Source organism: Cibotium barometz, chromosome 39, assembly GCF_041138505.1.
Source record: "Cibotium barometz isolate CiBa-2024 chromosome 39, ASM4113850v1, whole genome shotgun sequence".
Lineage (NCBI taxonomy): Eukaryota > Viridiplantae > Streptophyta > Polypodiopsida > Cyatheales > Cibotiaceae > Cibotium > Cibotium barometz.
This window is the reverse complement of record NC_141084.1, coordinates 13,061,015-13,133,103: the sequence shown is the minus strand read 5'-3', so window position 1 is coordinate 13,133,103 and position 72,089 is coordinate 13,061,015. Positions and strand designations below refer to the sequence as shown.

Genomic DNA, 72,089 nt, shown 5'->3' with positions numbered 1-72,089 from the left:
GAGCAATAAGGATCAATTTCTGATGGTATATAAAAAGATATACCGTGCAGAGTCAGTGTGATGGACAATGAGGTGGGCACGGTGTTGGCATGTGCTTATGCAGCATTCAAGCCTGGCATTGACGTGGATTGGGATGATTTTGCCCACCATCAGGCTACTATAAAAGGTGTAAGTCATGAGGGCAACGATGCCATAGTGTAAGTCATGAGGGAAATTTTGTTAAAGAAGAGGATGGAGCAACACCAACAAAAAAATGGAAACCAGAGCTAATGCCGATAGAAAGCTATGAGCAGCATCAAAATGTCTTCTAGAGTTGGAAAGGTGTGTCAGGGTGTCGAGGACTAGCAAATTGCTATTAGAGCTGAAGTTAGCTAAGACAACTGATAGAGGCATAAAAGAGGTTTGATTCAATTCAGTTTACAGCTCAGTGGGTCCTTAATAAAATTCAGAGTGCTCCACAGTCATCAAGCATCACTAGTGATGCTATGCAACAGGAGTTAATGAACGACTTAGAGAAGTTTGAGGCAGATCTGAGTATTGCCAAGGATACAGGAAGCCAAAATCAACTGCTCCTAATCGAAAGAAATTTAGCTGCTGCTACAAGCTCTATGGGAAGGTTGATTCAATTGACTAAGGGCATCAAACAACATGGACAGCGCAGGCTGAGCCCCGCACCGATTGAGCATCCTGCTGGTTTTACAGATATATATGTGCAAATAAAAAGGTAAGCTCCTTTTGACATGCTTGAGATGGATTATGGATCTTAAGATGATTTCAATATCACATCACAAAGTTTAACCATTGCTATATTGTGCGAGGTGCATGCTTTGTGGATTGGTCTTTTGTTAGGAGACATTAGATGTGGTGCTCACTCCATGTTACCATGCCTACCATTTGCTATGCGTGCGGCTATGCATTTTTCTGAGAGTCTTCAATGTCTTGCACCATTTTGTGAAGCTGAACATGTGCCCGAAACATGGGTAGATGCATTTGGATTTACTAAAACAAAAGGTGATCAGTTTTATTTGAAGTACAGGTTTGTTGAAAGTCATGATGTCAGTAGAAAGTATCAACGCATTCTAGAGTACTACTTTAGTCTAAATAGATGGCAAGTGTTGATTTAGTAGCCCTAAGTCAATCAAAAGTTGTACTCAAGCATATTATGCTAGTAGTAGTGATTAGTGATATCTAGGATAGTAGTTTACTAAAGTGATGTGTTGCCTTAGAATCATATATGCTGATAGTACTAATCAATAGTAAGTCAGCTCTAAATACTACTATGTTCAAGGAGACTTATTACCCTGATAGTACCAATTGGTATTATGTTAGTACTAACGAGTACTACTATCATGCTATTGTTTATTACTAACATCTTAGTAATATTGTTTAGTACTGATTCGTACTAATTAGTAATATGTGACTACTAATTAGTAGTCACATAGCATTATTTAGTGAAATAAGTCAGTACTATTGTTAGTAGTAGTGCTAAGTAGTATAGTACCAAACAGTACTATGTTAGTACTCTTTGTACTAATACATTGGTAGTACTACTGTTTAGTACTAAAGCACTATTACAGTCCGTTAGTACTATTTAGTGAAATAGGATAGTTGGTAGTATGATGTTCCCAATCATTGTTACTTTTTTAGAAGCATATAATCATAGCAACATGGTAGTGCTAATTGGTACTAAATTTTTACATTTCAGGAGTGTTATTGCCTAATTGACAATATTACTACTATTTGAGCATATAGATTAGTACTAACTTTGTGGCAATTGTTGTGGGCACCTTCATATACTACTATCTTACTGCTACTATATATTGCAATTTAGAATTATATATTGATTAATACTGTCTGAGGAAAGCAGTACTAAGGTAGTACTATCTTAGTACTGTTTAGCTTTAGTACCATCATACTTCTATTATATCTTAGTACTAACACAACTGTTTAATAGTATCTTAGTATGTTACTATTGTTTGGTACTATCATACTAATATGTGCTAAATTTGTGCAAGTGCACCTTTTTCTACCACATGCACAGAGAAGAATGATGGGAAATTTGCATCTATTGATAGTTTAGGGTTTCTATCTCCTAGCAGTTCTAGTGAATACAAGAAAGAATGGGTTGGATTGGCACAGGGATTATCTGAGTAGAACTGAGGTTGAAGAGCAGGGTGGTGTTGGGACAAAAGATGGGGCTAAGGAGATTCAAATAGAGGAGACTTTTGTTTCCAATGTTTTTGACTACATGGATGATGACAATGGGGGCAACAATAATAGAGAGCATGAAGTCAATGACGATGAAGATGATGATAGCAGGTATGATGAGGATCTGGTCTTGGAAAGGGTGATAAAGCAACAGGAAACCCTTAAGAAGAAGGGTTTAGCCTCCCTTGACCAGAAGGAAACACAGAAATGTCCATGCCCGGTTTCAGAAAACAACTCTTACTCCTTGTTCCAATATCTTTCACGATGCACGTGTGGGTATCTTCGGTGACCCAGAGCCCGAGCACCGTATGGTCAACACCCTCTAGGATCCTTCGCAGGTGACCTAGCGCTTCACTCATAGGCCGCTTCCTTGGTCCCTCATCCACCGTACCGGAAGCTCACCATTTAAATCGAACCGAGGCTGGTCAAGACCTCGGTCGACCTTGCTACGCGAGACGTCCTCCATTGACTCTCCGTCAGCAGTTGCAACTTTAACAGTTAGGTCTTCGTAACCTTAATCCACAAGACGGTCAAAATACTTCCCCAGCATTCTTGACATAAAATAGTCATTTACAAACAGTCACAAAATACAGTTTACAAATCAAACTCTCGTCTTTCCACATTATCCCTCCTTAGTCCACATTACTTATTCCACATTCCATTCAATGTGTACTCATTCTTATTTATTTCCTCATATCGACGACACATTAATTCACATACACATTCACATTCACATCCATACATCCACATCTACATGCATACATCCATTTTTACATCCTCATTTATACATCCACATCCCATATCCACATTCATACATACACATCCATATCCACATCCATACATCCACATCCACATTCACATCCATACATCCACATCTACATGCATACCTCCATTTTCACATCCTCATTTATACATCCACATCCCATATCCACATTCATACATACACATCCATATCCACATCCATACATCCACATCCACATCCACATCCACATTCACATTCATACATACACATCCACATCCATTTTCACATCCTCATTCCTACATCCACATCCCATATCCCCATTCATACATACACATCCATATCCACATCCACATGCATACATCCACTACATGGACAATCAGATTCGTGTATGAATTCAATGGCTTGCTCCAGGCACCCGGCCCGGGTTAGCATATCGACCATGCATGCATAATGCTCTGCTGTTGGTGTGAGGCCATGATTTTGGCTCATAGTTTGGAAAAAATGGAGGCCTTCATTTACCAACCCTGCATGGCTGCATGATGCTGATAAAACACCGACAAATGTTATGTGGTCCAGCTCCATCCCATTATATTACATCTGTTTTACAAGCCGAAGAGCTTCCACAGCACTCCCATGAAGTGCAAATCCAGACACCATGGATGACCACGAGATGAGGTCTCGGTCATGCATGTTGCCGAAGATCTAGTGATGAGCAAAATCCATGCTCCCACAGTTGGCATACATGTCGATAAGTGTGTTTTCCAAGAATGTCCATGGCTTGAATCCACGTTTGATCATGCAAGCATAGACTTGTTTGCCTAGTTCAAGGGCAGCAAGATTAGCACATGCTCTCATGGCACTTACATATGCTACGTCGTCTGGCCTCACATTCTTTCTCTGCATTTGCCAAAAGTGTCTTAGTGCTTCTTCTGAGAACCCGTGCTGTGTACATGCCGCAATCATGGAGGTCCGACTTCATTGTTTCACCACTTTTGGGGCATCAGAAGATTCTCGGCATTCAGTGGTTTTGGGAGTTTGCACCCATCCTTGCTTGGTAGCATGACACCTTCACCATTGTTGACGGTTTACCACATCTCATGTGGTTGTTGAAGGTAGGACTTATATTTTTAATTTTTTTTGAAATCATAATTTTTTGTTACCTGGGTGTTCTTATTCATTTCTAATTTTCATACTATATTTCTTGACTTATGGTGCTTTCCAAATCAGGTCAAAGAGCTCAAAAAATGGGGGTTAAGGTCAACATGAAGAAACAGACAAACCCAAAGAAGAGGAGTGATGTCCGGTCCTTGTACAAGAGCAGGGCCAAAAAGGAGAAGAATGCAAACCCAGCTGATCTGGAAGCTATTGAGATCATGGTATTGGAGAGGACAATGAGTGTGCTGAGGCTGGTGCCAAAGGCACATTGGAAGCTACCCCTGCTAATGAGGGTGTTGTAAAAGATACATTAGAAGCTGCCCCTGCCAATGAGGGTGTTGTAGAAGACTCATTGGAGTCTACTCCATCCAATGAGGGTGCTGCAGAAGACACATCTAAAGCTAGCCTTGCCAATGTATCTACTGAGAAAGTTGGTTTGGGTGAGGCACAGAGCAGGGGTGCTATTGGACAGAGAGAGGCTGCTGAAGTTATTTCCAGCTTACGTGGTATTGCACTGTTGTGGTTCTCTGTTCCCTGTTGTAGACCCTCTTATCATGTCACTTTGGTTAGGAGTGCACATTCTTAAATGTCCCCTTGTGTATGTACTTCTAGGTGTGCAGATGGCTTAGGTACTGTCGATAAGGGTGGTGATGATGCTGCAAAAGAAACAATGGGTGCTGCAGAAGACACACTTGGTTTGAGTGTAAATGATGATGAAGTCACTGCACAAGATGAAAGGGTTGCTACTACTGAATAAAGTTGTTGCAAAAGCTAATATACCTACTGAGGGAGAGAGACAGGGTGATGGGAGGGATAGCTCTTCATCTGCTGAAAAAGATAGCTTACATGGTATTGATGATGAAAATGTCCCCATCATGTCACTCTTCCCTAAAGTTTCTAAGAAAAAGGGGTTAACTATTTTAAACCCTATTACGAAGGTTCCCTCTAGCTTTTCGAGTGCTGCTAGTACTAGTCCACCCCCCATTCGTAGGACAAGATCCACAGCTAAATGAATGGGTGTACTTTTCTCATGTCACCTGATGTAACCACTTTTTTGCTATAATACAAGCTCAGCTTTTTCTGGCCTCCATGAATCTGTGTGGTTTCTTGTCATTGAAAATTAATTTGGCTATGAGTGTGTACTTTTACTAAAAAGATGGTGGAAGAGTGCTCCAGAAGGGTAGCATGGTAGATTGTATAAAGCGGGCAACCATGTTGTCTCCTTTAGGCCAGGGATGTTAGAATTTTTGACAGCTTTAAAGACCCAATTTGAAATTGCTACATGGAGTAGTATGACAGAGAAGAATATCAAGCCAATACTAATGTTGATTGAATACGAGTTGGCATGGAAAGGCGAAAAACCACTAAATCAATCCCATTGCCGCACGATGCAGTTGAAGCCATTTGACACATTGGTGTCAGAAGGGGTTGACTTTGATCCCATGTAGACGTGTCTGATTTTGATGATACTCTGTTGAAGGGAAGCTTTGAATCCACAAGGAACTTACATAACTCCTTCCACTTATGAAGGAGATACAGGAGATAAGGAGTTGTTGGACTCTTTGTTGCCCTACTTGATGATGCTTACAGATTATAATGGTACAGTCCCCGAGTTCACCTCAGAGTATCCCTACGAAGGGCACATCTTTGAAACAGTTGCAAAGGAAATAGGTATTGGTCCGATGCAGCTTTTACATGAAGTTTTGTCTGAGCAAGCAGAGTATGTAGACTTAAGGAAACATATTGACCAGATTTTGCAGATCCAGAGCCAACCAACTGGCTGGAATTCACACAGAGGTAATGTCGAAAGGGCACCAAAATAAATTCCCGTAACACGATTGGTATGTTGTGTCTTGTCAATTGATATTATGCATTTTATCAATTAGTATGATGTGTTTTGTCAATTGGTGTGATGTGTTTTGTCAATTGTAATGGTCAGTGAGATCAAAATTAAAGTACTAATCATCACTATTAATAAAACCCTTATCATACTAGGATATGTATTAGTACTATTTAGTACTACTGTAAACATTGGGGTGAGTGTTTGGAAGTTGAGTTCATCTGAAGTGTCATGCTTAGTGAACCAATATCAGCATTTTGAACCTCTGCAACACATTGGGTGACATTAAACAATTGTTGTACTAACATTGCACATGGCTTTTTTTACCCCTATAGACCAAAACGAATTCCCAAATATTAGAAAAGGAACTAAAGAAGTAAATTTTTTAAATTGAAACGTGTTACAAGTAGATGGTTCAAAATTTAAATTGAAAAGCAGATGGTTGTTATCTTGTCTCCAATACAACTAGAGGTGGTGCCACCTACAAGGTAATGTTTCCCAAGATTTGATCATGCACCTCAGGGGGAACACGATACACAGTTTTGTGGCCCTTCACCTTGTGCTTCACTTAACACATTGGGAACTTTATTGCTATTACTGCATTAGCATGCACTATGGTAGTTGGTGCATCCTTTAGAAGGACATAACTGCTCTTACTAGTAGGGACTTTTGCATAATAAACACCATGCAACACCTCATCACCAATGCTGAACACATTGTCCCAACCATCTATCACTTGCTCTAAGAGGACTGTTTTTGGTTGCTTGCACAATGCCACTTGCTCTAAGAGGACTATTTTTGGTTGCTTGCACAATGCCACCTAATAGTCCTCATTGTTTGAATTTGTAGGGGATCTAAGAACTGCTAATAAGTGGTCCCCAATCTCCACCATGTCAGCCAGATTCTCATTATCCTCTGAGTACAATATATCATCTTGCTCGAGGGGTGTTGCATCCTGTCCATTTATGGGTTCCAACTTATGCAATTTCCAAATACCTGTATGAGCTAAATTAATGCACTGCTCCCATGATTCATCCATGCAAAATGAACAAAAACAAGACAAAATTCTTAATAGAGCTTGTGTAGGGTCTTTGCCGGCGGCGGCTGAAACCGAAGATGCAATGTGTCGACCGAGTTCCTTTGATAGTCTGGCAATCCCATGATTTTGTCCGGTCAACATCATCTGCCTTTACCTCAATGAAGAGCCTTTGTTTCACATCATCATCTCCCATTTTCCAATTCAGCCACTCCACGACATCGTGTGCATTCTGAAGCTTTGCACCATTTACATCCAACTGCTCTATAGTGAGTGCACGCTTAATGACTGCATCTACACCATCATGCTCTCCCTTGCCGTGCCCACTACCAAAGAAGTTATGTGTCATCCGCATGCCGGTCAAGGAGCAATACCTAGCAACATAGAAAGAGGACAAGTATGTTAAGAAACTTTACAAACTTTTAGCTATCAAATCTTCCCAAAGATTTGTGTAAGAGAAATTGAATAATAGGGTATCAAGCACTTTACCTTGCAACAAAGTAAAAAGGGCATGCTGCCTTGAACTAAGATGCTGCTCCATCTGACCATACCCAGTGCCGTTTAAACTTTCAGGCCTTGATGAGACTGTAGCCAATGGTGGTGGAGTAAAAAGCAATGTTGCACAAACAATGTGTCATGCTTCTTATCATCATAGATGTAAAAGATGACCTTCTTTTTCGTCTCTCCCATATGCTTCCAATAGCATATGTGTACCATGATTGTACATTGGTCATTATGCCAATGCATTGATTGCACTTTATTCTGCACCTTGAACGTGTAGTTTTTAGCAAAGTCTACAACTGATATAACCACATCATCTAGAAAATTAGTCATGCACTCTTTGAACTGAGAGTGTTGCCAGTAAGATCGGATGTTATGGGTGATAAAAACCTTTAGGTGTTGCAAAAAAAGTGGGATGATGATGGATGGAGGGGTCTCCTTGTATACAAGTTTTATTCTCTTTCTTCTCACACCTTTCTTGACTTCTGCATGACATATTCATACACCTTCCACCTTATTAAAGAATTATTTGGATCATTCAGCTCGCCTAGACAGAAAACTGATATCGGGCATTTTTCACATCTCCCAAGCAAGCAGTTGAGCATGTGCCATTTAGCATCCTCATTCTTTCGACATACTGCTGAGTTCCATAGCTCTGTGACACTAGAATATGTGCTATTGTTTGCAACACACTTTTCTTCACCCATAGGCGTGCAAACTATGCACATGCAATCACAAAAATCCCCATGTAAGGTTACTACATCTTGCCTCATGGAATTCACTGCTTCTTGGAACAAATCCATTCGAATGTGGTATACGCGCAGCAACAAGTGTTCCTTTCCTTTAATCTATTGATGAAGTATGGCTTCAGGTTTTGAAAGCTACGATAGCCGATGAGGATTTATGTATGTTGTTCTCTGAAATTAAAGTACAACTCCGCCTGCACAAGCAATCTCAACACCAATTAATATAGATATGTTTAAACTCATCAATTAGTTATTAGTAAAATTTTAAAAAAATTAGCACTAACAAATTTAATAAAATTTTTGTATTTAAAATACAAAACTCCCATAGGCCTACTAAACAGTAGCATTAGTACTAAACAATACCATTAGGATTATACAATATGTTAGTACTAATGATATTGTTCAGTACTATGGGTACCATAACAGTATGTTAGTACTAATGATATTGTTCAGTACTATGGGTACCATAACAGTATGTTAGTACTAATGGTACTATTCTATCTCTCCTCTCTCCTTCTTCTTCTTATTTTTCTTCTTCTTCTTCTTCTTCTTCTAATACTAACAGTATGTTAGTACTAATGGTACTATTCTATCTCTCCTCTCTCCTCTTCTTATTTTTCTTCTTCTTCTTCTTCTTCTTCTTCTTCTTCTCTCTCTCTCTCTCTCTATCTATCTATCTATCTATCTATTTATCTATCTATCTCTCCTCTCTCCTCTCTCCTCCTCCTCCTCTTCTTCTTCTTCTTCTTCTCTCTCTCTCTCTCTATCTATCTATCTATCTATCTATTTATCTATCTATCTCTCCTCTCTGCTCTCTCCTCTCTCCTCCTCCTCTTCTTCTTCTTCTTCTTCTTCTTCTTCTTCTTCTTCTTCTCTCTCTCTCTCTCTCTCTCTCTCTCTCTCTCTCTCTCTCTCTCTCTCTATCTATCTATCTATCTATTTATCTATCTATCTCTCCTCTCTCCTCCTCCTCCTCTTCTTCTTCTTCTTCTTCTTCTTCTTTTTCTTCTTCTTCTTCTTCTTCTTCTTCTTCTTCTTCTTCTTCTCTCTCTCTCTCTCTCCCTCTTCTTCTTCTTCTTCTTCTTCTTCTTCTCTCTCTCTACTGTGCGTAGTCCTACAACTTATTCATGCCTACAATAATCTCTCTCTCCCCCCCTCTCTCTCTCTCTCTCTCCATGTTTCTCTCTCAACAATGCTTAGACCTGCATCTTATTCATGCCTCTCTCTCTCTCTCTCTCTCTCTCTCTCTCTCTCTCTCTCTCTCTCTCTCTCTCTCTCTCCAATTATTATAGCATAAGCAACCATGGAGGGTAGTGCATCTTCGTCGAGGAGAAGGCCAAGAGGCACAATAGAGTCTATGCTCTTGCACAATGTGAGGGATGAGCATGATGCTTGGCTTGGGATGCATTTTTAGAAGGGAGATTACGTCTATTTCCAACCCAGTATTTCCAACCCAGTGCCACTGGAACCCATCGAGTTCGACGTCGAGATGTTGTTGAGCACCATTGGAAGGGGCATCTACTAGGACTCAAGGCATGATGGGTTGGTGGCCCTTGTACTACATGTGTACTCAGCAACAAACAAATATTTCATTGTGGCCCCAACAGCACACTCCTCTTTTTCCTTGTAACTGTTCGGATTTCTCTCTAGTAGGTTGATTTACATGGGCTCTTGTTTTCAACCTCATTTGATGGGTTTATTTGTTTCCAAATATTTTCCCTTCCAACTTCATTGAGGAGCAGCCTATACAAAGCCTAACAGGGATATTGTATGCCTTTCATGCTCATATAGGATATGGAATACCCTCCAACATTTCCCCTTCTAACCTTGCTTGTCGGAAAGTTTTCTTCTACACACACAACTATGTAGTTCCTACACAGACCAACGGGTTTGGTAAGCTTGAAGAAATCCCCTTCCCTCCTCTCTCTAGCACTGAATGGCCAACGCTTTATGTTTGGACTATGATTGCTATTAAGGCAAAGATGTCTAGTGATATACAAGCCTCTTTCAAGTACACCAAGGCCTCATGATCAATGGGTCTTACTTGGACATGCCATATGCATGTGTTTGCCCACATGTTTCAGGCCTTTAAGTGCACACAAACGCCCACCATGTACATGTGCAAGGTTGTGGGTGTTGAAGAGATTGTCAATTTACTTGGCCAAGGGTGGGACCTTGTGGAGGGGGAGCACACAGGGGAGAATTTCAAGTGCAATGTAGTACAGTCCAGTGTCTCCTTTCGATTCTTGCGAGCACATGCCACTTTGTGCATTTGATTTTGTTATAAGCAATGGATGAGGAAGAAGGGAGCATGGATTCCCTTACAAGCTTCTCTCGATATGCTTACCAAATCTTGTGGTAGAGATTGTCTGAGCAAGCAAGCATTGGAGCCTATTGAATGTTTGGAATCACCTACGCATCTTGGGATACGAGGGAATCAGCAATGCTTGCTTCAAATTGCAAGGCAGGAAGGTAAGGGTTGTTTTCTCTTTAAACAAATTTATTTGCTCATAACTATCGTAGTTCACTTACAATAAGGTGTGTTTGGATAGGTTGGAAGGCGGCTAGAAGCAAGGACCAAGGTGTCCTCGGATAAGGGGCAGGATGACGTCACTTTGGCTCCTCAAGGGACCTAAGCTGGAAGTGTCCATTTTGTAATCTCACTCCTTTTTGGGCTGATGTTTTACAATCTCACTCCATTTTGGAGTTGGTTTGTAATCTCACTCCGTTTTACAGAGTTTTATAAATATATTTATTTCTACGGTACTTTGGTTTAATAAATAGGCATTTTGGTTTCTTGAAATTGTGGTTTTGTCATATGGTTGGTTTATTTTCATACAAACCTTCTATAAATACCCAAGGCCCCTTTTATGTGTCATTTTTTTCTTCACATTCTCCAGAGCACCAAAGCACCTAAACAACCCTCCTCATCATGCTGCCCCTAGAGCAATTCATGGACTTCCTATGTCAGACTGACTTCCCTGAGGCCACGCACCTACATGATGCTATGTTCACTTGTGTGGTTGACTGGACCTCCACCATCCGACTACACTTAGATCTATGTGTTGACATGCTCACCTACATGCAGACCCACCTGAGGCTGCACTCACTGGCATTATGGTATGATGATGGCTTGTGGGTGGCATGTAAACTACTCGAGCACATAGTCCACACCGAAAAACCCTTCAAAAAATGACTTAAAAGATTTGAACATATGGCGGCACTCTCAGATCACTTCATAGAGCTTGAAAACAAACAAGTTTGCAAGCTTGGCAAAGGGGGATTATGGCCTATGCTTCCTCTCATGGTTGGCATGTTTTGTCTTCCACATTTCTGAAGGAACTAAGGAAGGGATAATGGCCTACGCTTCCTCTCATGGTTGGCATGTTTTGTCTTCCACATTTTTGAAGGAACTAAGGAAGGTGAGGTTGAGATCCCCCAGCTACGCCTTTGGAGGTTTGTCACACAGAGTGGTGAGCAAGGAAGGGTAGTGCCGCTATCAGTCCTAGTGAATCAGTGCTCGTCCAAAAGGACTTCCCAGAGGGTGCACTAGGGTTGGTGGTCGAGAACCCTGGCCGCCAGGCCAGTGCTAGAGGCGCGGCACGGCCATTAAAGAGGAAGATGACTCTGCCCCCATTCCAGAAATAGAAATCAAAAGTTTATGTCCAGTGGTGGTTAGGGGGGAGCTCTTTTTTTTTGCACAACATCAAAAAATCTCGTGGGATTCGCATGGATGAGTGCCTTAGCATGCCCAAAGTGAAATGTGAATTCCCTATAGATGATTCAGGTACAAGTTACCTTGAGGATCCTCCTGCCCATTGATAAATTCCATGGAGAACACAGTGGCAATCACGCTAGAGGCAATGAAGAGCACGAAACAAGCTCATGTAACTGAGGAGGAGTTTCAGACTACCCAGAAAATTTTCCAACTTATGGACATGCCATGTCGGGAGATGGGTGGCGGAAGTCCAAAGAGGACAGATTTGGATGAGACGAAGTCCAAGATTGATTTGGAATGCAAAGCTGGTGAAGATGAAGATGAAAATAAGGAAGCTGTGGTGGAGGTCGACCAGCTGGCGGTCCGTAGTTCCACTAGCCCATACCAACCCTGAACCATTATATTCCCCATCTCCATGTGGATGATTTTGTTATAATCCATAAGGACTTCACCCCGTCTGCCACTTTTTTCATTGAAAGCGTTGTCAAAGCAGCTATGTGTGGCCACTTTAGGCCAATCAGCTAGATATGTCATATTAGTTATGAAGTCTCGTGTAATGACTACATTTGGTATGAACTATAGAGGCAAGGTGTTGGCCTTAATAGGAATTTCACAATCCGCGTGCCAAAACTCGTACAAGGACATAGCAGAACTAGTCTTAACAGGAGAGCTACCCATAGCTTAAAAGCGTCGGACAGCCCTTGTATCCTGAATCCCACCGTCTCATATGTAAACTCTTATGTAAACGATCTCTTTCATAATGTTATGTTGCAATCTCTATGAATCGTTGTCTAGCTGTATTGCAATCTCTATGAATCGTCTTATGTGGAGTTTGTATATGATTCGTCTTTTTATGTTCTATTCTTCGTACGTTCGAATTGCACAAAACATCAAAATCCAAAGGGGCCAGAGGGGTGTGAAAATGCCCTGTGCGGGGCTCTCGCAGCTCTCACACATGCCTTTTTCGCACCCTTCTAGTCCACCTAATTTTTCATTTATTTGATATTTATTTACTCAAAACAACCTGCAAATTGATTTAATTGGTTTAATTTGTTAACTTTAGTTTAACTCAAAAAAAATTGGGTGAATCAATTAAATTAGTCATACTGTAAAAATTAACATTTTGTGTCTTAGGTTTAAATATTTCTAAAAATTTAGAGTGTCTCAGGTTAAAATCCAAAGGGGCTAGAGGGGTGTGAAAATGCCCTGTGCGGGTCTCCCGCCCACCACATGCCTTTTTCACAACCTTCTGGCGCCCACTTGTTTTTTCATTTATTTGATTGTTGGTTGATCAAAACACCATACAGATTGATTTAATTGGTTTAAATTGTTAACTTTAGTTTCTCATTAATTCACAGCTTGTGTCTTAAGTTAAAATATTTCTAAACTTTAATAGTCTGCGTCTTAGGTTAAAATACAAAGGGACCACAGGGGTGCAAAAATGCCCTTTGTGCCGGCCTCTCGCACAGGCCTTTTTCACACGCTTCTAGCCCACTTGTTTTTTTTCAATTATTTTATATTTGGTTGATCGAAACACCATACAAATTGATTTAATTGGTTTAAATTAAATTAGTCATACTGTAAAAAGTTAAGTCTGTGTTTAGGTTTAAATATTTAAAAAAACTCCATAAAACATAGTTTTAAAAATTTAATGCCTATAAAGATCCTAATTTGAATAGAATTGTAGAATTAAGATTATGCTAATAAATTTACTCCAAAAATTCTAAAAATAAATAATATTCTTTTAAGTTGGGTCAATTTAGTTAAGGTGTGTATGTCATAATTATAGAGAGATAAAATCCCTCTTAAAGGCCTATATCTTTCAAGAATACTAAAGGCTAAAGAAAGGGGGGATATTCTTAAAGACAAATCCTTGAACTTAGATTTAATTTGATAATTTTTGGAATAAATTAAGAGCTAAACACCAGTGAACCCTAGCAAATTCTAGAGAGAGAATTTGGTTGATTGAAACACCATACAAATTGATTTAATTAGTTTAAATTAAATTAGTCATACTGTAAAAAGTTAAGTATGTGTCTTAGGTTTAAATATTTATAAAAACTCCATAAAACATAGTTTTGGAAATTTAATGCCTATAAAGACCCTAATTTGAATAGAATTGTAGAATTAAGATTATGATAATAAATTTACTCCAAAAATTCTAAAAATCAATAATATTCTTTTAAGTTGGGTCAATTTAGTTAAGGTGTGCATGTACACCTTATGCAGAGAGGACTTTAAGAGGGATGCCATAAATATAGAGAGATAAAATCCCTCTTAAAGGCCTATACCTTTCAAGAATATTGAACGTTAAAGGAAGGAGGGATATTCTTAAAGACAAATCCTTGAACTTAAATTTAATTTGATAATTTTTAGAATAAATTAAGGGCTAAACACCAGTGAACCCTAGCAAATTCTAGAGAGAGAATGAACCCTTATAGTACAAGTAAATTTTTAAACCATTCTCAATGAAGGGATATGTATTTAAACCTAAGATTTTGGGAATATGAATAGAATTGGCATGAGATTTTGAGTTATTTAAGTCTTGCATAAAACATCAAAATCCAAAGGGGCTAGAGGGGTGCGAAAATGCCATGTGCGGGCCTCCCGCACATGCCTTTTTCGCACCCTTCTGGCCCATCAATTAGACAGGTCTTGCTAGTAAAACCTTAATATCATGTGGCTTACGTGACATTTCTTTAAAAAAAAACTCAGACATTGCAGAAAACATCGAAATCCAAAGAGGCCAGAGGGGTGCGAAAATGCCATGTGTGAGTCTCTCGCTGCACCAGGCCTTTTTCGCACCCTTGTGGCCCATCAATTGGGCAGGTCTTGCTAGTAAAACCTCAAACAGCATGTGGCTTATGTGACATTTACTAAGAAAGAAAACTTAAACATTGCAAAAAACATCGAAATCCAAAGGGGCCAGAAGGGGTGTGAAAATGCCCTGTGCGCGAGTCTCCCGCACAGGCCTTTTTTGCACCCTTCTAGCCCACTTGTTTGGTACAATTTTAAAAAAACGAATCAATCGCATTAAACACAATCATGGATTATGAAACAAAGACAAAAAAGTTATCTTGCATTGACAATTGCAAAAATGTTACATTTGTACTTGATAGGCCAATTACATTAAAAATCAAATGGTCTATCTCTGCGGCCCTTTATCTCCACGAATTTGCCACGCCAACTACATGTCTTTCATCATGATGGTCACTCGCTTCGCATGAATTCACAGAGGTTAGTGTCCTCAAAAAGAGGACCATGTAGGCCCCGCCGCCTCCTACAATGCTTCGAGGGCAACAGACTACATTCCATCTTGTAATCCCATAGAATTTCCTTGCATGTCCGTGCAACTGAAGCCCTTCGGATTAGCAACTCCATCGACTTCTGGTAGTGGCGTATCTCCCTGGGCAGAGTCTTCATAGCTACTGCCGGGTGTGCTGGAATCTCCATGCCAACCCATGAGGGCTCCCCCAATGGCCTGTTATCCTCCGACTAAGTCCTCTCCGAATCGGAGTCACTCCTCTGCATGTTGTCAGTACTGTTGTTGGTGTCGTCTCATAATCGACAAGCACCCTCCTTTGCTTTTTACTACTGGAGGCGTTAAATTCCTCCGCGATGTCCTTGGCAGCTGCTTCCCTTCTTCTTATCTCCTCTTTTGTGAGTTTCTTCACAGTCTGCGTAGTGCGCACCATGGCCTCGAATGTATGAAAGGCTTAAAGAGGATGTATGCTCTCGAATGTATGAAATGGTCAAAAGAGGAAAATCTCCTTATATAGAGCTCAAAAATCCGTCATCATTGCAAGAAACTCTAATTTTAGGAGGTGTTTCGCGCACGTGCCACTAGGATGCGAAAATTCCAGTCCGGGCACCTTGCATTTTTGCACCCTTTAGGCCCGCATCTTTTTTGTTGAAAAAACTCAATTCTACAATACTTGACAATCTCCCTCGCTTGATAACCCACAATTTTGACATTAAATGACTATTATTGGAAAAACTAAAAACAAAAATTGTGGCAAAATGACACTTGAGTCCATAAATGGTAAAAAAATAAAATTATCATTTATTGGTATCATATTACAGAGAGGATAGAAGTTTTACAAGCCAAAATTTTCCATCAAAATTCCATCCCTTACAAGATCCTAGCTAGGGAAATAGATCATTCAGAGCAAGCTTAGAGCTACACTGGGCTTAATTGTGCTTGAAACAGCAGGGGACTCGAGTACTTGGACAATGTTATGCACCATAGCTTCTTGGTGTTGTGCAATATTTACGGCATATAGTGCAAGGGCAAGGCTTGGTCTTCTTGCAGCATTGCGAGGTCATTGGGGGCTCTACCACCTATGACGTGGCGGAATGCACTTCGGTTTAAACTGCAAACCTGCAGCACAAGTTTTTCAATCATAAAAAATTTACACCATGAAACAAATGATGCTCTAAGTCTCTTACACATTACTTACCCAAGTAGTATGGCCAATGCGGCCAAGGTTTTGCAAATCTTGGATGTGGGAACACAATCTCCCTCTCTCCAAGCATGCTTCTTGGGATAGGGAGGTGGCCTCCTCTTTAGTTAGAATGGGTAGCTCTAGGTCAAGAAAATATTGTGCAAGCTCCTCGGCGCTCATGATTGCCATGACAAGGAGCGTTCAGAGAAGCAATGGAATGAAAAACGAGAGGGGGGTCCTAGGGAGACAATTTATAAGCATTGGAATTGCCAACCGTGTAACCTAATTACCCTAGACCATATAACCAAAACCCTAGACGTCAATATGGGCCCAAACTTTTCTGACACACTCCTTCATGCTATTCTCCATGCAGCATGGCGTGTGGGTCCTGTCCCTGCTCTCTACCGTGGTGCTTTCTTCCACTTGCTTGGCCGGTTGGAAAGCTAGGCCAATTTGGACCTTTGAGCCCTCTCCCTTGAAATGTTTATGCCAAAGGTGTATCGAAAGAACCAATCAAACATTTCCTTGAGACAGTTTGTGTGAGTTTTACCGCCTCCATGTCGTGTGTTCTTGAAGTACACTCCTCTTGCACGATAATGACTCTTCTCCATTCCTTGGGTAGGTGTTCATAAACCATGTGCCATGAGCGTACAATATGTGCTGTAGTCAGAGAACAAAACCACATTTCTGTAAAATGCATTAATAGAAGATATCTTTAGTGCAAAGCTTAGAAATCTATGGAATACCATATAATGCACCACGATATTCAATTCACCCCATGTGTTAACCACCGCTTTAATGAAGCTTTGCAACTGTGCTTGAAATTGTTTGCGTTGTTCCTCAGTTGCGCTGCTTAGATTCATCAACCACACAACCTTGTTGAAATCTACCCACACCTACTCACGCAAGAATATTTGCATTCAAGCAGTCCGAGGTAGTGCAAGCACAAAGGTCTTTCCACAGCTCCCATCTCTTTGGAGCTATGATTTTCACACCTTCCCTCTGTGCATTTGCTAGAATCTTCTTGCCTATGTTTGCACGCCGCTAGAGAAACCTTCTGGCCTTTGCGCCACTCAATGAAAACTTATGCGCAACAATATGAGAACCTCCTAAGGTCTTTTGGTACACTCGAATCTCCACGTTACCACCATGACAACCAATCTCATTGAGAATGTTCTCTACTTTTGCAATCGCCTCATCTTGTCGAGCTTTCCGAGGCATTGTGAAAGCATAGTCTATGTGACACTTTAAGAGGCAGTCAAAGATATGCATGAAAGCATGCAAAGTACAAAAGTGAACATTCTTGAGAGGAAAAGGAAGAATGGGGTTCCAACTATTATCTGGAAAATCCCTCGTTGGAGGCGCCAGCATAGGTGATGAAAGTACAACACCATCCCATTCACCCTCATGACTGCCCATCTCGTCACATTCCTCTTCACCAATGTCCCTCCCCTTGCATTTCTTCTTGCCTTTTTGTTTCACTCCACACATGCACTAAGGGCATGGATAAGCAATATTTTCACCTTGAGTGTAACCAAGCATACACTTAATTGTCTTCAGGTCCCCACACCCAGATGCCAATCAATGGCAAAACCTCCTAGACCCTCAACATCCAAGTGCTCCCCCTCTATTTGTGCCTTGATCACATTACTAACCCAAGGCAATCTCTCAAAGACCCATGCTAGCACGTTGTTCGTCTCCTTGGGAACCTCAAAGGCTCCCAACCACCATATTTCTTTCTCTGATTGAACATCGAATGAAAAGTTAGCGTTTGTTCTGCTCTCATCACCAGCTTCATGAATAGCTTCATTACTAGCTCCATCAATCTCCCCATCACCAGCTCCATCACTCTCTAGCTCCTCACGACCGTCACCAACTTTAAAGGCTTCTGCTATAGAGCACTTCATGAGTGTAATACTCACTCTCTCTAGCCTCCTTCCCTTCACTATCTAACACTCATCCAACTTCAAAATGAATGAGACTGTTTGACCTATGAAATCCATAAAACAAACACAATGTTACGCTCTTTGTGAAAACGTTCACACGAACAAAAACAATATAATGTTACAAACCCCACTCTCACATCCTGCAGGCAATCCATAGAATAATATCATAGCCTTTTGTAGCATCTGTAGATCCACAAATATGTTGTTGAATTTGTTGTAAGGAAACAAAACCATATCATGTGCGGTCTTCTTTTGCCCCCATGCTGCAGTGGAGAGGGTGTCGTGGATGTGATAGTACTCACTAATCCTGCATTTGATGTCTTCATTGCTCACTCCCTTAGCTAATGGTACCCTCTTAGGCGGCGGAAAAAGGTTGTGCGTGATACCTTTCTTGTGAAGGGTGTCTCCTAGCATCTGATGAAGTGCCTTATAGCGCTTGGTGCTAATGCCTACCTCATCGCACGCATTAACAACCTCAACACTGCTAATAGTTTGGGCTACCTCGGACATGATATCATTGGCCACCACCAAACATATCTTCTTGCCACGGGGATCCTTGATCATTTTAAGCGCATGCTTCCTCATTGTGATTGAGCGCAAGAGCTCATTACAATCCCCAAACTTATCAACACCTGTAACATCTTGGAGGAATACCCTACAAAGCAAAAAGAAAGCATTGGCATTTCCAACTTGGACAGTGCATCGACATTACCCATGGAATGGTTAAGAGCTATACCGCATTGTGTGAACTCTTCGCTTATGAGCACCCCCTCCCACAGCAAGTGTTTCAATGTGGTTGAGTGGCGTCTTATGCTCCCTTGCTCCAACAAGGGTTCTCTTCATGTGGTCGATGATCTACCTTAGCTTTCAATGCATGCTGCACCCTCTCGATTTGCATCCTCGAGCTCTTTAACCTTGGCGTGAGACTGAAGTAGGGCTTGGTGCAAACCACCTAACGTACCTTGAAGAGCATGCAATTGTGAGGACAAGTAGAATACTCTGCCAGCATCACTTGTTGATAATCTCTTGCAATACCCGAGCATCCCATTTTTACCATCTCCCACATACTGAATAAATGAGAGCAAGTCTCTGAAAGTTGGTGGGTATCACGCAGAAGGGTCCGCTGGGGGTATAGATTTCCATCAACCCACAGATCCACATTTGTGTGAACACCTTGTCTCCGTGCAATCTACTCTTGTTCTATGAGATGACCCTGGCCTAAAGATGCATACTCTTCCAACACTCGAACATGCAAATCCAACTTGTGTCGTTTGCGATGGCACATTCGCATTAGTGATTTCGTGCAAGGCCATGATTCTACTTAGGTGACAAGTCACACAACCAGACAAGCTCCAAGTGGAGAAAAGAATTAATAGGTTAAGTAATGTTGGATTAACAACTCTATGTTGATGTTAAGCCATGAAAGCACGGTAGAGAGAGAGTGACAATGGCATGAAAGCATAGTAGAGAGAGAGAGAGAGAGAGAGAGAGAGAGAGAGAGAGAGGAAGAGAGGGAAAGTGAGTATACAGGCCATAAACTCACAATAGAGAGAGAGAGAGAGAGGGAGCGAGGGAGCGAGGGAGTTGATAGTAGAGAGAGGGACTATGTGTATGTAGGCCATTAGTTCACAATAGAGAGAGAGAGAGAGAGAGAGAGAGAGAGAGAGAGAGAGAGAGAGAGAGGAGGTTGATTTGGAGGGAAAGAGATAGGATAGAGACGGTTTTAGGTGGAAATTGAGTTTAAAAAATGAATTTGATATATGTATATGGGTTTGGGTTAAGTTTAAAGCATGAGAATTCAAAGAAGATGAAAAAAAATCACTATTTGTGGCCCCCACCTAGTTGCGAGAATGATGATGTGGAAAGTGATAGGATCATTTGGAGGCATTTAATGAGGGTGATTTGGTGGGAGAAGTGGAGGCAATAATTGAGGGAGAAAAAGATGTCACATTTAAGGGGATAGAGGATGTTTTGGGAGAAAATGGAGGTTGAAAATTAAATTTTTGATATATATATATATATATATATAAGGTTCTGGGATAAGTTTTAAAGCCAAAAAACTTGCAAAATGAAAACAAAATCACTATTTTGCCCCCCCCCCCCCCCCCCCTAGTTACGAGCTTGGTGATGTGGAAAGTGCTTGTTACAAGAGAGAGAGAGAGAGAGAGAGAGAGAGAGAGAGAGAGAGAGAGAGAGAGAGAGAGAGAGAGAGAAAATGGCTACTTTAGACCCTAAAATTATAGGCTAGAAAGAGCAAACTATAGGCTCCAAGTAGGCCTCTTTATTGTCCTTGTCTCCTTAACAATGCTCAAAATTAGCCTTAATCCCTGAAAATTAGGAATCCTTACAAGGCCCAAAAGATGTCTAAAGGCTACCTAATGACACGCACTGAAAACTTGGCGACATTATCTTTATGGGACCAAGTTTGTTGTGCTGAGTCGATTAAGTACATATGTGATAAACCTGAGTTAAGGGAAAGGAAGGCACGGTGGGTTGAGTTGATCCAAGATTTTGATATGGAAAGAGGGGCTATGTGAGACCGATCGTCATTTTAGCGGTATTGGTAGGGAGCTTTAGACCGAGACTCAAGAGTCATGCCATCCATGAGGGTGGCAAGTAGTCTTATGCAGGTCTAGGTAGGGAGCTCTAGCCCGAGACTCGAGAGTCATGCCATCCGTGAGTGTGGTAGGTAGTCTTACTCGAAATCGATTGCTATTTCGGAATGGGAAGGTTTGTGTATCGGATAACGTCGAGATTAGGAAGAGGATCCTGTATGAATGTTCCTACAATGGGTCATCTAGGGGTACAACGAACCTATGATTTAGTAAAACGAATGTTTTATTGGCCTTAGATGAAGGCATATGTTCAAGACTATGTGATAAAGTGTCGTCAATGTCAAGTGAATAAGGCTGCTGAATGACTTAGGGCTGGAGGTATGTTACATCCTCTAGAGATCCCAGGGGGTAAATGGGAGAGTATTTCCATGGACTTCATTGTAGGTTTTCCACAGACTATCAAAGGGCATGATGCTATCTAGGTGGTGGTTGACAGATTGACGAAGATGGCATGATTTTTACCTAGGTGAAGGCGACCGAATTGGCGCAACAATTTGTTGGGCGGCTTTTCAGGTTGCATGGACTACCTTTTGATATAGTCAATGATAGGGACTCGAAATTTTCTAAACATTTATGGGAGCTAATTTCAAAGATTGGAGACTACGTTAAGTATGAGTTACTTTGATCATTCTCAATTTGATGGGCAAACAGAGATGGGAATCTGGTTTTGGAGGATATGCTTTGTGCATACCTCTTGGGAGAACTACATCCCAATGGTCGAGTTTGCCTATAACAAGGCTAGGCATGTGGCTACTAGTTACAGTCCATTTATGCTAATGTACGGATACCAATCTAGATCTCCAGTGTCAGTTGGACTTAAGGGTATTCAGATTGATACAGCTAGAGATTTCTTAACGGGGATTCAGGAAATGCTAGTCAGTGCACAAGAAGCTATCAAAAGTGCATAGGATTGTGCATGATTTTATGCTGATAGTAGCGTTCACACCGAGGGAATGCTAGTTTATTTGAGAGTGCCCAAGAGTTCAAAGACGTTAGATACGGGGAAGCTTGGGAAGTTATCCCCTAGGTACTCTGGACCTTACAGCATCTTGGAAAAGATTGATGAGGTTGCTTATAGACTAGAGTCGTCTCCAAATGTAAAAGTTCATCTAGTCTTTCACACCAGTCAACTGAAAGAGATGTTACGAGCTGAGGATAGCCTTCTAATCACTCAGGAACTTGTTGAGGTTAAGGACTTGTCCTAAGTTTCACATGAACCCGAAAGGATTATAGATTTCAAGGATGGACAACTTAGGAACAAGTTGATCCTTGAATATAAAATTAAGTGGAAAGATAGGGTGAGGACTCCTCGACTTGGGAGGAGTCGGTAGCAGGTAGTTTGAGTAAGTGTTTCCCTAATTTCATTTAAGCATAAATGTTTGAAGAGGGGAAAAATGTTATGTACCTGGACACTAATCTATGGATAAAGGAACTAATCCGATAGGGTTAGGGGGGGGGGGCCACCGGGATTTGGGATTAACAAGCCGATACTTGGATCGGGTTCCTGTATTGATAAAACAAGCTTAATATCCTTTTATAGTGAGTTAGCTATTTATGGTGTAGTTATCAATATAAGTGAGAGCTTGGATTATTATGAGACCTGGTTGTGGAGATGCACCACTAATGATCTGGCTTGGACCAAGAGAGCAGACATGCTCATGCCACGCACACGGTGAGGACGTAGGTTGCCCTACCCTTGGCTCAAGGGAGATCGGTGCATGTCAGTCGCAATTGGGAGGTGCGCTAGCCTTTTACCCTCATGATTTGGTTAAGGACTAACCTTGGTTTCGGTTGTGTTTAGGAAGATTTAGGGAAGGACTTCACATTTGCACACATTTATTTGTGCGCATTGACCTTAGAGTCTATTAGACACAGTTCGTATTGCAACGACCTTAAAGACGCAGGAAGCTCCCAAGCGAGGGACACAATGCCACCTATAGAAGGGCAAGGGTGAATAATTCTAGCAAGAGTGCCATAGTTTTGAGTATTCGAGGAAGAGTTCCATGCCAACAAGCGACTAGTAGTCTGGACATACACAAAGGAGAGGTAATGATATTGGTGAAAATGACCAATTTTCTAGCCATGTGTGTGGCCTTGTGAGAAAAAATCTTCAAGTTTATTAAAGGCGTTTATTAGGGAAGTTGTGATACCACATGTCGACATGCTGATTGATGTGTCCTCACTAGCAATGGAAGTAGGTTTTTAAGAAGGGGACGGTGGTGTACCAAATGGGAAAGGTGGAAGACATTCTTGGCAACTTAGACATGTGGAGGTAGGTGGCTACTAACCACCACCTTTCACCTTCTTCCCTGCCACTTTGTGAGCCCCCTCTTGGAACATTACAACTTCCCATGTGGTGGTCTTAGATGATCACCACATAGGGCACTTTCTTACTCTAAGAATCGAGGGTGAAAGAAGATTGATAGGAGCTATTTTTGGAGGTTCTTTTGCTACATCTGTTGGCACTAATTAGCTTTTTGCTTGTAAAAACAACTTCTTACCCATGAATTGAAAGAAAAGTGGCATCTTTTAGTGCTGCAAAATGGCTTCAAGCTTGTAAAATGATATGGGAAGGCGAGTAGGGAGAAAGAGAATCTTTGGAGGCCGGTTATCCCACCTCCAAGAAGATCCCCAATGACCTCCGAAGATATAATCATCGTAGCACAACGATGTCCATATAGAGACATTCAAAGATCTCCACCTCTAAACACATTCTAGCAGCTCCACAAACGGCCCACCATATGGAGTGCTCTTGTGCACGAGAGAGCTTTCTTGCTTACAACCTTCTTTGGGCTTGAGCAAGGACAAGAGAGTGTAGCCTACTACAAAGACTATTATATCTGTCAACGTAGAAATGTAGTGGAGGCATTTTACTACTCTGGCTCCCAAAGATTATTTATGATCTAGCATTGATATCCATTAGGCAATCCATCCACAAAGAATCCCAGAATAGTGATAGGATCCATGTGAGTTGCCCGAGCCTACAACTCTCGAAATTTCTACAAATGTGTCGAAAGGCATATTCTTCATTTCCAAGTTTTTAAACTTGGAGACTATGTTGTATTCATCCTCAACTTGCAAAAACTCTTCTCGGAAAACCTGCTCAAAATCTACCATGTCGTGGGCTTCACTCGTAACTCTTTCCACCATGTAAGCACTTTTCATGTTAGGAATTCTTGAAAAGATGGAACTCAAAGTGCATACCCCATCTGTGAAGCTAGGAGTCAACTACCTCCTGAGTAATCTATTTCCTCTCCCTCGTATAGGGCTCTAGAATAAAAGAGGGTGCAAACCCCCCCTTGCTATCACACTTGACCCGCCTAAGTTGCTTGCATAACCACCATGGTGTTAGTCAAGTTGGCAATCTGTTGCTAAAGCAAGGTCATCCTTGCATCGAAGTCAACCTTAGTGACCACGTCATCGACCATCACATCTTCATCCTGATAGCCGTCCATCAGATTGAACATTCTCGTCCATCCCCCACAATTGTTCTGTACTTCATCAACCATGACAAACCAAGATAATTTGCTGATGTTCAAGGAAAAACTCACGTGTCGAGATGATGTGTCGTTCAATCCCACTCACCCACGATCACAAGTACAAATGTACTTTCAGCCCTCTTAACCAAGGAGGAGAACGCCTAAGCAAACCCCTCCTTTTATACTAAAAAGTGGAGAGGTTAAGTTAATTTTTCAGTTTTTTTCAAAAAACCCAAGTGCTTTTCAATTTTAATGAAAAAACTCACATGTACTTTATTTTTGTTTGACTCCCTTTTAATGGAAATGGAAAAAAAAACATTTTGGTGCCATATATTTAGCAAATAACCATCGCGTCTTGCTTTTCCCAAAAAACGATGCTGCTTTTTTAAATGCTAAAATTGTCGGTCTACAGTTTTTTCATGTGCGCCAACTTTTCGTGGCACCCAGCCCTGCCCGTGTGATCTGCCTCTCTGTCCACCTGTCTGCTACCCACAGCTCTGATACAGCAAACCGCTAGCTGGTGGCTGAGCCGCCTGGCCTAGCTGCTCTTGGTCGATTGGTTGGCCTCGCTGACCTGGTTGCCTGGCTAGTCCGGCCGGTTGGCCGCCCTAGCTGGTTGCCCTGGCTGCTGCCCCAACACAACCGCCTAGGGTAGCCTATCTTGGCTGTCCTAAGGCTGGCCATCATAGGCTTCATACCTTACAAACCGCCTCATGCCCCAAAATGGGTACTTGTTTTGCTACATTCATATACACACATCAAAAACCGCAGCGATTCAACTTTTCTCATCCCCTCTCACGCACAAACCCATGCAACCTTGAAGCCAACAACAACCTTGTACAACTTCTGTAGAGCATCGATTTGATAGAAAGAGAAACGATGAGAGGCATACCTGGGAAATCCGACACCTACAACGCCTAGACACGCATACCTCTTCAGCCTCCGTATTAGGGTTGCTATGATACCAACTGTAAAGTCCTTCCCTGAACAACCAAAACCAACGTTAGTCCTTAACCAAATCACGAGGTAACAGGCTAGCTCACCTCCCAACCGTGACCGGCTATCCACCGATCTCCTCCGAGCCAAGGCTAGGGCTTCCTGCACAATCCCATAGGCCCGTGTCTAACTCCGACATGCCATACCACCAAAGCCTGCCTGTAGGCCTTTGGCACACCAATCTACATACTCACCATGTACATGGCTGCTCTCCTAGTCGAAGCTAGACCGTTAGTGGTGCATCTGCACAACTGTCTTATAATAACCCAAGCTCTGATAACTATGCATAAGTAGCTACCTCGTTATAAAAGACCACTAAGCTTGTTTTGTCAATCCAAGAACCCTAGCCAAGTATCAGCCTGTTAATCCCTAATCCCAGGGCTCCCTAACCCCGCTGGATTAGTTCCCTAATCCATAGATTAGTGTCTAGCTACATAACAGCAAGGATCGCTTCAAGTCATCCCATACGCTCCTTCGGCTTAATGAATGCTTGGAGCATGAGCAAGAGCTTCCTAAATTGGACCAAGTAGTTAGTTACTTGCTCACTCTACTTACGCATCTTTGAGAAAATCTTTCATTGTATCTTAAGATAGCAATGATAGCCCACAAGAGAACTCCTTTGACTACTTCCTCACTCTACTTGTGCTTCTTAGAGAAAATCTTCCATTGTATCTTAAGATAGCATCAATAGCCCACAAAAGTAAACTTCAAAATTTTCCAATGATAGCCATCCCAAGTCCAAGCCCAAGCCCCATGATGCTCCGACTAGTCCTCCCACCATAACAAGGTGACACCAATCATACCAACTCCCATGACAATCTCATAGACGAGATCGAGAGCGACGCTCAAAGAGATGCTCCTACGGTTGCTCAAGGTACTCCAAGCACTCTGCTTTATCCTCCAAATTATAGACTAAAGGGTACCCAAAAGAAGATAATTCCCAGACCCAAATGTGTTTCCCCTAATTCTACAAGCCATCCCCTCATCAAGCAAAAATCACGAACAGCTCTAATACCAAACACAAGGCTACTAGTCAAGTGCAAGTGTTAATGGAGATGATCAACGCAACAAAAGACTTCATAGAAACACGAGAGCACACCAATAACCTATAACTACTACTACGATAGTATTCTAAAAAACAAAGCCAATGCCCCACCAACACTCTACATACAAAGCCTGTCCAGTGACTACAGGTTTAAAACTATAGTAAAGCCCTAGACTCTTCTGAAGAACACTATGGCATAGGCACTTTTCTAACACCTTTATACCCATTTACACCACTTTTCAGTCCAACCTGCTCGACTAGCATGCCATAATTTCATTTTGGGCATCCGCCCACTGGCTGGTCCACACGTAGGCAGGCACCCACCTGCTGCTATCCGCCTCTCACCTGGAGCTGCCCAGCCAGATGCTCTACTAATCTGCAGGTGCCCCATACTTTGCCAAGTCATGAATCAAGTCCTTGTAGTGCTTGGCCTTGTGTTTCCCTTTAATTTGGCCAGCACGATATCAACTGCAGTGTTGAAGAAAGCCCCTGTAACTCCGTGTAGTATGTTTGGTGCTTTCGAGTGGTGCTTGAGAAGTAACGTCACTAATTGGAGCTTTAATTTCAAGTATATATTTAAGCAGTAACAAAGCATATAGTGACTGTACCCATTCCATACCCACATTCCCAATCATTGATTGGAAACACATGCCATTTTTTTCAATAAACTAATACCTATGCGAGATATCCATGAACAGCCTATAAGAAGTCAATTCTTGATCCCTATTATCCATGAAACCTCCTCTGCTCTTCTCAAGCCTTACATAGACCATCACACACACACACACAATCCCACAGCAAACCTATAAATGAGTCATGTCTCCCCCATGTCTTCAACACCGACAAGAGAAAATTTTAAAATGTCAAGAAATACACTGATTTTAGATGTGATAAACGAATTGCACCACCTGAGGTTCTTTTCAGTACACTACAAACGTAGTTACTACGAAAGCCCAGGAGTCAGCTGTACTCCTGGACCCCCAATAGCAGCTTCAAAACAATCATATCCCTGGGCTTCAAGATCGTTCTTAACCTTATCTAAGGTTTTTGAAGTTATTTCTGGGGGATCAAGTCAAGGCATCAAATGAACATTCTGAGCTAATGCATACTGCTTTAATTACAATATATAATATAATACAATTTCAATACTGTTAGATATAAATCAAACAAACAATTGTCTTAAAGGATACGGTCAGGTATAATAGTCAGAACACAACCACCACCACCAGCGCCTGTGAGTTTTGACCGCAGCTGATATTTTGACATTGTTCTGCAAATGGCTTCAATCGAAGGATGGCTGACTCCCATCGATTGGAGCAAGCCTTGATTTATCTCCACCAGCTCCTCAAGCTTGCCTTCTTGGTCACTTCTAGATGTCTCCCATCCAGAAACTGACTGGAGGATTTCAACTACTTCCTCGGTTATGGCATCAGTGGCTTCAAATACAGCAGTCATGGCTTTTGAATGCCTAGCTGCACGCTCCCCAACCCCAGCAACCAAAGCTTTCGTATTTCGGCCAACTTTTGTATTTGTAAGCAATATTTTCAGGGGAACGCTATCCTGTAGACAAGTCAGGTGTCCCCTTTTCACCTTCACAATATAACCTAAGATACAGCATCACAAAAGACAAGGCAATAAGAAAGAACTCTCTCTCTCTCTCTCTCTCTCTCTCTCTCTCTTGTGTGTGCCAGGTTACAGTACATCATTACTCAGTTGCAATAGCATTCTCTAGGCATCTCCAATCACAGAGTGTAAACCATGTACTTCTTTGGTCTAGACATTAATAAACCTCTCTCTCTCTCTCAGGATATCCTCACATTGCCTTTGGATAGAGACTGGAAGAGCTGAGGGCATTCCACGGGAGGCAGGTTATGCCCGACTGGGGAGATGGAGACAAAGTAGCACTTCTTGTACAGATGGTCAGTCTACTATGAGATACATGGTAGATTCCATTGCCGATTCCGTGATTGTTTTGGTCCCTTGCACGGGTGATGCAGTATTGAGATCAGAGATGCCGGGGCTTGTACTTGCTGAGCTTCTCCATCATTGGGAGTTGAATGAGGCACCACTCAAGGAAGCAGGATCAGTGTCTACTATGACACTGCTCAGACCTCCATTAAAGACTTTTTTAGGCCCCACCGGATGACCACAGCAGCTACCACACCCAGGCTAGACAGGAGGAGAGGGAGCATGTAGGCCATGGATGACACATCCAAGCCTGCCACCCTTTGGCCCCACGCACCCGGGAAGCCACCTAAGAGAGTGTGCAAAGCCAGATGTCCCCGCCCCCGAGATCAAGACCATCCAAAATATGGTCTGATTTGAGCAGTTTGGACAGCCCAATAGGCGCCCAAAGGTGCCTACAACATGGCCCAAAGGTTGGGACATAAGTTGGGCACAAAATGACCCTATTTAATGGTTATTTTGATGATGTTTTATGACCTTAAAATGGATGCCCGACCTGAAAACGACTTGCCATCCTATCCCTATAGAGAAAGGACGTCAAAGGTCATTGTAGGATAGAAAAATCTGATCTCTCAGGAATCTCTTAGGTGTTGACAAGAACCCCCACATAGACACAGCCCGAGGCAGCTCTAGACACAAACACAAGTATCTGGAGAGCCCGACCAAGCTCTAGAATTAGCAAGATCTTTTGTATGCACATTAGGCTAGCATATATGAAGCCGATCTAAGTCTAGATCCAAGAACTATTGTACATATCCATTGTTTTGGCAATAAACAGTAGATTAGGGTGAGAGAGTTGTAGGAACAGTGGCTGTAGATTTAGTCAATTCCTATGGCAGAGTTATGAGTGGAAAGAGCAGACATGGTGAAGTAGATATACCATCACTTACGAATAATTTTAAAAGAAAGAAGTGAATCACCAAAAACAAACAAATTTTTTAAAAAAAAAAGCTTAATAGAGAACCCCCGAGAAAATAATAATAATAATAATAGTAGTAGTAGTAATAATAACTTGCAAAAATAGACAAATACATAACTAAATCACACACACACACAAATTCTTTATTGAACCACAACAAAAGAATTTCTAACAAACAACCTAAACAAATTTTTAATGACTAATTAGCAAAACAAACTTTAAATGACTAACTCACTAAAACAAAACAAGTAAAGACAAGAATACAAAAAGTGCAAACTTTACCCCAAATATTGTTCAATCACGAAGTATAAGATCATCAACTTCATCATGCATAGTATGGCCTAGGTGCTACAACATCCCTACTCACGTCATCAGCGCCCCAGAGTAGGTGCAGGTGAAGTAGATTATGGAGTCAGTTGTCAAATAGTTTGAGTTTCCCCTAATTATTTCCAAGGGTGGGAATGTCTTAGGAGGTGTCACGTGCACTCCCGTGCCATAACATAAACCTCAGCATATTCCCTGATTTAGGATAGCATTTAGGACATTAGCAAGGCTAGTTTATGGGCTTAGGAGCAGTTGACAGCAGTATGGGCAGCCAGTCAGCAGCAAGGACAACATGAAGGCCACACGTGTGAACGAGACAGCATTTACTGCTGAATTTATCAAGTCGTGGACAGATGAACAGGCCAACAGCCCTTTCTCTTGGCCGACCAGCTCTAACAAGTCCCTATATAAATATAATCATCATTTGCATAAATCATAACCTTTTGAACCGCGAGCCCTCCTCCTAGTTACCTCCAACGCGAAGACCGCAGTACCAATTGCAAAAACTGTTGTAGCTACTGGACATCGGAATGGATTCTGAAATTTATTGACATTTTCGAGGAAAGGAGAAGCTTCGAAGTCATTAGTAGCATGTAGAAGGCCAAAGGTCACCCTATGGGGTAGACCAAGGGCCAAGAAGTTGTACAAACATGGTAGCATCAGGCATGATCAGCTCTGGCAGGTGACACCGCTGCTGTGTTAAGAGAAAGGGATAGCAAGCACGGGTACAGCAGTGGAACAGATGCTCAGTTCTTCAGCAAGACTTGGAAGTGGAGATCATAACTCGAAGGTGTGTGAAAATATACCTAATTTGATATTTTATCTAGCCTAAAAGGGATTTTGTTTACCCATTTTTTATGTCTTGTTGCTGACCGACTTCTTTCCCTGGCCAACCAGCAGCCCAAACATCATATACATATGCAGGCCAAAGGTCGCCCTATGGGGTAGAGTCTAGATCAAGGGCCAAGAAGTTATACAGACATTTATGTCACCTTTTTGTACTATAATACAAAGAAAACCATAACACCAACTCTCTCTCTATCTTCTCTCCTCTGTCTTAATCTTTTTCATTCACCATCTTGTTCTTACTTAGGCTTAGGGTTGTGGATCAATACAGGAAGGCTTCCATGCATGCAACATTGGTATCAGAGCATTCAGGCTCAGCCACTAAGCATAGTCCCAAGGAGAACGCAGCTAGGGTAGTGTCAGAATATGCAGCGGAGATGAAGACAAAATATGAGAACACAAGAGCAAGTGCACTGCAGAAAAACACAGCAATAGAAAGGGAGAGAGAGAGACGTATAACTCTACTATATACACAAGAGAAAACCCGGAATACCCAATACAAGCTGTGTGGGGGCAAGGGGCCATTTTATATGGCCCCTATGAACCAGTCGGCCAGCATAAAGGGCAGCCGACAACAGCCTAAAGACACCCGACCAACAAAAGTACAATCGGCAAGTAAAAATGCAGTCGGCCAAATCATAGCAGACAATCCTGCATCGGCCAGCAAACAGAGGTAGCCAACATGCACAGGATAGCCTCCCACAATAGAAACAATAGGAAAAAATATGGAGAGTGGGGAAAAATGAGAAAACACCTAATCAAGGCCGGCACACCCACAACAGAGGCCCTGGTGTAAATATACATACAGGAGATGATTGCTAACACCCCCTCTCAGCTCAAGGATGTGGAACCAACCCCAGGGAGCTAGAGTGCCGCCGAGCAAAGCCTGAGGTAGAGACTTCGTGAAGAGGTCCACCGCACTGTCCTCCGTCGAACAGAACTCTAGCAAGATGTCATCAGCAACAATCTTTTCATGAACAAAATGCCTCTGGATGACCGTGGGTTCCTGTCAAAACCCCAAAGGATCTCCTCGTAGAACACTCCCGGTTCGAGACTCGAAACCTGCAAACAAACCAAACAAACAAGAAGGGGGGTGCAGGCCTGACTCGCCTCCCAACCATGACAGCCGTGGGCATGCCCACAGTCTTGGCTGTCCCCACCGAGCCACGAGCTGAGCTAACTAGGTTGACGTACCGACCAATCTCTACCTCGCGACGTCCCATACCGTCGCGAAGCTACCCTCGCGGGCCTCGAGATTGCTATCGGCCCCGGCTGCGTAAAGCAGGTGCACGTCTGCACTAGATCCAGGCTCCAGACCATAGAGCTCTCACAAATCACGCGAGACTCTATATGACTAATGACTAACCTTGGCCACCCTTTTATAGGCTCTTGGCCGGTCATCGGGCGTCCACACTTGGACGCCCGCCCGTTAGTCTATCCCTAACTCAGCTCGCCAATCAGCCTGCCTAGCTCCAAGCTTCCCCAAACCTCGAAGCTAGTCTTGCTTGCGTGTAGCACACGGTAGATACACATTGTGCACATGACATACTCCCCTTCCTCTAAGAGCTCACTCCTGAGCTCACTAAAAAGCCAGGGTAATCTCTCTGAAGAGTAGTCAATGTCTCCCATGTAGCATCTGTTAGAAGTCATCTCCTGTCTAGTTTTATGCACTAGGGCCTTTGTTGTGGGTGTGCCCGCCCTTATCAGGTGTTTTATCATTTTTCCTCACTCCCCGCATTTTTCCCCTATTTTTTCCCATTTTTCAGTGGCTAGGGAAGCAGTTCTGAGCTGGCAGGAGCACTGAGTAGCTGGCCGACTGGCCCATCAGCAGACAGGTGACTAGCCGACTGCCCAACAGCAGTCGTGGACCTCTGTGCTGCTGGCCGACTGGGCATATACAGTCGTGGGCTTCATTCAGTGCTGGCCGACTGATGCTACAGTCGTGGAGGCTTTTTCAACAGACCGACTGCCTATCTGGGGGCATATAAATAGGCCCCCAGCCCCCATACCATACATGTATCATATTCGGGATCTTCTTGTGTATATCAGAGCAGAGTTACACGCCTACATCTCTCTCTCTTGTGCTGTTTTTTCTGCATGCGTTTTTTGCTCGTGTTCCCAGATCTGGTCATCATCTCCACTGCGTATTCTGACATGGTATCAGAGCCCTAGGCTCTAGATAGTTCTTGGGATTTGTGTGAGCAAGAGGGGGACTGTTTTGTGGCTGATTGGTGGACTGTTTTGGACTGTTCGGGAAGAGGAGAAGCAAGAGGAAGGCGGGCTGGTTTGCTGGACAGCCACTTGCAGGTATTAGTTCTTCTTTGTTCCCACCCACCCACCCTTTTCAGAGTACATCCCCGCTATGGCAGATCTGTTTGAGATGGCCGAGAGACATGTGAAGATCCCGACACTCCCCACGTTCCCGGTGGACCGTCAGTTGGACGGGAGCAACTACGGCATATGGAAGGTGATGATGGAATCTGTTCTAGAGTCTTACGACCTCGCTGATTTCGTCGTTGTTGGTGTTCCACAGCCGGAAGTAGAGGAAGGGGAGTTCCCGTCAACCCGAAAGGACCGGGAGGCTCAGACACACATGTGGGATCGTGTTAACGCCAGGGTCCGTTCGTTTATCTTTCTCAACTGCACACCGCAGGTAATCAATCATGTAAAGCATATGACGCTGGCCAGAGGTATATGGCAGCATTTGGCCTCTCTTTACAACAGGGTATCGCCCATGAAGAGGATTTCCTTGGAAGTACAGATGCGGGTTATGAGCCGTGCAAAGTCGTCGACGATGCGGGAGCATATTAACAAGCTGCAGGCTCTTCAGTATTCAGGCTGGGAAGGAGATATCTTCAGAGGACATGGCCATAACGTTGCTGTCACACTTGCCCTCTTCGTACTCAGCATTTTACTCGTCGTTGATTACCAGTGGTGGCAGGCTCAGCACCATCACGTGGGAGGAGCTTGTGCCCATGGTCCTGGACCAGGAGGAACGATTCACGAACCCTCCTCAGGGTGGAGGTTCGGAGGCCTTAACTGGCCAACGGTCGAAATGCCGTAACTCGGGCAAAGGGAAGGCTTCATCGGAGAAGTCTTTTGAGAAGAAGTCCGACGCTGACCGCGAGAAACTGAAGGCAGAGAGGACCTGTAATGATTGTGGCGAGAAAGGCCACTACTGGAGGCAGTGTCCCAAGCGGAAGACCGAAAAGGGTGAAGACTCCTCAGCAGCAATCATGAAGACTCCGGCTTTTGTGCACCTGGAGGTGATGGACACCGATGCTTCATTTTATTCAGGCAGGGAGGAGATTGGAGAACTCTCCGCAACGGATACTCGGGAGTGGATTCTCGATAGTGGTGCTTCCAGGCACATGACTCCTTCCCGTTCCGGTTTACAGGATCTCTGCAGGCTTTCTGGTCATATTCTTACTGGTGATATGTCCACTATCCCAGTTCACAGTGAGGGCACGATGGAGATAGTTCCCGATGGCAGAGGGGGGAAGCATTCCTCCCAGGTGTTGTATGTTCCGGCACTTGGTTTTCATCTGTTGTCAGTGCATCAGGTTTGCAAGACTGGCGTACGGGTGGAGTTTGATGAGCATTTTGTTGCTCTCCGGGACAAAGCAACAGGCCAAGTGGTTTGGGAAGGTGGAGTGGAGAATGGAGTTTACAGGCTTTCAGCACTCTCTCTCCCAGGTCCTCAAGTTTGTGATGAGTGGCAGTCTGGTAATGGCCACTCAAGTGTGGATACGCTGCAGGTACAGGCTTTCCGGGACCAGATGGTGGATAGCTTACCAAGAGATGGCAGCAGTTGGCAGGAACTTTCCAGTACTGATGTTGGTAGTTCTTGTGTTCGTCAGTCAGAGGAAGCTGAACAGGTCACTTATGCTCTGATGTCTCATAGTGTTCGGGACATAGAACTTCCAGTAGATGAGGATGTTCTTTCCAAGGGGACCTATTGGAAAGCCAGGCAGGTGGCAGGTGCTTACTTGCGGAAGGAGGTGGTTTCTCCAGGCTTTGTGGTTCCGGATTCAGAGAGGGTGGTTGACAGGTTTCATCAGGTTTCCAGGACTTGTTTGTGCACCGTAACAGGTGTTGATCCTTGTGAGCAGTGTGATGTCTCTGTGACTCAAAAGCTGTATGGTTCATTGATCTGGTTGATGGACACCAGATTGGACGGGAGCTTCCTGATGAGGCGGTTGAGCTCATGGTTGCGGATGACTCTTTGGGAGGCAGGATTGCGTTTCCTGTGGTTTCTGCGGCATGCGTTTTTTGCTCTTGTGTTCCCAGATCTGGTCATCATCTCCGCTGCGTATTCTGACAGCGTCCTCCTCAACACGATCCTTCCACTTGATCTTGTATTCCGTGATAAGCGTATTACGCAATCTTCTTTCACGAAATCAAAGAATCTTTTCAAGTTCGTGCGGAACAAATGTCATGTCCTCGACATCTATGATTTCTTGAGGAGTAACTAACTGATCTGCTCCACCCAGTACTTCCTTAAGTCTACTGACATGAAATACAGGATGAACTTTCACATGAGAAGGCAAATCCAATCCATATGCAACTGAACCAATCCTTCGTGTAATACGAAATGGTCCACAGTATCTAGGAGATAATTTCGGAGATCGACCTGTCCGTAAAGTCTCGGAATCTTTCGGAACTCGCAAATACACCATCGTTCCTTCAGAGAACTCTCTGGGTGAACGATGTCTATTAGAATAAAATCTGTCTCGATCTTGAGCACTTCTAATAGATTCCTTCGCAACTTGTAACATTTCTTGCATATCTTGCAAAAAATTACGTGCTGCATCATGCTGAAGTCCTCATAATCCTACTGTAACAGGTGATCTAGGTTGAAAACCATACATAAGCATGAAAGGACTAAAACCTGTACTCGAATGCTTAGTACTATTATATGCAAATTCTAAAATAGGAAGATAATCCTCCTATGAACTCTGTCTTTTGGATACATATGCTCGAAGCATATCTTCCAAAATCTGATTCACTCTTTCAGTCTGGCCATCAGATTGAGGATGATCTGAGGAACTCAAATTCAAAGTTGTTTCCAACTTCTCAAAAACAAGTTTCCAAAAATCACTCGTAAACTTAGAGTCCCTATCACTGACTATGTTCTGCGGTAACCCATACAGTCTAAACAATTGCTCGATAAACTGCCGTGCTAATTGCGTAGCTGTAATAGTCTTCCGGGTCGGTAAAAATCTAGCCATTTTTGTCAAGCGATCTACCACAACCCAAATAGAATCGTGGCCTTGATGTGTTCTTGCAATCCGGTAATAAAATCCATGGAAATACTTTCCCATTTATTACCTGGAATTTGCAAAGGATGCAACAACCCAGCCTGTCTAAAGCGTTCAGCTTTATTTGCCTGACAAATTTGACACTTGAGAACATAATCTTCTACATACCCTTTCATCTTTGGCCAATAAAAAGTGTGTTTCACTAACGATAGTGTCCTCTGTACCCCGGGGTGTCCAGCAGAAGGGGCGTCGTGACACTCCTTAAGAATCTTGGACCGAATGTCCGGGATCTGTGGTACACAAATTTTGTCATTACGGAATAGTAAACCATTCCGAATCATCCACTGGCCTCCTGGTAGACTGCTCAGTCATTGAGTCTTGGTCAATCAATGAGCTCCCGTCCTGGATCTTCTACCAAAATGGACCAAAATAACTATCAGTCCTGCAAAGCCCTCTCAATGACTGAAAAGTCAGTAGAAATCTCGGTGAACGACAAAGTATTCACCTCTCTAATTCGACTAAGCGCATCTGCAACACTATTCATGGACCCTTTCCGATAACGGATCTCAAAATCAAGAGCTTTCCTTCCTATCAAATCATCCGCATCACTCACATACTTGATTGACTGATGGTCAGTCAATACCACAAATTTGGAGCCATATAAATAATGTCTCTAAACCTTGAGAGCATGAATCACAGCATAAAGCTCCTTCTCAAGGGTTTCCCAACGAGATTGAGTGTCATCTAACTTTTTACTTTCAAAAGCAACCGGTCTACCATCTTGAAATAGAGTAGCCCCAATGGCATAGTCACTGGCATCAGTTTCAAGAACATAAGGCCGACTAGGATCGGGTAATGCTAAGATAGGTGCTTCCTTGACTTTATCTTTCAAAAGTCTGAAGGCCATATCCAAATCGTTATTCCAAGTGATAGGCTGATTTGACTTACGTCCACGACCTTTCAATAAGTCGGTCATCGGTAGAGTGAGCTGAGAGTACTCCCGCACAGATTTTCGAAGAAAAACAACAAAACCGAGAAAAGAACGAAGTTGTTTCACTGTTCGCGGTATAGGCCAGTCCATAACCTTCTGAACTTGGTCATAGTCAATGCTCAATCCATCTCTAGTGATCTTGTGTCCCAAGTAAATGATGTTTGTCATAAAAAACTCACATTTACTTAACATATAGTCGATTCTGTCTTAAAATAGATAAGACAATCGTGAGGTGTCTAACATGATCCTCAAGAGTACGACTATATATCAAAATATCATCCAGGAACACCACCACAAATTTTCCCAAATGTTCACGAAAAAGATCGTTCATTATTTGCTGGAAAGTGGCTGGAGCATTGGTTAACCCAAAAGGTAATACGAGAAACTCATAATGGCCATACCTAGTCCGCAAGGCAGTCCTTTTGACATGCCTTTTTTGAATACGTATCTGGTGATGGCCAGTAAAGCCAAGTACTTTAGAGTTGAACAGACAATCAAAACATATACTAGACGAGAAAGTACAGTAACTGACGTACCTGTCAAAGACAACTAATTAGCTGCCTTTGGCTTGGGTCCTGGGTTGGTCTTTGCACCCTTTTGTTTCAGGCACTCATTACGCATGTGTCCTTTTTCTTCGTCTCGCAGATGAAACAACGTCCCTCCTTCTTGAGCTTTAAAGCCTTAAGGAGTCATTTCTTCTTCGCTGGTGTCGAACTTGGATTCTTCGAAGGTTGGTCCGAAGACTTTCCTTCAGTCGTGTTAGCCATAGGTGCGGAGAACTTTCTTTTATGCTTGTTCCCCTGCTCGGTAACGGGTTTAGACTTGGAAGAGACCATTGTATCATCATAGATAGAATGGCTTCGTCCAATGTTTTGCATTTGTTATTTTTAACATGTACACGGTATGAGTTGTCAGAATACGCAGCGGAGATGATGACCAGATCTGGGAACACGAGCAAAAACGCATGCAGAAAAAACAGCACAAGAGAGAGATAGATGTAGGCATGTAACTCTGCTCTGATATAATAAAAAGATCCCGGGTATAATACAAATGTGGTATGGGGGTGGGGGCCTATTTATATGCCCCTGGGAGAGCAGTCGGCCAGCACAAAAGATGCCCACGACTGAGTGAATACAGTCGGCCAGCAAAAAAATGCCCACGACTGTGTGAATGCAGTCGGACAGCAGTCCAGAAGCCCACGCATCATCTGTGTGCAGTCGGCCAGCCACCACAGGACTGTTGTTGGGACAGTCGGCCAGCCCTGGAGTGCTCCTACCAACCCAGAACTGCCTCCCAAGCCACAGAAAAAATGAAAAAAATAGGAAAAAAATACGCGGAGTGAGGAAAAATGATAAAACACCTGATAAGGGCGGGCACACCCACAACAAAGGCCCTGGTGTATAAAACTGGACAGGAGATGACTTCTAACACCCCCTCTCAGCTCCTGGCTGTAAAACCAACAACAGGGAGCTGGGGTGCCGCCTGAGCAAATCCTGAGAGAGCGACTTCGTGAAGAGGTCCACCGTACTGTCCTCCGTCGAACAAAACTCTAGCAAGATGTCATCAGCAATGATATGTTCACGAACAAAGTGCCTCTGGATGACCATGGGTTCCTCGAGTGGAAGCCCAAACCTGGAATGCAACCTCTGCATCCTCACTCACCTCACAAGCAGCATCACAAACAGCCCGGTACTCTGCCTCTGTTCTCGACAAGGCAAAAGATGACCGTCTCTTACTGCTCCAAAAACCTGCTCCTGGGCCTAAAGTAGACCTCCTCGTGTCCGGATCTCCTCCCCAAACTGAGTCACTCCAACCGTGGAGTCGGACTCCATCCAACAATCCCCCTCCTGTGTACAAGGGTCCATGATCCTTCGCATGCCGCAGAAACCACAAGAAATGCAATCCTGCCTCCCAAAGAGACATCTGCAACCATGAGCTCAACTGCCTCATCAAGAAGCTCCCGTCCAATCCGGTGTCCATCAACCAGATCCATGAACCATACAGCTTCTGAGTCAAAGAGGCATCACACTGCTCACAAGGATCAACACCTGTGACGGTGCACAAACAAGTCCTGGAAACCTGATGAAACCTGTCAACCACCCCCTCTGAATCCGGAACCACAAAGCCTGGAGAAACCACCTCCTTCTGCAAGTAATCACCTGCCGCCTGCCTGGCTTTCCGAAAGATCCCCGTGGAAAGAACATCCTCAACTACTGGAAGTTCTATGTCCCGAACACTATGAGACATCAGAGCATAAGTGACCTGTTCAGCTTCCTCTGACTGACGAACACAAGAACTACCAACATCAGTACTGGAAAGTTCCTGCCAACTGCTGCCATCTCTTGGTAAGCTATCCACCATCTGGTCCCGGAAAGCCTGTACCTGCAACGTATCCACACTTGAGTGGCCATTACCAGACTGCCACTCATCACAAACCTGAGGACCTGGGAGAGAGAGTGCTGAAAGCCTGTAAACTCCATTCTCCACTCCACCTTCCCAAACCACTTGGCCTGTTACTTTGTCCCGGAGAGCAACAAAATGCTCATCAAACTCCACCCGTACGCCAGTCTTGCAAACCTGATGCACTGACAACAGATGAAAACCAAGTGCCGGAACATACAACACCTGGGAGGAATGCTTCCCCCCTCTGCCATCGGGAACTATCTCCATCGTGCCCTCACTGTGAACTGGGATAGTGGACGTATCCCCAGTAAGAATATGACCAGAAAGCCTGCAGAGATCCTGTAAACCGGAACGGGAAGGAGTCATGTGCCTGGAAGCACCATTATCGAGAATCCACTCCCGAGTATCCGTTGCGGAGAGTCCTCCAATCTCCTCCCTGCCTGAAGAAAATGAAGCATCGGTGTCCATCACCTCCAGGTGCACAAAAGCCGGAGTCTTCATGATTGCTGCTGAGGAATCTTCACCCTTCTCGGTCTTCCGCTTGGGACACTGCCTCCAATAGTGGCCTTTCTCGCCACAATCATTACAGGTCCTCTCTACCTTCAGTTTCTCGCGATCAGCGTCGGACTTCTTCTCAGAAGACTTCTTCGATGAAGCCTTCCTTTTGCCCGAGTTACGGCCTTTCGACCATTGGCCAGTAAAGGCCTCCGAACCTCCACCCTGAGGAGGGTTCGTGAATCGTTCCTCCTGGTCCAAGACCATGGGCACAAGCTCCTCCCACGTGATGGTGCTGAGCCTGCCACTGGTAATCAACGACGAGTAAAATGCTGAGTACGAAGAGGGCAAGTGCGACAGCAACGTTATGGCCATGTCCTCTGACGATATCTCCTTCCCAGCCTGAAGAACTTCCTGCTGAAGAGCCTGCAGCTTGTTAATATGCTCCCGCATCGTCGCCGACTTTGCAGGGCTCATAACCCGCATCTGTACTTCCAAGTAAAATCCTCCTAATGGGCGATACCCTGTTGTAAAGAGAGGCCAAATGCTGCCATATACCTCTGGCTAGCGTCATGTGCTTTACATGATTGATTACCTGTGGTGTGCAGTTGAGGAAAATAAACGAACGGACCCTGGCGTTGACGCAATCCCACATGTGTGTCTGAGCCTCCCGGTCCTTTCGGGTCGACGGTAACTCCCCTTCCTCTACTTCCGGTCGTGGAACACCAACAACGACAAAATCTGCGAGGTCGTAAGACTCCAGAACAGATTCCATCATAACCTTCCATATGCCGTAGTTGCTCCCGTCCAACTGACGGTCCACCGGGAACGTGGGGAGTGTCAGGATCTTCACATGCCTCTCGGCCATCTCAAACAGATCTACCATGGCAGGGATGTACTCTGAATAGGGTGGGTGGGTGGGAGCAAAGAAGAACTGAAACCTGCAAGTGGCTGTCCAGCAAACCAGCCCGCCGTACTCTTGCTTCTCCTCTTCCCGAACAGTCCAAAACAGTCCACCAATCCAGCAACACAGCAGTCCCCCTCTTGCTCACACAAATCCCAAGACCTATCTAGAGCCTAGGGCTCTGATACCATGGCAGAATACGCAACGGAGATGATGACCAGATCTGGGAACACAAGAGCAAAAACGCATGCAAAAAAAACAGCACAAAAGAGAGATAGATGTAGGCGTGTAACTCTGCTCTGATATACACAAGAAGATCCCGGGTATAATACAAATGTGGTATGGGGGTGGGGGCCTATTTATATGCCCCTGGGAGAGCAGTCGGCCAGCACAAAAGATGCCCACGACTGAGTGAATACAGTCGGCCAGCAGAAAAATGCCCACGACTGTGTGAATGCAGTCGGCCAGCAGCAGTCGAGAAGCCCACGCATCATCAGTGTGCAATCGGCCAGCCACAGGACTCTTGTTGGGACAGTCGCCCAGCCCTGGAGTGCTCTTGCCAACCCAGAACTGCCTCCCAAGCCACAGAAAAAATGGAAAAAATAGGGGAAGAATGCGGGGAGTGAGAAAAAATAATAAAACACCTGATAAGGGCGGACACACCCACAACAAAGGCCCTGGTGTATAAACCAACTACGAAGAACCCCAAAAGAGTAGTGGGATCCATCTTTGTAGCTTTCATCTGCAAGTCCCTAAACTTCTGGAGGTAGACCTCATAAGTGAGATGCTGCGAGGTCATGGTCAAAGCTGTAAACCGGGCAACAACATCATAATCATCCTCTTTCTTGAGGAACTCCTTCTTGAAGACGTCTTCGAATTGTGCCCAAGTTGTTGGCTTAGGGTTGAGTTCCTTCCACCAAAGCAAAGCTTTGCCTTAGAGGAAACCTACTGCTAACTGGATCTTTTTTCCATCATCATATGGATGAAACTGAAAATGGACTTGCCACTTATGTAGCCAAGTGTCCACGATCTCCTTGGTACGCTACTTTTGCTCGCCCCCAAACTGTTCCGGAGTAATGTTGGGGCCTAAAGCAGAGGCCAAGGTATCCATACCCGAAAAAGTAGAGAGGGTAGTGGTCAAGAGAGAGATGGAGTTCTGCAAAGCTTGCATCTGGGCGGCGATTTGTGCCTGACGTTCCGAAGAAGAAGCTTCGGGAGCTACTTTGAACTCTTGGAAATCTGATTTTGACACATAATCGTCAAAAAGATCGGCATCGGTATCTTCCGTAGCAGGCAAGCCTTCGCGTTCGACAAGGGGCTCCAACTCGGATTCTTGGGTCGACATCTTGAAGAGGGCAAGCGGAGAGAAAATTCAATCTTGCACAAGAAAAGTGCTAGAGAACTTGAGAGCTTGAGAGCTTGAAAACTTGAGAGATGTGTGGCAAGAAGCCCACTTAAGGGGTTTATATAACCTTCCCCAAAAGCAACTTGAGCTTTTGCTTTTGTGTTTTATATATATATATATATATATATTGCTTTCTTTAATTTAAAAAAACACACCTTTAAACCTTAGAGGGGACCTTTAAACTTTTAAAAAAAAAGTTTAATCTAAAAAAAATCAAAAACGTCGATTTTTTTTTTCTCTCTCTCTTCCCTCCTGGATTTAGCGTTGTCGGCCTGTCTGCCTGGCGTCACCCCCGCTGTTGCCGTTGCCGACGGTGCTGCCAGCGGCGCCGCCTGCTATCAGTTGACCGTGGCTGCCGGCGCTGTCATGTCTGCCTGCGCCTGCGCTTGTCTGTGAAGGCATGGCTTGGGCGCCTGCCTTCGTAGGCCTGGGCACCTGCCTACGTAGGCCTGGGCGCCTGCCTTCGTAGGCCTGGGCACCTGCCTACGTAGGCCTGGCCGACTTCGTGCATAGGCCTCGCCGACTTCAACAGCCGGTAGCCCACAACCTTACGCAACTGCCAACGATCCCATCTACGCATCTCTCACTCGCTCTCCCTCTCATGTTCAACCAAAAGCAAACGTGATTTTTTCTGTTTTCTCTCAACAGTTCATGCGACTGCACAAACACGAATCTTCAGCCTTCTTGCAAAGCAAAACAACCCTACCATCTACCTACACCCTCACCACGGGTTTCTTTGATGAAAAAGCACATACTAACTGAAAAAACAGCAGCATGCATAGAAAAAACAGCAAGCTTCTCGAACTCATACCTCTTCTTCGACCTCATCTTCTCTACCTACTGACTTGCTCGGTCACGAGGTACGCTCTGATACCACTGTCAAAACCCCACCGGATCTCCTCATAGAACGCTCCCGGTTCGAGACTCGAAACCTGCAAACAAACCAAACAAACAAGAAGGGGGATGCAGGCCTAACTCACCTCCCAACCATGACAACCGTTCTTGGCTGTCCCCACCGAGCCACGAGCTGAGCTAACTAGGTTGACGTACCGACCAATCTCTACCTCGCGACGTCCCATACCGTCGCGAAGCTACCCTCGCGGCCCTCGAGATTGCTGTCGGCCTCGGCTGCGTAAAGCAAGTGCACGTCTGCACTAGATCCAGGCTCCAGACCATAGAGCTCTCACAAATCACAGGAGACTCTATACGACTAATGACTAACCTTGGCCACCCTTTTATAGGCTCTTGGCCGGTCATCGAGCGTCCACACTTGGGCGCCTGCCCGTTAATCTATCCCTAACTCAGCTCACCAATCAGCCTGCCTAGCTCCAAGCTTCCCCAAACCTCGAAGCTAGTCTTGCGTGCGTGTAGCACACGGTAGATACACACTGTGCACATGACAGTTCCTCTAGTGGAAACCCAATCCTGCCAAGTAACCTCTGCAACCTCAACACCTCGCAAGCAGCAGCACAAGGAGCCCGGTACTCTGCCTCTATAGACGACAAGGCAAAAGATGGCTGCCTCTTACTCCTCCTGAGCCAAGGGAAAAACTGTAGCCTGATGTCAAGGTCCTCGTGTCTAGCTCTCCTCCCCAATCTAAGTCACTCCGACCGTGGAATCTGACTCCATCCATCAATTCCCCTCCTGTGTAAAAGAGTCCAAGATCCTTCGCATGCTGCAGAAACCACAAGATATGCAATCTTGCCTCCCAAAGAGTCCTCTCCAAACATGAGCTCAACAGCCTCATCAGGAAGCTCCCGTCCAATCTGGTATCCAGCAACCAGATCAATGAACCATTCTGCTTCCCATTCAAGGAGGCATTATACTGCTCACAAGGATCAACACCTATTACGGTGGGATGCCAAGTCCTAGAAACCTTCTGAAGACCACTCAAACCTGTAACCAACCCCCTCCGAATCCGGAACCACAACGCCTGGAGAATGTGCAACATCCACCTCCACCTGCAAGTAATCAACTGCCACCTGCTTGGCCTTCCAATAGGTCCCCATGGAAAGAACTTCCTCATCTTCAGGAGTTTCTTTGTCCCGAATGCTACAAGACATCAGAGCATAGGTTACCTGTAAAGTTTCCTCTGACTGACGAACACAAGAACTACCAACATCTGTACTGGAAAGTTCCTGCCAACTGCTGCCATCAACTGGCAAGCTATCCACCATCTGGTCTCGGAAAGCCTGCATCTGCAACGTGTCCACACTTAAGTAGCCATTACCAGACTGCCACTCATCACAAAACTGAGGACCTTGGAGAGAGAGTGTTGAAAGTTTGTAAACTCCATTCTCCACTCCGCCTTCCCAAACTACCTGGCCTATTGCCTTGTCCCGGAGAGCAATAAAATGCTCATCAAACTCCAATGCTTCCCCCTTCTACCATCGGGAACTATCTCCAACCTGCCCTCACTGTGAACTGGGATAGTGGATGTATCCCCAGTAAGAATGTGACCAAACTACCTGTAGAGATCCTGTAAAGCCGAACGGGAAGGAGTCGTGCCTGGAAGCTGTAACTCGCGGCGGGTGCCCGAGGGCCTTTGACACACTTGTTGATACCATCAATGCATATTAAAACATTTAAAAGCTGGACAAAACATCCACAAATGCTGAAAATGGAGCTTGCACGTGTGACGCCGCATAGAGGCCAGAATGGGCCACCCCCCCCCCCCCCCCCCCCCCCTTGGAGTATTTTATTACCCAAGGAGAATAATATCATGTACAAGTTTTGAGGGCCTTACTCTCCCCACGGGAGATGCCGGATTATCCATATACAAATGTCATAACACAGCCCAACACGAGGCAACCAAGCCGGAACATAGGCTGTAGAAATGCCGAGCCAACAACATAATCCATATACCTCCGTGTGGGTACTCATTCTTCCCCAAAAACCACGGGTCTTCATGCAATAGAGCTGGTACACCAAGTACAACTCTCCATTCAGCCGGTACAGCAAGTACAATGGCTGGTACAGCCGGTACAATGACTGGTACAGCAGGTACGGTGGCTGGTATGGCTGGTACAGCCTATACAGCAAGTACAAATGCTGGTACAGTATGTATAGTGACTAGTACAACAGGTACAATGGCTGGTACAGCAAGTACAGAAGTTGGTACTGTCGGTATAATGGATGGTACAACAAGTACAAGGCCTAGTACGGCTAGTACAATGGCTGGTACAGTAGGTACAAAGGTTGGTACAACAAGTACAATGGCTAGAAATCATAATAAATGATTAAATACCCTTGCCTTCAGTATTTCTTCGCGATGGAAGCCTCCAAAACAGTCCCCAACAGACGGTATTCTTCATGGGCAGCCTTCAAGAGAGAGAGAAAGAGAGTAGCCATCATTAGGGCAGCCTGTAACAGTGGTAAAGGCTAGTGTGCAGCAAGAGAGCCTCTATTAATGAAGAGAGAGGGCTCCAATTTATAGATTTGGGCCTCCCATGAGCGAAAATGGCAAGAGAAGGCTACAATAACAAGTGGAGAGCCACACAATAGCTGAAGTGACAAGTGTGAGGCCACTTGTCTCACTTTGATCCACTTTCTAACAAGTGTCAGGCCACTTGTCTCACTTTGGTCCACTTTCTTGCCACATGTCCCAATCTAAGAGATGGGTCCTTCCATAAACTTTCTCTCTAAAAATATCCCAACTGGTAGACATTCTGTCATAGGCACTTTGCCAACTCTTGGTATCTGCTCAATTCCAGAAGTAATGACGCGAACAGAATTTCCATCGAAGTCGAGCCAAAAATAGCAACTCTCCTAAATTTTAGGAGTGTGGTCCTTGTTGGTCATGTCCACTCCCGGCTAGTTCAGGTGTGAACCCAGCTTACTCACGGGCACTTTTTCCCTATGACTGGACGCAGGTTTTTTCCCGTGTGAACACTTATGTGTGTTGGGCACTTTGCCCTAGGCCTTTTTTCCTTCAGCCGCCCTGCAGCCGCCTCAACCGCACACATCTGGAATTAGGGTTTTGTTGCATTAGGGTTAGGGTTAGGGTTTTGCCTTCAGCCGCCCTCAACCGCCTCTGCACGCTCCCGCTACGCTGTCCATACGCCGTACTGTACGGCTCTTCCGCCGCGACCACCCTGTGTGCGCCACCGCCGTCGCCGCTCTGCGTGTGCCGCCCTCTGTGTGCGCTGCCGCCGTCGCTCAGACATGTGTGCGCCGTCGCCGCCCGTTGCCCCTGCATCACCGTCGCCCCTGCACCATCGTCGCATCCGACGCCTGCCCGCCGTTGGTGCCGTCGTCTGCCTAGCGCCGCCTTCACGGTGCTGATCGAGCCCATATCTGCAGCCGCCTACACTTTGCCGCCCTGTACCGCCACCGTACGACGCCTGTCAGATCTACGCCGACTCACCTCCACCTTCAGATCTGCCCAACTGCAAGGTTCACCTTCAGATAAGGTTAGTGGGATCTGCAAATTTCTGACCTGAAATTGCACATTCTGCATGTTGAAATTTGGGGCTTTTCACCATTGAGCCTGCAATTGCAACATTGGCACACATTGGCATTGATTTCAACAGATTTGGTGCATAATTGCAACTTTTGCAGAAATTGAATCGATTTTGCAGAAATTGGCACTATTACAGGCACATTTGGTTGACATTGGAGCATTTCCCCCAAATTTTTGGGTATTACAGGCACATTTGGTTGGCATTGGAGCATTTCCCCCAAATTTTTGGGTATTACAAGCACATTTGGTTGGCATTGGAGTATTTCCCCCAAATTTTTGAGTATTACAAGCACATTTGGTTGGCATTGGAGCATTTCCCCCAATTTTTTGGGTATTACATGCACATTTGGTTGGCATTGGGGCATTTTCCCCAATTTTTGGGCATTGCAGCACTTGGTACAGGTGACAATCGCATTAGCAGATTTACAGGTGCACATCTGGTTCAGATGTGGTCTAATTGGTTGCCTAAAAATTAGGGTTTTTCTACATTGAGTCCATTTTTGGAGCATTCGACCAATTTACATTTGATCTGCCAGGATTTGAGCACTTGCAACTCTTACAGGTGTCAGCTGATTGTGTTTTTCACGGCACATGTATACATTTGTGGTTTGCTGCAGTATATGTATGCCATTGTGGACACTTTGACAGATTTGCATCATCGTGCAGTACACTTGCAGATTTGGGACATGCATATGTATTTCTCCTAGTGAAGGAGTTCCCTTTCAGTCCATTGGTTATCCTGCTATTTATCTCCCGCATTCTTACGGTTTTGCTGGACATTGCATACTCGTGGTGCCTTGTGAAAGATTTGCTGTCCTATCATGGCCAACATTAATAATGACCTCTTTGGAATGCTATCTCAAGAGGACAAGCTCAATGGGGACAACTACCCTATGTGGGCTTATATGATGCGTCATGTTTTGGTTGCCAAAAATGTATGGTTGTATGTGGATGGCACTGAGGAGCGTCCTCTTGCACCTGCTCTAGCGGAAGGTGAAGTTATTCCCGCTCATCCTCCTGCAGGTCCACCTCCTCGTCTTCCTCCTACTCAGCAGCAGCGTACTTGGGATGCGGGATGCTCAGGCCCATGCATTGATTGCTCTCTCGTGCCGCAGGCATATCATACCGCACATTCGATCTTGCACCACTGCAAAGGGTGCTTGGGATACCTTGGCGGCATTGTATTCAGGTCGCAATGAGGCTCGTGTAGCTTACCTTCGGGGCAAGCTTGAGACTGACCACATGCTTGAAGGTGACTCTATCGATCAGTACCTTACGCATGTGAAGGACCTACGAGAGCAGCTCATTGACATTGATGAGGTTTTGACAGATAGCTATCTTGTTCAGACAGTTTTGCGCAACTTGCATGACTCTTATCAGACATTTGGCACCACTTTGCGGTTGTTGGCTGGCAATGCACCTAATGCGGTCACTTTTGACAACCTTGTGACTCTCTTGCTCAGTGAAGAGCAATCTCGTTCCAACAGGAACAACACGATGTCTGTTGAGTCAGCAATGGCGGCTCCTATTCGTGGGAATAGATCTGGGCCTAAACCTAGTCCATCGAATCCTCCCAAGACAGAGGACAAGCCTGAAAAAAAAAAGCACTGTAACTATTGTAGGAAAACAAGGCACACCATAGAGGAATGCAGGAAGCGTATTGAGAGTGAAAAAAAGAAGAAGCTGGCATCTTCTTCCACAGGTGCAGATCAGGCCAATTTGGCTACACATGTATCAGCCTTGACACTAACATCTTCATTGCCTGCAGAGATGTCTTCTGATGCCATTGCTTTTGATGACTATGCTTTATAGTCTGTACTCCATGGTGTGCATTGTCTGGCAGATGCATTTCAAGGGGGGATTCTACTTGCCCACATGCAGTTGGTGATGCCTCATGGTCACTTATGCTCGTTGACCCTTATGCTGGTCTATGCTAGAAGCTTTCTCTTATGTGATGTCTACTGGAGATGCCTTTTATGCTGTTTTCCCTTGCAGCGGGATTGTTTCTACAGTGTTGACATTGTCACTTTCTCACACGTGATGTTTACTGGGAGTGCCTTTTACTCACTCGGCCAGTGTTGGCTTGCTCTCATGGTTTTGACATGTCACATGTATATTATTCATTGTGGGATTATGCATCTTTACATTTGCCATACATGCCACTGATCATGGCATCGGTGAGAGTTTACCTATCCTCTCATAGCATTGGCTGATGCCCGCCTTGAGCCCCCACTTTTTCTCCCCATTTTCAGCTTTTCCCATTGCTGATTTTTCCTCATCGGATCCTCCATTGATGAGTTTCACTTTTGCAGCTTACATTGAATGTCTCACAGGCATGACTTCTGGATCCTGTTGCCTTTACACATGCGTATATCTGCTACCTCTTCTTATGCTTATCACTGGTGCAGTTATAGAGCATTGATGTGGATTACATGCAGTTCAGCTTGGCATTTGGTACTGGCCTTCAGGGGGGTATTCTGCGATGCCTCTTGATTTGATGCAGTTGATGTCCACATGATCTTTGCCATGCATTTCTGGTGATGCATTTATGTACTACTGTGCTCTAGCACTAGCACTATGACATTGGGGATTCTCCTTTTTCCCATCATATAGTGCTTGCTTTTTCCATTGGCACTGCAGTTCACTCTTACTGTGGAGCATAGTACAGGGCAGCATTCACAGCTTTATCACCCTGCTGCTACCCGTTCACACCATTCACTTGAGGGGGGTTTGTTGGTCATGTCCACTCCCGGCTAGTTCAGGTGTGAACCCAGCTTACTCACGAGCACTTTTTCCCTGTGACTGGACACAGGTTTTTTCCCCATGTGAACACACTTATGTCACCAGTCTGGACATTTCCCAGTGTGAAAGGGGTCTGGTGGACTCCAAGATGTCTAAATATTTGGAAAGTACAAGCTTTGGGAATGGGGGATTATCCTAGAATACAAAGGACCACACTCCTAAAATTTAGGAGAGTTGCTATTTTTGGCCCGACTCCGATGGAAATTTTGTTCGCGTCATTACATCTGGAATTGAGCAGATACCAAGAGTTGGCAAACTGCCTATGACATAATGTCTACCAGTTGGGATATTTTTAGAGATAAAGTTTATGGAAGGACCCATCTCTTAGATTGGGACATGTGGCAAGGAGGTGGACCAAAGTGAGACAAGTGGCCTCACACTTGTCACTTCAGCTATTGTGTGGCTCTCCACTTGTCATTGTAGCCTTCTCTTGCCATTTTAGCTCATGGGAGGCCCAAATCTATAAATTGGAGCCCTCTCTCTTCATTAATAGAGGCTCTCTTGCTGCACACTAGCCTCTACCACCGTTGAAGGTTTCCCTTATGATGGCTACTCTCTTTCTCTCTCTCTTGAAGGCTGCCCATTTTAAGAATACCGGCTGTTGGGGACTGTTTTGGAGGCTTCCATCGCGAAGAAATACTGAAGGCAAGGGTATTTAATCATTTATTATGATTTCTAGCCATTGTACTTGTTGTACCAGCATTTGTACTTGCTATACCTGCTATACCAAATATCGTACCGACTGTACCAACCACCGTACCTACTGTACCAGCCACTGTACCTATTGTACCAGCATTTGTACCTGCTGTACCTACTATACCAACCATCGTACCAACTGTACTAGCCACTGTACCTACTGTACCAACCATTGTACCTGCTGTACCGACTGAATGGAGAGTTGTACTTGCTGTACCAGCTCTATTGCATGAAGACCCGTGGTTTTTGGGGAAGAATCAGTACCCATACGGAGGTATATGGATTATATTGTTGGCTCGGCATTTCTACAGCCTATATTCCGGCTTGGTTGCCTCATGTTGGGCTGTGTTATGGCATTTGTATATGGATAATCCGGCATCTCCCGTGGGGAGAGTACGGCCCTCAAAGCTTGTACATGACATTATTCGCCTTGGGTAATAAAATACTCCGAGGGCCCATTCCGGCCTCTATGCAGTGTCACACGGGCAAGCTCCATTTTCAGCATTTGTGGATATTTTGTCCAGCTTTTATGTTTTATGCAAAGTGATGATGGATATGTGTTAAGGCAGTGGCCATGTTTAAATGTTTTAATATGCATTGATGGTATCAACAAGTGTGTCAAAGGCCCTAGTCCCCCGGGCACCGCTGCGAGTTACATTGGTATCAGAGCATAGGCTTTCTTAGAAGCGGAGGCTTCCTTCTATCAATAAGGAAGAGAAAAGATCTCAAGTGGAGACCACACTTACCATCATTGCTATTAAGCATGGCCAGCCACTTCAGAGCCTATGAAGCAAGAGCATGAGCAATAGACAGCTTGGTTTAAGGATTTATGAATTCACAAAATTTATCTTGGAAGTATGGAGTTGACTTTATGTGCACACGTTTAGCACTCTTTCCATATGGATATTGTGGATTATATTATCAAGCTTACAGGCAAGCTATATGGAGATAAATCTCAGGATATCTTAAGGATATGGTGACGAGATATTTCTTTTAGCTTCATGACCAACCTGGCAAAAAAAAGCTAAGTATACTTTGAGTTTGCAAAGTTGGTGCTTTGGCTATTTACTGTGAAGTGTTTTTGATGTTCATTAACCCTTGTATAGCCATGCAAGGAGAAAGGTGATGTTGTTTGCCTTGAGATGGTTTCAAGGAAACAATGTATATGGCTCCCTTTATTGGGATGGATTATATCTATGGAGATTTCTTTCTTGGACGAGATTTATATAGATATTGGGCTTCACAAGCAATTTCTATGGACGAATCTGTCCGAGTTTATAGAGAAGAAATCTTTGCATATCTCATGGATATGATGCTTTTATGGATAAAGTCCACCTCTACTCCAAGGTGTGTGGTTAGCACGGAGTATGTGGTAAGAGGTATGGTATAGAGGTCTATGGATTCCTGGACTTCTTTTCTAGGGATTTGGATTTATCCTCAGGTTTATGGATTATTCTTTTTGGCTCCCTTTATTTGGGATGCATTGGACTTATGAAACTCATTGTTCACATACCTTGCGTAGTGTTCTCTTGTCCTACGTGCTCTCTTGAAGATTGTTTCTACCATGTGTGGGTTGAACAATAGAGAGCAAATGGAAGGGAACATGGGCACTTCAAAGGGTAGTGACAAGCACAACATACCCTGTGTAGTGTTCTCTTGTCCTACGTGCTCTCTTGAAGATTGTCTCTACCATGTGTGGGTGGAACAATAGAGAGCAGATGGAAGGGAACATGGGCACTTGAGAGGGTAGCGTGAAATGGTGGCCGAAATGCCTAAAAACTATGTGTAGCAGAAATGCTTATGGAACACCAGGTTATCTATGCCTGTGAGAGTGATTGTTTTATCTTGTTACTTGAGCCCACCTCTCATCCAAGGTGTGTGGTCATCGTACCAACACGGAGTGCAAGTGGTAAAGTGGACATGACGGGACTTATGTCTATGCCAAGGGTCATGTGGACCGATGCCTTATTGGCACAGGAGACTTATTTTGTCTCGCCCATTTACTTGGGACATGGATTATGATATCTAGACTTATGGGACTGTTTTGTCTTGCCCATTTACTTGGGACATGGATTATGATATCTGGACTTATGGGACTGATTTGTCTCGCCCATTTACTTGGGACATAATTATCATATCTGGACTTATGGGACTGTTTTTGTCTCGCCCATTTATCTTGGGACATGATTTTGATATTGGTATTGTGGAGACTTATTTAGTCTCACCCATTTCTTTGGGACATGGATTCTTCAGTTATATTGGATTTTTGAGACTGTCTCGTCTCGCCCAATCGATGGGACATGATTATATCTTGAATATATGGCTTGAAGCTTAAAGTTGCGGACAACTTTTCAGAAGTTGGGGAGGATGTCACCAGTCTGGACATTTCCCAGTATGAAAGGGGTCTGGTGGACTCCAAGATGTCTAAATATTTGGAAAGTACAAGCTTTGGGAATGGGGGATTATCCTAGAATACAAAGGACCACACTCCTAAAATTTAGGAGAGTTCCTATCTTTGGCCCGACTCCGATGGAAATTCTGTTCGCGTCATTACAACTGGAATTGAGCAGATGCCAAGAGTTGGCAAAGTGCCTATGACAGAATGTCTACCAGTTGGGATATTTTTAGAGATAAAGTTTATGGAAGGACCCATCTCTTAGATTGGGACATGTGGCAAGGAGGTGGACCAAAGTGAGACAAGTGGCCTGACACTTGTTAGAAAATGGATCAAAGTGAGACAAGTGGCCTCACACTTGTCACTTCAGCTATTGTGTGGCTCTCCACTTGTCATTGTAGCCTTCTCTTGCCATTTTAGCTCATGGGAGGCCCAAATCTATAAATTGGAGCCCTCTCTCTTCATTAATAGAGGTTCTCTTGCTGCACACTAGCCTCTACCACCGTTGAAGGTTTCCCTAATGATGGCTACTCTCTTTCTCTCTCTCTTTAAGGCTGCCCATGAAGAATACCGGCTGTTGGGGACTGTTTTGGAGGCTTCCATCGCGAAGAAATACTGAAGGCAAGGGTATTTTATCATTTATTATGATTTCTAGCCATTGTACTTGTTGTACCAGCATTTGTACTTGTTGTACCTACTGTACCATACATCATACTGGCTGTACAAGCCACCGTACTTGCTGTACCAACCACCATACCTAATTGTACCAACATTTGTACTTGCTGTACCTACTGTACCAGCCATCGTACTGGCTGTACCAGCCACTATACCTACTGTACCAACCATTGTACCTGCTGTACCGGCTGAATGGAGAGTTGTACTTGCTGTACCAGCTCTATTGCATGAAGACCCGTGGTTTTTGGGGAAGAATCAGTACCCACACGGAGGTATATGGATTATATTGTTGGCTCGGCATTTCTACAGCCTATGTTCCGGCTTGGTTGCCTCGTGTTGGGCTGTGTTATGGCATTTGTATATGGATAATCCGGCATCTCCCGTGGGGAGAGTAAGGCCCTCAAAGCTTGTACATGATATTATTCTCCTTGGGTAATAAAATACTCCAAGGGGGGGGGGGGGGGTCGGCCCATTCCGGCCTCTATGCGGTGTCACACGTGCAAGCTCCATTTTCAGCATTTGTGGATATTTTGTCCAGCTTTTATGTTTTATGCAAAGTGATGATGGATATGTGTTAAGGCTGTGGCCATGTTTAAATGTTTTAATATGCATTGATGGTATCAACAAGTGTGTCAAAAGCCCTAGTCCCCCGGGCACCGCTGCGAGTTACACTTATGTGTGTTGGGCACTTTGCCCTAGGTCTTTTAGTACTCACTTGTACTTTCATTTCATATTATTATTGAGTACATCTTTTCCAGCACTCACCTTTCTCTGTGCTTGAGGTTGTGTGTGTGTGTGTGTGTGTGCAGGCTAGCTTCCCTCCTACCCAACAGTCCTTTGTATTCTAGGATAATCCCCCATTCCCAAAGCTTGTACTTTCCAAATATTTAGACATCTTGGAATCCACCAGACCCCTTTCATACTGGAAAATGTCCAGGCTGGTGACATCCTTCCCAACTTCTTAAAAGTTGTCTGCAACTTTAATCTTCAAGCCATATATTCAAGATATAATCATGTCCCATCGAGTGGGCGAGATGAGACAGTCTCAAAAATCCAATATAATTGAAGAATCCATGTCCCAAAGAAATGGGTGAGACTAAATAAGTCTCCATAATACCAATATCAAAATCATGTCCCAAAATAAATGGGCGAGAATTCCATGGAAGATATGCTAGACACAGGCACAAGAGCCAATTGTGTCTCAATCACCAATATCAATGAGATAATCATATGCCAATGAAAATCACCAACCAAGTGCTAAGACACTTAAATAAGTGCCATGCACAAGAAACTAGTGCCTCGCACAGAAACATGTGCTATGCACACAAACTGGTGCCATTCAAGAGCACAAACCATGGTGACAGAAAAGCTGGTTCTCCATAGTTCTGGCAATCCTTTCTCCCAATCCCAACACTTCCCATGTTCTCCCAAACGATCCGAACTCTAATCAACAAGCATGGTGTGGAAACAATGAAACACTCACTCCACAATCGCAACACGAATCCACGTATACGGTGGAGTGTTCATTGAATTGCCCTCTCACAATCCAACATGAATCCACATGCATGGTGAGATGAACAATGAACCTCTTGGCCTCTATATGGGGAGATAGTGATTCTAATATGGCTGGGAAAAAAAATCCATGTCCCAAATAAATGGGCGAGACAAAATAGTCCCATAAGTCCAGATATCATAATCCATGTCCCAAGTAAATGGGCGAGACAAAATAAGTCTCCTACCAGCAAGGCATCGGTTGTCATGGCCCTGTGAAAATGGAGCAGGACAAGTGTGGGCATAGTGGTTGCAGAGTCAGAATATTTTGTGATTCACATGGGGGGTGCCCGGACAGAGTTTAAGATGTGTGGACATCCCTAGGTGTGAAGGGGGGAACTAGAAACATTAAGTTTTAATGTTTATTGGAGTTTGCCCCTAGGCCTTAGTGGCCCTAGGAACTTATTAAAGTTGGGGCCCTAGGGATTAAATTGGGGAGGAGTTTTCTCTCTCTTCTATCTCTCTCTTCCCTTTTTGGGGAGTCGTGTAGCAAAAGAGGAGTTTTCCTTCATGCGCTTGAATACTAGCGTGGAAAAGCATAGAAGCTGAAGGCGGCTGCTGAAGACCAGTCTGGTTGCTGTTTTTCTGAGTGGAATCAGCCGTACAGAACTGTACGGCCAGAACTGTGCAAGCACTCTCTCTCTTTCTCCTCTGTTGCTGGCTGCGCACAGAATCTGCTGCTGGAAACTCTGCGCACAGGCCAGTACAGGCTGTACCAGCAAGTACACAGGCCGTACAGCCCTGTACGACAGCCGTACAGTGTACGGACAGGGCTGACGCACGCTTTTCTGGGTTCTGAGGCTGCAGGCGGCGCTTGTCAGGTGGCTGGACAGACCTGAATACTCTGATTCAGGTTGGTACAGAAGTGGACAGCAGGCTGTTTATGCAAGTACAACTCCTGGCACGTATCCCGAGGCGGTACAGACGGGTACAGTGCTGATTTTCAGATCTGTATTTTCAAGGACAGCGTAGGAGTGAGCATCAGGAGGAGGATACAGGCAAGTGCAAGCACACGTGTGAAGCAGGGTTGTGGATTCAAGTGCCTGCAAGCACAGATTGGTGCTGTTGCTTCCTCCAGTGTTGTTTCACGAGCTGAACTTGGTAAGATCTGTTTCTGTTCATCTATCTCTCTTCCTACTGCTTGATGTCTGTTGCAGATATGTGTTATCTGGCTCCTTGTGAGAGGAGGGGTATGGCAGATTGACAAGGGATTAAGACAGAGATTGGACAGCACATGTATGTTTGAACTGAGAAGATGTATCATGCTCTTGAGTTATGCCAGATGTATGCCCATGGCTGGCCTGCTTTGTGATCTTGGCTGATCAGAGGGAGGCACAGTGTGTTGCTTGAGGACACAGATCTGTGTGCATAGATCCTCTGTGCTGAGAAGGATTTGTGGGCCGTCAGATTGGACTTACAGGTGTAAACTCTTGGCTGGTCTTTGTGTTGTACTCAGCCATACATATTATTTTTAATTGAATAAAGAAATACCACGAGGGGCGCCAAGCTTTGGGGCCAACAGGTGTCGCTGTGTTTTCAGATTTGGGCACTCTAGCTCCAATCTGTGTTTTGTTTCTCATCTAGACTACAAGTGGACGGGTGATTGCTCCTACCGCACTCTGGTTTTCTATCAGAGGCCGGTTTCAAGGTTCCGTCGCCGGGACCAATCATCAACTTTCTGAAGGGGGTGAGCTCGTGGTTGCTTTGGAGAAAGCCATCGCTGAAAATTCAGCAATCATGTCTGATACAGAGGAAGAGTACTTCTATCATGAAGAAGAAGAGCAAGAGACTTCTCCTGAAAGAGATGTATCTGAGGATATTTTTGCAGGAGAACAAGCTGCAGATGTTGAGCCTTATGAGGATGTAACACAGCCAGAAGATGTGCATGGTAAAGAGGATGATGATGCTCGGTTCAAAGATCGCTTGGCTAGTGTTATGGATACTTTTATGCAGCTCACACAGAGTGAGAGATTTGCTGAATTTTTGAGATCTCGCTCAGAGCTCGCACAGAGCCCCAGAAAAAGAAGAAGAAGGTTCGTTCAAAGAATCTTTCTCATGGTCATAGTGGTACCACTCCACAGGATCCATCTCCTGCCCAGTTTCCAAACATGCAGCATGCTTTTGGTGCTAACCCACAGAGTTCCTTCTATGGACAGCCACCTATTCCTCAGCAGAACATGCATCCAGGGTACTTTGGTGGTGGCTCGGTGTTCCAATCCATGACTGGGGGTTATCCTCAAGGAGGCATGGGTATGTATGGGCCTTTTGGAGCCAATTTTCAGCCTAGCATGCAAGGGAATATGTATGGTGGTATGCAGTCCGGTATGCAAGGAAATGTGTTTGGAGGCATGCAACCTGGGATGCAAGGCAATATGTTTGGTGGCATGCAGCCAGGTATGCATAGTGGAATGTATGGAAACATGGCTGGAATGTATGGTATGCCTGGCATGGGAATGGGAAATGTTGACCCAATGATGGGTATGAATGTTGGGGGCAGCAATCTCACGAAACCACTTCCATATGATAATCTAACGCCTATGGGAAAGGCGAAGGATTACAAGGAAGGGGGAGCTGCAGTGAAGTTTGACACTTTCAGTGGGGCCAAGGATAAATTGAAGGCACTTACCTTTTTACAGCAGTTTGATGCTGCTTTTTCTGGTGGGAATTACACAGAGTCCTCGAAGGTGAGGAAAGCTGCCACTTTTCTCAAGGGCAATGCTTTGCAGTGGTGGTCTACTCTTCTTTTGCAGGGCATAGCACCCACCACATGGGTTCAATTCAAACAGGTTTTCTCTTCCGTATGGCTCACATCTACATTTGAGGTGGATGTTATGACAGCATGGCACAAGCTGGATGCTTCAAAGTGTGATAGTTTGGAGGATTATAACAAGAAGTTTTGGGAAGCTCTACTCCCAGTGACTTCTTATCGTGCCGTGCCATTATCTGAGCAGGTAGAGAAGTATTGTTATGGGCTGCCCAAGGAGGTACGAGATTACTGTATAAAGACAAGAGTAACGAACATGTCACAGATGATTGAAAATGCTATGACAGCTAATGCGTTACTCACAGGTGGTTCATTTGGATTTAAAGGCAGTAAGAAATTGGGCAAGAAAGCTGAAAAATTTGGGCATGCTTCTCGTGATACTAAAGGGTCTTCAGAGACAAAGTATAAGAAGTTGCCAATGCCCAAGAGGACTTCAGAGGAAAGACAGGCTTTGAGAGATGCTCAAAAGTGTTTTTACTGTACTGAAGAGGGGCATATGTCATTCAATTGTCCCAAGAGAACGTCCAAAAAGGATCCTGACAATAAAGGAGAGCCCAAGCCAAAGAAACCAAAGCCTTCTGCAGGCTTAGTTCCTGATCTTGTGGGGGAGCAGCTAGGTGGTGAAGCTACAGAGTTGTGCAGGGCATGGGGCAAAGTGAGAGATCAGAATGCTTTGATCTTCTTTGACACAGGTGCTAGAGCCAACTTCATTTCACCAGATTTGGCTGGCCGATTGGGGATTCGCGCAGAGGAGATGGGGCCGTTACATGAGGCAAATATGGCTTGTCCAGGGTATGCAGAACCCGTTACTCCTATCATTGGGAAGCTTCGGCTTCATTTGCAGGGTTATGTGGACAGCGAAGAGTTCTTCATCATGCCTTTGAATGGCTGTGATGTTTTGTTGGGGATGCCATGGTGCCACAGGGTACATGCGGTGGTGGATACTTACAATAGGAAAATTACTCTGACTCATAGAGGGAAAGAGCATGTATTGGATGTAAAACTCAAAGGGGAATCTGTTCCTATTGTATCCGCTTCGGCGATTTCATCAGTAATGAAAAAGCATCTTTCCGCGTACTTGATTTATGTAAAGGATGCACAGGATGATGAGTCTAAGTCTAATTTGTCAATGTTAGATAAGGACAGGGCTGATTTCTTAAGTGGGTTTCAAGACTGTTTTTCCGAGTCATTGCCAGGAGAATTACCTCCTGAGAGGCCAGAAGATCATGCTATAGATCTGATTCCTGGTAGTACTCCACCGAATAGACCGCCGTACCGTGTTAGTGCATCCCAACAGGAAGAGATTATGAGTCAGGTGCAGGAGCTATTGAATAAGGGGTTGATTCAGCCTAGCTCATCACCCTTTTGCTCACCTGTGCTCTTAGTGCAGAAGAAGGATGGTTCTTGGCGCATGTGTATAGATTACAGGGCGCTGAATAAGAATACCATCAAGAATCGATTCCCCATACCGAGGATCGATGACATCTTGGACCGCTTACAGGGCTCCACAGTTTTTAGTCGTATTGACTTGAAAAGCGGGTATCATCAGATACGCATTAGACCCAAGGATGTGCATAAGACAGCATTCCGAACCACATTTGGGTTGTATGAGTTCTTGGTTATGCCTTTTGGTTTAACGAATGCACCTGCCACATTTAACAGAATGATGGACAGGATTTTCAGGCCTCATAGAGAGTTTGTGGGCACATTCTTTGATGATATGATTGTGCATTCACGAACTGAGGAAGAGCATAGAAGGCATTTAGCCATTGTGTTTGCAGAACTCAGAAACCATAGGTTGGTGGTTAATGGCAAGAAGAGTGAGTTCTTTTTGCAGGAGATACATTTCTTGGGGCATATTGTGTCTGGTCATGGAGTCCGTATGGATCCAGCAAAGGTGGAAGCAATACTTAATTGGCCAGCTTTGAGGACCGTGCATGATGTACGCAGCTTTCTAGGATTGTGTTCCTATTACAGGCGTTACATACGGCACTTTGCTGAAATTGCTTCGCCTCTTCATGCTTTGACGAAGAAAGCAACTCCGTTTAGATGGGCTGATCGGGAAATTACAGCATTCAAAAAGCTCAAAGAAAAGCTTACTTCGGACCCAGTATTGGTGTTACCGGACCTCCGAAAGGCTTTTGTTGTCCAGTGTGATGCATGTGGAAGTAGCATTGGTGCAGTTCTCATGCAGGAGGGACATGTGATAGCCTATGAGAGTAGAGTTTTGCAAGATGCCGAGAAGCATTTACAGGTGTATGAGAAAGAGATGTTGGCTGTAATTCACGCTCTTTCTACATGGAAACACTACTTGCTTGGGGCTGATTTTACTGTACAGACAGATCATCAGACCTTGCGTTACTTCCTCACGCAGACTAAGCTTTCAGAGAAGCATATGCGTTGGGCAAACTTTTTGTCAATGTTTCACTTCCAGATTGTGCATGTGGAAGGCAAAAAGAATGTAGTGGCAGATGCTTTGTCACGCAAGCCACAGGTCTCTGCAGTTTCACTTGCTTATCATCATGAGCTAGATGAAATGAAAGAGCAGTATGCCCATGATGAGGATTTTGACAGGTTGTATGATCAGATGTCTGAGGGTCAACGGCATGAGCATTACACTCTCAGAGATGGGTTTTTATTGATGCATGGCAGACTGTGTGTTACCAGGCCATTGCGACTCAAGGTTATGATTGAAAGTCATGCTCCACCGTATGCAGGTCATAGAGGGATTGACGCCACGGTCAAAGCAGTAGAGACTTTCTTTTATTGGCCAACCTTGAGAAGAGATGTTGATGCCTTTGTGAGGCAATGCATCGTATGTCAGAAGGTAAAGTTTGACCGTCAGAAGACACCAGGGTTATTACAGCCTTTACCTATTCCGGATAGACCTTGGGAGAGCATTGCCATGGATTTTGTATTTGATCTTCCACGGACACAAACGGGAAATGATGGCATCTGGACTATCATATGCAGGTTCAGTAAGCAGGCTCATTTCATTCCCGTGAGGAAGACAATTAAAGTGGATCATATGGTGAAGTTGTTCATGGCGAACATCTTCAAGTATCATGGCTTGCCTACGTCTATCATTAGTGACCGTGATCCACGGATGACGAGTTTGTTTTGGAGAGGGTTATTTGACAACATGGGTACAACTCTCAAGTTTTCATCATCATTTCATCCACAGACAGATGGTCAGTCAGAAGAGGCTAACTCTACAGTGTTGGATCTTCTCAAGTGTTATGTGTCAGAGCACAAGCAACAATGGGAAAAGTATCTTCCTTTGGTGGAGTTTGCATATAACAACACTGTACATAGCTCGACAGGCAAGGCGCCTTTTGAGATTGTAGAAGGAGGGAAGAAGGTACCGCCCATTTTGCATACAAAGGATAAGATATTTGAGGCTGATCAGTATGTGGAGAGCTTGGATGAAGCTTATCGGAGAGTTAAGTTGGCCCTCCAGAAAACTCAGCAGAAGCAAAAGAAAGCCGCAGACCGTCACAGACGTGATTTACAGTTTGCATTGGGTGATTGGGTTCTTTTGCGCTTTGAAAAGGCTAGACTCAAGAAGATGAAGGGTAAAGAGCGCTTATTCCCTAAGTTGAGCATGCGATATTATGGGCCTTTTCAGGTTTTGGAAAAGATTGGTGAGGTAACCTATCGATTGAAGTTACCAGATCACTGGAGGATTCACAATGCTTTTCACGTGAGTCTTCTTAGACCTTTCCGTGGGGATGTGCCTGAGGATGTATCAGATGAGGCTCAGCCGGAAGTTGAGGAACTTGATGAGGTTCTGATTCCAGAGCAGATACTGGCACATAAAGAAAGGAAGGTACGAGGTAAAGTTTCCCGTCGCTATCTTGTGAAGTTCAAGAACTATTCACCGATGGATGCGAAGTGGATGGAGGAAGGTGACTTAACAGATTCACCTCAGGTTTTGCAGCTTTATCTCGATGCCTTTGAGTTAGAGCCGACTCTTATTGTGGCTCATTCAGGTTCAGCAGAGCATGGGTCTGGAGCATTACCTGATGCTCAAGAGGGGGGTAGCACCTCCACTCCCTTGATACAGACAGGCTCAGATGACATCTAGAGGTCGCTTGGTGCAGATTTTCTCTCACCCGAAGGTACTGAGGCTGACAGTACATCTGTTTATGGGACTTCTATGATATATGTGTACTAGTCACATGGAGATTTTTGTGGATATGTATGGTTCACAGTGGTATACAACTTGGACTATTACTATGCCATTGGTTTGCAGTGAATGATGATACATGTGTATGGCTTAGAGAGATTGGGACGCTGATCTTGCCATATTGTATATTTCACTTTGGATATTTTGATGCATCACCAGAATGCAATCGAGGACGCTTGCCATCTTTCAAGAGGGGGGTATGTCATGGCCCTGTGAAAATGGAGCAGGACAAGTGTGGGCATAGTGGTTGCAGAGTCAGAATATTTTGTGATTCACATGGGGGGTGCCCGGACAGAGTTTAAGATGTGTGGACATCCCTAGGTGTGAAGGGGGGAACTAGAAACATTAAGTTTTAATGTTTATTGGAGTTTGCCCCTAGGCCTTAGTGGCCCTAGGAACTTATTAAAGTTGGGGCCCTAGGGATTAAATTGGGGAGGAGTTTTCTCTCTCTTCTATCTCTCTCTTCCCTTTTTGGGGAGTCGTGTAGCAAAAGAGGAGTTTTCCTTCATGCGCTTGAATACTAGCGTGGAAAAGCATAGAAGCTGAAGGCGGCTGCTGAAGACCAGTCTGGTTGCTGTTTTTCTGAGTGGAATCAGCCGTACAGAACTGTACGGCCAGAACTGTGCAAGCACTCTCTCTCTTTCTCCTCTGTTGCTGGCTGCGCACAGAATCTGCTGCTGGAAACTCTGCGCACAGGCCAGTACAGGCTGTACCAGCAAGTACACAGGCCGTACAGCCCTGTACGACAGCCGTACAGTGTACGGACAGGGCTGACGCACGCTTTTCTGGGTTCTGAGGCTGCAGGCGGCGCTTGTCAGGTGGCTGGACAGACCTGAATACTCTGATTCAGGTTGGTACAGAAGTGGACAGCAGGCTGTTTATGCAAGTACAACTCCTGGCACGTATCCCGAGGCGGTACAGACGGGTACAGTGCTGATTTTCAGATCTGTATTTTCAAGGACAGCGTAGGAGTGAGCATCAGGAGGAGGATACAGGCAAGTGCAAGCACACGTGTGAAGCAGGGTTGTGGATTCAAGTGCCTGCAAGCACAGATTGGTGCTGTTGCTTCCTCCAGTGTTGTTTCACGAGCTGAACTTGGTAAGATCTGTTTCTGTTCATCTATCTCTCTTCCTACTGCTTGATGTCTGTTGCAGATATGTGTTATCTGGCTCCTTGTGAGAGGAGGGGTATGGCAGATTGACAAGGGATTAAGACAGAGATTGGACAGCACATGTATGTTTGAGCTGAGAAGATGTATCATGCTCTTGAGTTATGCCAGATGTATGCCCATGGCTGGCCTGCTTTGTGATCTTGGCTGATCAGAGGGAGGCACAGTGTGTTGCTTGAGGACACAGATCTGTGTGCATAGATCCTCTGTGCTGAGAAGGATTTGTGGGCCGTCAGATTGGACTTACAGGTGTAAACTCTTGGCTGGTCTTTGTGTTGTACTCAGCCATACATATTATTTTTAATTGAATAAAGAAATACCGCGAGGGGCGCCAAGCTTTGGGGCCAACAGGTGTCGCTGTGTTTTCAGATTTGGGCACTCTAGCTCCAATCTGTGTTTTGTTTCTCATCTAGACTACAAGTGGACGGGTGATTGCTCCTACCGCACTCTGGTTTTCTATCAGAGGCCGGTTTCATCGGTCCACATGACCCTTAGCATAGACATAAGTCCCGTGTCAACCAGGCGTCATGTCCACTTTACCACTTGCACTCCGTGTTGGAACTCTGACCACACACCTTGGATGAGAGGTGGGCTCAAGTAACAAGATAAAACAATCACTCGCAGGCATAGATAACCTAGTGTTCCATAAGCATTTCTGCGACACATAGTTTATAGGCATTTCAACCACCAATAGTTTGTACGCATTTCGGCCACCAACTCACACTACCCTCTCAAGTGCCCATGTTCCCTTCCATCTGCTCTCTATTGTTCCACCCAGATATAGTAGAAACAATCTTCAAGAGAGCACGTAGGACAAGAGAACACTACACACGGCATGTTGTGCTCGACACTACCCTCTGAAGTGCCCATGTTCCCTTCCATATGCTCTCTATTGTTCCACCCACACATGGTAGAAACAATCTTCAAGAGCACGTAGGACAAGAGAACACTACACACGGCATGTTGTGCTCGATACTGTCACTACCCTTTGAAGTGCCCATGTTCCCTTCTATCTGCTCTCTATTGTTCCACCCACACATGGTAGAAACAATCTTCAAGCGAGCACGTAGGACAAGAGAACACTACACACGGCATGTTGTGCTCGACACTACCCTCTGAAGTGCCCATGTTCCCTTCCATCTCCTCTCTATTGTTCCCCACACACATGGTAGAAACGATCTTCAAGAGAGCACGTAGAACAAGAGAACACTACACAGGGTATGTGAACCATGAGTTCCATAAGTCCAATGCATCCCAAATAAAGGGAGCCATAAAGAATAATCCATCCCAATTAAAGGGAGTCATAAACATAATCCATAAACCTGAGGATGGATCCAAATCCCTAGAAAAGAAGTCCAGGAATCCATAGACCTGTATACCATAACTCTTACCACATACTCCGTGCTAACCACACACCTTGGAGTAGAGGTGGACTTTATCCATAAAAGCATCATATCCATGAGATATCCAAAGATTTCTTCTCTATAAACTGGGACAGATTCGTCCATAGAAATTGCTTGTGAAGCCCAATATCTATATAAATCTCGTCCAGGAAAGAAATCTCCATAGATATAATCCATCCCAATAAAGAGAGCCATAAACAATGTTTCCCTGAAACCATCTCAAGGCAAACAACACCACCTTTCTCCTTGCATAGCTATACAAGGATTAGTAAACATAAAAAAACACTTCATAGCAAAAGCACTAACTTTGCAAACTCAAAGTATACTTAGCTTTTCTTTGCCACGTTGGTCATGAAGCCAAAAGAAATATCTCGTCACCATATCCTTAAGATATCCTGAGATATATCTCCATATAGCTTGCCTGTAAGCTTGATAATATAATCCACAAGATCCATATGGAAGAGTGCTAAATGTGTGTACATAAAGTCAACTCCATACTTCCAAGATAAATTTCGTGAATTCATAAATCCTTAGATCAACAAGCTGTCTACTGCTCATACTCTTGCTTCATAAGCTATGAAGCGGCTGGCCATGCTTAACAGCAATGATGGTAAGTGTGGTCCCCACTTGAGATCTTTTCTCTTCCTTATTGATAGAAGAAAGCCTCCGCTTTCAAGAAAGCCTATGCTCTGATACCAATGTAACTCGCGGCGGGTGCTGCCCGGGGAACTAGGGCCTTTGACACACTTGTTGATACCATCAATGCATATTAAAACATTTAAAAGCTGGACAAAACATCCACAAATGCTGAAAATGGAGCTTGCACGTGTGACGCCGCATACACGCCGGAATGGGCCGACCCCCCCCCCTTGGAGTATTTTATTACCCAAGGAGAATAATATCATGTACAAGCTTTGAGGGCCTTACTCTCCCCACGGGAGATGCCGGACTATCCATATACAAATGCCATAACACAGCCCAACACGAGGCTACCAAGCCGGAACATAGGCTGTAGAAATGCCGAGCCAACAACATAATCCATATACCTCCGTGTGGGTACTCATTCTTCCACAAAAACCACGGGTATTCATGCAATAGAGCTGGTACACCAAGTACAACTCTCCATTCAGCCAGTACAGTAGGTACAATGGCTGGTGCAGACGATACAGTGGCTGGTACAGCAGGTACAATGGCTGGTACAACAAGTACAAATGCTGGTTTAACATGTACAGTGACTAGTACATTGGCTGGTACAGCAAGTACACAAGGTAGCACAGTCGGTACAAGGGGTGGTACAACAAGTACAACAAGTACAAGGACTGGTACAGCCAGTACAAAGGCTGGTACAACAAGTACAATGGCTAGAAATCATAATAAATGATTAAATATCCTTAGGACCTTCAATATTTCTTCGCGATGGAAGCCTCCAAAACAGTCCCCAACAGCCGGTATTCTTCATGGGCAGCCTTCAAGAGAGAGAGAAAGAGAGTAGCCATCATTAGGGCAGCCTGTAACGGTGGTAGAGGCTAGTGTGCAGCAAGAGAGCCTCTATTAATGAAGAGAGAGGGCTCCAATTTATAGATTTGGGCCTCCCATGAGCTAAAATGGCAAGAGAAGGCTACAATGACAAGTGGAGAGCCACACAATAGCTGAAGTGACAAGTGTGAGGCCACTTGTCTCACTTTGATCCACTTTCTAACAAGTGTCAGGCCACTTGTTTCACTTTGGTCCACTTTCTTGCCACATGTCCCAATCTAAGAGATGGGTCCTTCCATAAACTTTATCTCTAAAAATATCCCAACTGGTAGACATTCTGTCATAGGCACTTTGCCAACTCTTGGTATCTCCTCAATTCCAGATGTAATGACGCGAACAGAATTTCCATCGAAGTCGGGCCAAAAATAGCAACTCTCCTAAATTTTAGGAGTGTGGTCCTTTGTATTCTAGGATAATCCCCCATTCCCAAAGCTTGTACTTTCCAAATATTTAGACATCCTCGAATCCACCAGACCCCTTTCATACTGGAAAACGTCCAAGCTGGTGACAGAAGCACCACTGTCTAGAATCCACTCCCGAGTATCCATAGCAAAGAGTCCTCCAACCTCCTCCCTGCACGAAGAAAATGAAACACCGGTGTTCATAACCTCCATGTGCACAAAAGCTGGAGTCTTCACGGTTGTTACTGAGGATTCGGCAGGTGCTCCGCTTGGGACACTGCCTCCAATAGTGGCCTTTCTCGCCACAATCATTACATGTCCTCTCTGCCTTGAGTTTCTCGCGGTCGGACATCTTCTCAGAAGACTTCTCCGATAAAGCCTTCCCTTTGCCCTTATTGTTACGGCCTTTTGACCGTTGGCCAGTTAAGGCCTCCAAACCTCCGCCCTATGGAGGGTTCGAGAATCTTTCCTCTTGCCATTGCGGGGCCTGAAAAGGGTGGGTGGGTGGGAAAAAAGAAGAACTTAAATCTGCAAGTGGCTGTCCAGCAAATCAGCCCGCCTTCCTCTTGCTTCTCCTCTTCCCGAACAGTCCAAAACAGTCCACCAATCAGCAGCAAAACAGCCCCCCTCTTGCTCACACAATTCCCAAGATTTATCAAGAGTCTAGAGCTCTGATACCATGTCAGAATATGCAGCGGAGATGAAGACAAAATCTGAAAACACAAGAGCAAGTGCACTGCAGAAAAACACAGCAATAGAGAGGGAGAGAGAGAGACGTGTAACTTTACTATACACAAGAGAAAACCCGGAATACCTAATATGGGGCCAAGGGGCCATTTTATATGGCCCCTATGAACCAGTCGGCCAGCATAAAGGGCAGCTGACAGCAGCCTGAAGACACCCGACCAGCAAAAGTACAGTCGGCAGGCAAAAATGCAGTCGACCAGATCAAAGCAAACAGTCCTGCAGTTGGCCAGCAAACAGAGGTAGCCGACATGCACAGGACAGCCTCCCACAGCAGAAAAAATAGGAAAAAAATAGGGAAAAATATGGAGAGTGGGGGAAAATGAGAAAACACCTAATCCGGGCGGGCACACCCACAACAGAGGCCCTAGTGTAAATATATAGATAGGAGATGACTGCTAACAGGTAGCATACAGAGTGGTTTGCAACAGGCAAAGCTGGAGGAAAGCATTCTTTGGGAGTATGTACTCAAAACCAGTACATCGGTTAGCTCTCAAATTAGTTCCAAAGGCCTAGCAACACACATGATCAAGTTTGGTAGGTGACCCGCCGTTGTGTTAAGGGAAAGGGATAGCAAGCATGGAGACAACATTGGAACAAATGCTCCGTTCTTCATCAAGACTTGAAGTGGAGTTCAAAAGTGGAAGGTGTTCAGGCAAAGTGTCAAAGTCAAGCATTAAGTCAAAGTCAAAAGTCCAAGGAGGAAGGAAGGATGACAGAGTGTTCACCTCCTTATCAAGTTTAGCAGGAGGGGATGTCATGTGCACACCCGTGCCATGGCATAAACCTCAGCATATTCCCTGATTTAGGACATTAGCAAGGCTAGTTTATGGGCTTAGGAGCAGTCGGCAGCAGTATGGGCAGCCAGTCTCAACGACAAAGACAACATCAAGGCCACACATGTGAACAAGACAGCATTTAATGCTGAATTTATCAAGTCATGGACAAATGAATAGGCTGACAGCCCTTTCTCTTGGCCGACCAACTCTAACAAGTTCCTATATAAACATAAGCCATCATTTGCATACATCATAACCTTTTGAAGAAGCTTAGAAGTCAGTAGGAGCATGTAGAATGCCAGAGGTCACCCTATGTAAAGAAGTTGTCCAGACATTTATGTCACCTTTTTGTACTATAATACAAAGAAAACCCTAACACCAACTCTCTCTCTCTTTTCTCATCTACCTTAATCTTTTTCATTCAGCATCTTGTTCTTAATCAGGCTTAGGATTGTGGATCAGTACGACAAGGCTTCCGCGCATGCAACAAGAGAGGAAGTCCAGACTTTCATGTTAATAGCATAAAAGATATGTTGTGAATTGAGGATAGCACTATGCCTCCTCACGAGCTTGTTGAGGTTGAGGACTTGTCTTATGTTCCACATGAACTAGAAACGGAGATTGATTTCAAGGAAAAACAACTTAGAAATAAGTTGATCCCTTAGTATAAAATTAAGTGGAGGACAAAGGAGAACTCAAAAAAATCTTTCTTAGATAGGTTTTGTTTCCAAGAATGGAAACGTTTGGGGGGGGGAGGGGAAGTATGTTACATCCCAATGCTAAACCTCGAGATAAGTGGCCTAATCCGACAGGGTTAGAGGAGCCCTGGGATTTGGAGAAAGCAAGCTACAACAAGCGGGTAAGGTTATTATTAATAACTCCATGTGTATTTGCTATTTATAAACAAGATGGTTATTTATAGCAGAAGTGGGCACTATATCAGTGAAACGTGAGTTATTATTGTCATAACCTCACTATTGGTCGAAGTTCGACCAAGGCTCCGGCAAAGCATAGATCGGCATGCCGAAGGCCTCTCCAGGAAGACTGGCATGGATTTGTGGGAGTCAAACCTTAGGCCCTTGCTCGGGGGTGGTTCGAAGCATAGAACCTACAGTTGGGAGGTGAGCTTGCTTGCACCCCTCTTAGGGGGTTTGTACTAATCACTTGTGTTTTGTGTTTAGGAGATCCATGGGGTTGTAACAGAAACCAATTCACCAACATTAGACACTATAAATACGAGTCTAGGCCTTAGCCATATTCATTCATTGATCAATCAATCATCATTGAGTCATTGAGAACTCAGGAGCAATGCTACCATTGAGTATCTCTATTCAGCATTGTACATATTTCATGTTGGTAATACATGGTAGATTAAGTCATGTCTCTCTACTATGTAGTGAGCATGTAGTTTGTTGTGCATGGGTTTAAGTCTCTGATTAGACGCTACTCGCAATCGATCAATTCATAAACACGCTTCCGCAAGCATCCATGTTACAAATGAGATCATCTTGACAGTTTCCGAGAAGGTGGATCTCTCTAAATCCCATTTGGAGGAGGCTGCGATCAACCCGACAATTTCTAAGGAGCTTGTAAGGAGAAAGAAGAGGCTACATATGATGTAGAAGATCAAGAGACATAGCCAAACAATGTGAAGACCAAGTCCGTGAGTTTGGGGATCGAGCGGGAGGATATGGAGTGGAGTCTACAGTTGGACTGGCATAGAATTGGAACAAAGGTGTATGGAGTATCCTAGTGCTCCAAGTTTAGCGTGCATCACATCTATAAGTGCCGCATGGACATGGACCTTACTTGCAGCCACCTCTTAGGCAAGATGAGGCACAGAATATGGACCAAATTGGGCAGTTTGGACAGCCCACTAAGCGTCCAAAGGTGCCTAGGACATGGCCCAATAGTTAGGACACAAGTTGGACACAATATGAACCTGTTTAGTGGTTATTTTGATGAAGTTTTATGACCTGAAAAAGGATGGCCGACCTGAAAACCAACTTGCCATCCCAAACCTATATCAAGGAGGGCAAAGGACATTGTATGAAGTTAGCTCAAAGATCTTGCAGGCATCTCTCGGGTGTTGGCAAGAACCCTCGCATAGAGGTAGCTCTATGCACAAACACAACCATCTAGAGAGCAATGGTAATTAGAGAAAATTACATGCACAAAGTAGGTTTTAGAGCGTTCAGTACCCTTGGCTTCCCACCATGTGTATCCTCTGGTAGATCAAGTGCAACCATAAAGGCCTCAGTACCAGTACCACACGAAGTTTCATTTAATGGGTACTGCTCTAGAAAGAATGAAAAAGCTACTATATTCTTTAATTTCTCAATTTAAGGACCATGCCACTTATGGTTTTGCTAGCAAGCATACGTGTGTTTTGCGTTATTTTAGAAAGCATAGCACTCAAAGAGATGTGATACAAGCATTAGCATAACCTCAAACGTCAGAGTCGTACCAAAGGTGCTGACAGTATTGTCGATTCCAGAAGGTCGACCATGGATGATGGTCTCTCCTTTAAATGCCCATTTGTTGATCTTTTCTAACTCATCCTTGTCTATTTTTAGTAAGTGATCCACACCATTGTTGGCCATATCTCCACAGCTTTCATGATTGTTTGGAGCAGACATTTTAGCCATGGCAAGCAAAGCTGCTGCCAATGAAACACAAAAGGCAGCAGATGATCCTAGTCCAGAGCCGATGGGGAGTTCTGAAGTTATTGTTACAGTGGAAGGCAGAGATCTGAACATACAACTTGCGGTGACTTAATCAGAGCTGAGGTACTCAAACTAAGATGAGATGCTGGTGAGACATAACAATTTGTGAAAAAGCCATCAAAATCTGTCTAGTAGGAGCTGGGTTTCTTTTAAAAAATTGAAGGAAATCAACAAATTTTAGAGTCTTTACCCCAATATGGAAGCGTACAGAAACAAGAATGCCATAATGCCAGAGTCTATCCCGATCTTTGCTTCTGGCAGGGGTTTATCGTCCATTAGGCATCTTAGCTTGGCGATGATGTCTGAAGACGTCGAATTTGAAAAGGCAACGTCGGAACATACAAGCTCCATAACGCTCTTAATTTCTTGGGGCGACCATTGCAAATTCAGCTTCAAATCCGACAAGTGCAGGTAGATTCCATCATCTGTAACAGCGGCAAAGGGTTAGGGTCCGGATTAGGTTAAAGTTAGGAGGTTAGTTTTAGGATGAGGGTAAGGATTAGCGCTAGAGTTAGTGTTAGGGTATTAGTTAGGGTTAGGTTTCGGGTTACATAGCATTGCGAAACAGAATTGCAAGAAACCGAAACCTGAAGAGATGGATCGCCGGATATGGCAGCGAGTGTACAACCCTAGCGACGCAGCCACTGCGGCATAGCCATGCACCACAGCATGTTCTCCAGCAAGAATGACCTTGCCTGGAGCTCTCGCCTCCACCTCCATCACAACAGAGCGCATTGGCAGAAGTGATTCCCATGAAGGAACAAATATACGAGGCCATTTTCAAAGAAATGTCCGGATGACAAAGACTTGTTTAAGACCAAGTATTGAAGGATCCACCTCAATAGTCTAAGGGTTCGTTGTTTTTTTTTTTGAGAAAGGATAATTTTATTATTAATATGGTTTAATTACAAAAAAAAGTGAGTTGTCGCCTGTGAACTATAGGCTAGGTACTAATTAGTAGCCACTTAACAGAGTCCAGTAGCTCAGAGCTAAAGGGGCCAGTGTGAGTACTTTTAGTCTTGCTACAAACGCTTCTTCCTTCCATTCAAGGCACTGCATATGAGGGCAGTGTCGAAATGCTTTTACAAGTCCTGAGTGAGAGGTCTTGAGTTGGTCTTCAAACCACTACTCTTACGCTTATCCTTGAGTTGGTCATCAAATCACTACTCTTGCGTCAACCATCAACCCATCATCTTTGCTCGCTTAGTTGCTCTACGGTAGCTAATCTCTTCGTGAGAGGGTTTCCCTTAAGGATAATTATGTCTTGATCCCAATTTTGGAATTGAACAAGTGGCCTAGGGGCAGGTCTCGACCACTCTTAAGCCCATCTTCAGCAGGTCGATTGTTGACCGATGTAAAGCCCTCTACACACATGTATACGTCTATGACACATGCACATGTATTTAAAACATACACATATAGAACACAGATACACATGGAACAGGTAGTGAGTGCATGCGTATATACCATTTTTTTAAGGTCTTACACATGCGTATATAACACATGCATGCGAAGAGTTGCCACATTATAGATAAGTCAAATGTTTTTTTAATGTCACATTACACAACAACTTGTATCCATCATACAAAAAGCATATTAAACACCACATACTTCGAATAGAAATCCTAGTATAATTGTGTACAAGCCCAAACCCACCTTCAGCGAGTTGGTTTCCCTTCCCTCTCTCTTCCTCTCTAGCTCTTTTTTATTTTCCCCCCTTAAAATAAAACCAAAAACATTTTGTTTAAACTAATTCTAATCTCTCTCTTTCTCTCTTCGCCCTCTCTTTTTCTCTCTACTTTAAAAAAGGCTC

The 72,089-nt window shown here is 44.3% G+C and overlaps 1 protein-coding gene across 1 annotated transcript; it reads right to left on the bottom strand.

Annotated features, from left to right (window-relative positions):
• Positions 1-27,177: 27,177 nt before the first annotated feature.
• Positions 27,178-71,067, bottom strand: MK (mevalonate kinase). Its single transcript, XM_086778329.1, has 5 exons — positions 70,864-71,067; positions 70,467-70,701; positions 70,018-70,301; positions 27,663-28,076; positions 27,178-27,531 (listed from the first exon to the last, which is right to left on the bottom strand). The coding sequence occupies exons 1-5, from the start codon at positions 71,009-71,011 to the stop codon at positions 27,416-27,418; spliced, it is 1,197 nt and encodes a 398-aa protein (XP_086634455.1). The 5' UTR covers positions 71,012-71,067; the 3' UTR covers positions 27,178-27,415.
• Between the last annotated feature and the right edge of the window lie 1,022 nt (positions 71,068-72,089).

What these genes read in the sequence shown, in the direction of transcription:
- MK (XM_086778329.1), bottom strand. Translation starts at nt 71,011, where the DNA reads ATGCGCTCTGTTGTGATGGAGGTGGAGGCGAGAGCTCCAGGCAAGGTC. An exon ending in CTGTACGCTTCCATATTGGG is followed by an intron (nt 70,302 to 70,466) that starts GTAAAGACTCTA and finishes TTGTATGTTCAG; the next exon opens with ATCTCTGCCTTCCACTGTAA. An exon ending in TCTGACTATTATACCTGACC is followed by an intron (nt 27,532 to 27,662) that starts GTATCCTTTAAG and finishes TTGATCCCCCAG; the next exon opens with AAATAACTTCAAAAACCTTA.